This window comes from Carex rostrata, chromosome 19 (assembly GCF_964058835.1).
Source record: "Carex rostrata chromosome 19, lpCarRost1.2, whole genome shotgun sequence".
In the NCBI taxonomy this organism is placed as follows: domain Eukaryota; kingdom Viridiplantae; phylum Streptophyta; class Magnoliopsida; order Poales; family Cyperaceae; genus Carex; species Carex rostrata.
Genome location: NC_135936.1, coordinates 2,280,100 through 2,344,066, shown reverse-complemented (window position 1 = coordinate 2,344,066; position 63,967 = coordinate 2,280,100). Strand labels below are relative to the sequence as shown.

The window sequence follows — 63,967 nt, the reverse complement described above, 5'->3', positions numbered from 1 at the left end:
CCAATTAGATTATATCTTATTTTATTTTTCTCGTTTAGGTCATTTTTTTCTTAAATTATGATATTGTTGTTTATATTGTGCAGCGATTTAAATCTAGATAATTGATACAAGAGATAAATAGTCGAATTTTTTTATGATAAATAAAAAAAATAAAAAATGAGAACAAGTTTGGGAGATTTTTAAAAATGAGAAGTCATCCACCCAGATGGAACTCTCTGCTCGAAAAAAAGAAATTACCCTTGGATGTTATTTCAAACGAGTCCGTATCCCCTCAGGTACCTGAGGTGCAATTAATGAAAATGGACGGTCCAGATTAATTCCATCTAGGCTAAACTCAATCCGGTAGCAGTTGAGGCTTAGGGGGCCTGTTTTGAGATTCGTGTCAAGTGAAATGAATGGTCCAGATTCACCACTTGCACCTCAGATACCTGGGGTGATGCGGATTCATTTCAAACAGAGGTCTGAATAAAAATCGTGAAAAAAATTTACATGGATGCAATTCCACACAGAGATTCGTATAAAAATCAAAAGAAAAAGAAAAGTAGGACCATCCTGGGTATCTCCTCAACATTTGTTTTGCAGAGAACGTCTGTGATTAGTTTTTACAGAGAGCGACCCAACCAGAGACGAAGTTACACTCATCTAGGGGTAGGCAAGTCCTACCCCTGATTTCCAAAAATTGAGCTGAGTATACGGAGATTGATCCATTGTCTATTTTAGATAAGTGTTGTTGCCTACCCCTGTAAAATATTCACAACTCATATTTAGTAGTTGTTGTCGATCTGTTGTTTCACAGAGGAAGGAAAGAAAAAGAACTATAATAAAAGGTGATTCTGACAAGTAGGGTCATTGTTTAGATGATTGAATGAGTTGACATTTATGGACCTGAAAAGCAGAATATTAAAAAATATTGAATATAGTGACCGGAGTGAGAGAGGGGAATGAGTTATTGACTAGACAGGTCATCATTAAAAAAATTGAGATGGAAATTAGTAGCCTTTCGAGATTAATTTAGGTGAAAAAGAGTACTTGGGTCCCAATCAAACTACATTTTATCAAAGAAATTAGATAAATAAATAAACGAGAACATATTTTTTTTACAAAATAAACATATTATATTAGGAACCTGATAATTATTTATGCACTTTTATTCCCTCATTATTCCCGCACTATAACTACTATAACTGCCTGGAAGACCACAACAACTGCAGCACTTTTTTTTTTTTCTAAAGTATAACTATGCATGAAAGTATTTATGCGTAAGAACTAAGAACATAACTATTTATACTTATAAGATAAATAATTTTTACATAAATAATTATCTTTCCAACTAAATCTCAAACTACATAGGGGGTCATACACGTTTTTAGAAGTTGGTTTTTTTTTTTTCTTTGTTCAATCTCAAACGTAAAATCACAAAAGTCTTTTACGCAATTTTCTCTTTCAAATGAGATCTATGATGACGTACTTTCAGACTCGTCGTCACACAAATATTTATACCTATAATTATAAGTATTTTTTATATTTATATATGACACTGGTTAATATTTGAAAGTATTAATATTTAAGTATTACAAGTTTTCTGGACCCAACCCCTTCTCTCCTCCTGCGATTTGTTTTCTTCATAGCATAAGAGCAAAACTAATGAAGAATATTGTATCTTGTACAATTCCTCTTTAGTATCTACAACATAATATTTGCAATCCTCTGATATCCCACAATATAGAGAGAAGATACTTATCTTATTGGCCTCACTTTAGGACCTGTTCAGTGGGTCGATTCCCATAGTTTTTATTTTGGGTAAAACATTTTCGTTGGAACATTTTTGACGAGGACCAACCCGACTCGGACTCAGACCCGAGTTGAGACTTGCTTTGAGAAGCGCTCTGCTACTATTAAAGAGGAACCGACTTCAAGAATTGACCATTTAGCTTTCCTAGAAATATTAATAGAGTTTACATTTCCTAGACTAATATTTATATTTTGTTAGTAGTTATTTATGTTTTGTTTGTTTCTAAGTTACAAATTAATTCCTCCTTATGGCTATAAAAGAAGATTATTTTGTAAGAAAAAATAACTTTGATAAATATATTTTCTTCTTGAGAGAGTTTTATACTCGCCTTTTGCTATTTAGTATTTCTTTGTTTCTATTCCACTAAACCAAGTTTGAGATCTGTCACTAGCGGAGTCGAGATTCGGAACCGAGATTGCGTCAAGTGGTATTAGAGCAAGTTCTTCTTTTATTGTTCAATATTTCTTTTCTTTTTTTGTTATCAAAAGACCCGTAGGTCAGTTACAATTTCCTCTCAGATAATGTTGTTTCCAGGAAAATTAAATTCAAAACAAATTCTCTGCCCGCCCCATTACAGCACCCTCTCTGCTATCAACTTATAGAATTAAAACTGGGGAATGTAAAGCCTTAATAGTCCCAACCATTTATTCTCCCTTTTTTTTGCCGAATCATCAGCCAAATCGTTCTGGCATCTTTTCACATGTAGAATTTGGGACGTGCTGAAGTCAATTTCTTATTACTCGTTCGGGATATAAATTGTATTTCCTATTTCACAATTCCATATGAGTAATTGAGTATCTTGCCCTTGTCCTCTTCAATTTTTATGGAAAAATTACATTCAGTTGGAGCTTCATTTTTTTTCCCAGATGATGCGGCTCTTGGGAAGAATAAAAAGCAATTGAAAGATTGTTACTTTTGTAATTATAATTGTTGACCGTTCAAAGTTGTTTAAAATTTAGATAGTAACTTTTGTTCATTAATTAAAATATATAGTTAACTTATTTAAATAATTAGAAGAGAAATTGTACTAATCAATACTTGTTTAATTAATTCAATTAAAACTAACTTGCACAATCAAACACTCAATTAAACAAAATAATTTAATAATACAAAGACTAAAATTAATTAAACAAACACAATTTAATGATACAATAAATTATTAAACAAGTATAATTAAACTAGTCACACTTAATTTTAATATATTAAGTTAATTTTAAATTAAGTTTCTATTCTTACATCTAAAATAATCAGTAATTAGTAATACACTTAATATAATTTAATTTTATAATTACATCTTCTGTAAAAAAAAATGATATCTTAACAAATTTTCCATTGAACACATACTTCTAACGACGTTTATATCCCAGCGCGATAGCAATCGCCTGGATAATTTTAGATCGCGCGACACTAATTCTTTCGCGAGATTGAAATTGCGGGTGCCCATTTTTACAGCACCAATTCCTTGGTATACAGCACAATATAAATTTTGAGACGAAAATATCCCTGCACCAAGTCTTTGGTTTTTCGAAAGGGCTGTGCTGTGAAAATAAAGACAGGGGTATTTTCGTCCCAAAATTTATATTGTGCTGTATATCAAGAAATTGGTGCTGTAAAAATGATCACCCGAAATTGCCTATGTTTCTCAAAAAAAGAGATTGAAGTTGCCTACATAGGTTTTTCAGCGTGATAGAAATCGCCTGGAAAGTTTCGAACCCCTCTCTCACAGCGTGCAGCGTGCGCTCTCCCTCTCTCACTGTCCAACGCTTCAAAACCTAGATCCAAATTGAAGATTCGTCAAGGTTGATCTTTCTCCCGCGGTAGACCCCTTCTCTGCTACGATCACTTGTCGTCTCTTTTTCTTCCTCTCTCCTACCTATAGTCCTCTCGCACCTTCTAAATACTTGCCTAGAGGAGGCTTGGGCTGTGATTGGGAGGAGGCTGGTTCACTCCGTTGTGAAGTTCCTCGAAATTGAAGGGTTCGAGCTCGCGAAGTTGTAGATCAGACTTCTTCCCCGCAGTGAAGCCTCCTATTCATCCTCTCTACTCAATATGTACGCCCCGGTAAAGATGAGAACATTAATTTCTATGGTCAGGTCATGTTTGGTTGTGGACTAAAGTTAATGAGACCTAATTTGGTTATTTCAACTTAGGTCGATCTAAATTATTCGTATTTGATTGATATCTAAAGTTATACCTTGACTTAAATTATTTCTTGTTTGATAAGAATTTGATAACTTAAGGCATGATTTGATATTACAAATTATTTTGTCCTACAAAATTCGTAATAATAATAATAATAAAACTATTATTTGTATTTTTTTTTCTTTTCATTTTGATTGAAAGAAATTGTACAAGAAAACGAGTTATGTATAAATTAATTCTATATCTTAGAGAAGCACATTGTATTTAATGAATCTTATTTAATTAAAGTTATATGTGTACTAATTTATTTGTCAAAAATGTGTTAGGTTGATGAACAAAAATTTTATTATTTTGTAGTACAATTTAAAAAATATTTTATTTAATTATTTTCTAGATTGCATATTTTGTTGATTCAAAAAGTTATGTTATTTAAAAAAAAATATATTGATTCTATAATTGATAAAGTTATAAGTTTTCTTGTACGTAAATGAAAAAAAAATAATTGCTTATTTTATATTTCTTAAAAAGTGGTTAAAAATAATAAAAATAATGAAAAGTTAGGTCTCATACTCAATTAAAATTAAACCACCTAGAGAGGTGGTTTAGTTTAGGCCAATTTAGTCCGGTTTAAAGATTGACTCATTCTGTCTTAGTCTGGCTCAATTAAACTACGTTTGGTGGAATAAGTGAGACCTAAAACCCTTATTCCATTGTTTAGTCCACAACCAAACATGACCTATATGCGGTGTTAGTATATTTTGTTCCATTTTGCTTCTATATTCTGATTTTTGGCATAAAACACTAATAATTAAGGTTTTCAAATGGCTTTTAGAGAGAATTTGAGATAACTGTGGTTTGTTGAGATAATCTGAGATCCAAAATGGCTAATTAGAAATTATTAGAGTTTTTAAGATTTTCAAATTGGATTGCTACCAATCATGATCAACACCACCTGTTAACCTAATTAACAATGTTTGGATGAAACAAAGAATAGCTCGACATAGTTCGCTAACTCCAAATTTGAAATAGCCGCTAACCCAACATGTCATAGGAATAGCAGCTAACCCGAGCTATTCCTTGTATTGAAAATAGCATTTTTTTCATCCAAACGTGAAATAGTGAGAATAGCTCGCTAGACTATCATGACAATCTGACATATGGGTTTGCCAAAGAAGCAAGGTTTACAGGTGGTGCTGATCATTATGATTGGTACCATCCAATTTGAAAACCTTAAACAATCTAACTAGCCTATTCTAAAAAGTTGGGATTAACTTGCCATTCTTGCTATTCTAACTTCCCATCCAAAAAAGTTGGATGATGAATAGCTAGAATAGTATAGTTAGATTAGCAAACAAATTGTTTTGCTGTTCTATGTTTGAATGGAAAGTTGGATGAAAGAATAGCTTGAATAGCTCGGGTTAACTCACTATTCTCTATTCCTACAAAAAGAAAGGTTGACCCTATTCTCAAATTCTGAGTTTAGTCGCTATTCTAGCTAATCCCACTTCCCATCCAACCATACCTGCAGCAGTAACATTCTCATTCTCAATGAAGATTATTGATTAACGTTCTTAAAATTACCAACCAAAATGCGACAAAGTGCAAACTCAGCTACTATTCCACCTAATTCATCACAAACATGACAACCGGAAAAAGAGAAAACACAGAATACATTTTGATTGAACGCCAAGAACTTTGAAGTCTTAAAAGTTGAAAGAAGAGTTGTATAAAATTCGAATTTCCAACAGAGATTTCCTTGATAACAGTGCAATATTTCACATTACACTTTGTGCACTAACAGCTCATTGACAACATCCCCAAGGGATTTGTCCGCTCTTGATGTTGCGGGCCCAATTTGCGTTGATACGAACCCGCTCAACGCTCTGCTTTATGGTTCTAGCAATAAATGGCTTGGTACGGGTAGCAAAGAATTCTTCTACCTCATTTCCTTTCTCATCAGAGGTGAACTGCAACCATCCAAGAGTAATTTGTAAATATATTTGAAGAACCATTGAGCATAAATTATAAAAGAAAAAATGAAAAATGAATTATATGTTCTTTTGATCAATTGTCATTATAATTGCCAAGTGAAACCATAACTTCCCATAGACTTAAAAAGCATATCTTGTATGCAGCTTATGCTGCATAAACATGTAATGTTTTTTCTTTTTGTTTTGAAGTGCTTGATCAGTTCTGGAATTTCAGACATGAATAAAAATTCATCAAACCTCAAATTAAATTTGATTGTCTTGTAAAATTGTCTCTAGATAAATAGTTGACACAAAGCTAATCATTGTTATTCTCTTTAAAATAAGACTTGTACTTACCAGCGATACAATGTAAGTGATGAAGCGGTTATCAAAAACCCTGAACCCCAAGTTTTCTGAAAATATATTCCCAGTTATCCTGCAGTTAACAAGAGAAGGTTGTATAAGAATCAAAAGAGAGAGATCAAATAAGTAACAACAAATAATCTTGGATTAGTTATGATGTTTCCTATTTACATAATCTTTTAGATTATTCTATTTGACAATTGACGCAATGCCATATTACAGAAGGCTTGACAATAACACTTGCATTTTGTACACAAACACATTCCCGAATGACTTCGAAAAATGACTTCGAAAAAATAGATTAGCTTGAGTTGAAATGGGATACAAATCAAGTAGTTTGATAAAAAATTAAGACTGAAGAAATTTTGCTAGTTATTATTTAGTATTCATACCTTCAGCCAAGTCCATGCAACATCACGACCTTCAATGCTAATTTCACCAAGTCCATAGACAACATCTTGGTTCCTCACCTGTATAATGAAAATCATGAAACAGGATAAAAAAAATGGAGGAAAGTAATACGTTGTGGTTCAAGAAAACAAGAATGCACACAACTTACCTCAGGAGTGAGTAAAAAGTTGAGGACCTCAAGAACCACAGTTGGGTCTGGAGAACTTGCCAAAGCACCTAGGGCACCATATAGAATATTACAAATAAAATAACAAGCAGAAATGTTTCTCGACATGTGATAAAACCTTTTTGGCGTTTGAGGCAGCATTTCTAGTGTTTGCAAGTAGAATGGTTAAACAATGATAGCAGTGGGCCAAGTAACATCAGAGATTATTTTAATGAGAAACAATTTATCAGCCCAACCTGCCTACACATAACAGAATCCTGCATCTACCTGACCTCTTAATCTCCATGTCAGATCACTTTTACAGGGCAGCATATCTTGCACTCATTTATCACACCTTGCACAAATGTTGGACATTTATCCCCTTTGTTTCCTCTTTCGTTTTCCACTGCATCTTTCTATATTAAAATACTAGAGCCTTTTGTGTATACAAATATTAACAGAGCACACTTAACAAGGTCATTTCCTATCAACCCAACCTGAACCTGAAGCGACCGTGCTTTGAGACAAGAAACCTTGCAAGAACCCATCACTAACATGTCAGTCAAAACAGTTCCTTGTCGGTGCACCTGTCCGGATCAATACAAGACTCCATGGACCAACCCCCAAAATTAAATAAAAAAATGCAGCATTAAGCTAGAAGGTCTAACATACTTAAAATGCGAACTTTCTCCTGGCTGAGATCACTTTCACGATATACCCTCAAAAGAGATTCAAACCCTGATTTGTTTGAACTGTTTGCTGTCTGCATTACAGCAACATATGCAGCCTGTGATAGCAAATTTAGTTTGTCAGTATGCAATTTGATAAATGGAAGGGTACTACCCGAGCTTAATGTTTCCAGGTAATAATCCTCAATAAGAAGTAAATGGACAAAAAGGAACTTTAAAAAGGTGGCCAAAAGGAGATCCTACTCGGTATGGATTCACCATAGATGTAGAAAAATAACAAATTAAATATAAATTAACTTTATACCTTGCGAGTATCTGGAGGAAGAAGAGAAGTGTCTCTGTCCTCCACAAAGGCGTTGAATCGTTTTAGTGCCACAGTTATTGTGTCAGTGTGCCCTAGCTCAGAAAGAACTGTTAACAGTTCGCCTCTTAGCATTGCGTCTGAGTGGCTCTCGTCTTCTTTGGGTCCCAACCAAGTTTCCTATTTAAAATAGTACATACAAAAGTGAAAAACCACTAAAAGTCGAGCATTTAAAGTGTGACTCAGTGAGCAACCAAGTAAAATGACATGCAATGGCAATAAAAAGTGGCAGATAAAACAAATTTGTTGTTCAAGAAAACTTAAATGTAAAAGGAATTTAATCGAAAAACAAGTAACAAAAAAAGACGAAAGAAAATTACAATGCAAAGGGTTGAAGAAGGCTAGTAAAGAACTCTTTAATGTCAGCTAGCAACTCAGGAGCAGCATCAGCAACCATAGAAACAATTTTCAGACTTATCTGTCCAGCCACAGAGCATAATCAAACAACAAACATATAAATAGCAGGTAACGGTATTCTGTTCGTTGAAAATAAATTAAAGAAATTTGAGAAGGATACGCACTCCAATGATGTGTGACAGCACAGTGTATTCAGACTCCTCTCTATAAGCAGCCAAGAGAGAAATTAAACCAGACAGGTTTTGCTTGCATGCCATACACAAAGCGTAGGAATCATCCAAAACACCTATACATCGCCAAAAGGAAGTAGATAAGTATCATATTACTGCCCTTGTTGGTTTTTGATATTTGCACAATTGAACCAAAGGAAATATATGAGTTTGTTTGGAACTTCTTCTGCATTCAAGTGACAAAAGTAAAAGAGAAGGCAATATTGCATAAGGCATGTGCAGAACTTTGCACCACTGCATAAACTCAAACGAAACCCATCATTATGTTTACCCGACGAGTTTTCAGGGTACTAATCAAATTTATGTATTATAAACAAATTCAAATACCATATCTATCCGAGGCTGTCAATTGCTTGGATTCAATAGCTAGTTTAAGCCCTGATGCAAGTTCTTCGTCGTAATTGACCCGGTAAAATCCGGTTTGGTTTGCATTTAGCTTTATCCAGCTGCCGCTTAGATCTGTTAGATCAACCTTGGAATGTACATCTTCCATCAAAAACTTTTTCTGAACATCATATGAACCACAGCATAGAGTAACTGGAACTATCCATTGCCCATTTCCTGTTGCTCCGCTTGACAAAAATTGAGTCTGAAGAAAAGAAAAGAATAAGGAGAACAATAATGAAGCTACATAAGATGCTCAAGCTTCCTTTGAAAAATTATATTTTACAGACCATATAACAGATGAAGTGGATAAACCCAACAAGTGCTTGAAAATAATTCATAATTTCATTTAGTATTTTATTTCTAATACCTATTAAGCAAGCAAAATGGCTATTAAATATCTGGATTCGGAACCATGTGCACATTGGTATCTGGATTAAATATCTGTTTTGCCTCCATATATTTATTTATTTAATACACCCAAATGCATATCTATTGGACATTATATTATCCATAACTGTATCCAGAAAAACAAAAACCAAAGATACAAGGACAAATATAATATCAACAATTATCCAATCCAAGTTTGCTCCATTCAACCCCCCCCCCCCCCCCCCCAACTAGTGGCATGGTTTGAAATTGACGCTCCACAAATACTTGGATTCTCGAAATGTTTTGCTTTCCTTTTGCAGAAATTATTGTTTTAAGCCCCAAGTAAGTCATGAGGCCCATGAACCAAAATTCATAATGGTAATCATTTTAAATTTGGCATGTAATTTAAGGGTAGCAAAAAAGAAACTACATATGCATTAAATCTTCTTCTTGCAACGCCAAGGTAGTTGAAACAAAAATTAAGATTCATAATATAAGGTACCTGATCCAATTCCAACTTTCCGTCAGATTTTTTCACTGAAACAACTGGGTAGCCTTTTTGCTTTGTCCAAGAGCTCATAATTTTCTTAACTGGTTCGCCTGACTCTTCTTCTAGAACAGCCCATAAGTCTTCTGTTTTTGCATTTGAATAAGCAAACTTCTTCACATATGATGCCAATGCTTTCTATCAAATTAGAAACTAAAAATTAGCTTGGGACATGGTAAAACCTCTCTCCCTCTCTCTTTTGGTTGTTAAGTTGAAACACAATATAGCAGTAGCTGTTAGATAGCATACCTGGAAGGTTTCAGCACCAAGGTAACTCTGCAACATGCGAATGACAGAAGCGCCTTTCCTGTAGCTGATCTCATCAAATATTTCATCTATTTCACTAGCATGATTGATCTCGACCTGAAAAGAAGGAAAACAAAATGTTTAAGGCAAGACATAAATATAACAACTATGCTTTAAGACTCCAGCTTAATTTTTATATGTTTGTCAGAGTCACCAGGCAGATGAGCGGAAGTATGGATACACGTATAGAAGCAAGGATTTTATCCCAAGTAAGCTTATACCTACCAAGATAGGGCTATTAACTCATAGGAAAGTGTACGAGGTGCTACCAGGTAAGTCACAGATATATAAGGTTAAGTTTGTCAAGCTGGTAAGCTGGGTCAGTCACAACAAGGAGAGTAGAGTAAGCATCAGGATGGGCATGAGATTAATAGTTATTGGAGCATTGAAATTAAACCTGTTTATCTCTTTGAGTTCAAATGTGAAGTACGTGTTGCTAACATAGTATCTAACCAAAACATTTGGAAAGATCATTGCAAGGAACCAATAACAAGAACAAAAAAGCACACCGAAACCCAATAAAAACAATGATTCCTCGCTTTACAAGGATTGCCATACAATCAGCCACAATATCAGGCCAGAAGCGAACCCAAGCCAAAAGCACGAGTACTTTGACCCAATTACATTATATCTACAGGAAGAGTAAAATTGCATGTATTACCTCAATAGGATGTGATCCATCAAGTGCATCCAGCCTTAACCCACTAGTAGCCTCACTAAGAAATTGGGTCCATACATTCCATTCAGGAAAGATAGAATCAGCCGATAAATAGCTCACCTGCAATAGCAAATATATAAAATTTCAGTGCAATAAGTGCATGCTGTATAACTAATTTAATAAGAATGACCACAACAAAAATTCAAAATTAGCATGTCAAAAGCCCATAAATGATTACCCAAGTCGCGAAACCCTCATTAAGCCACAGGTGAGTCCACCATTCCATTGTAACAAGATTACCGAACCACTGGTGTGCCAACTCATGTGCTACAACTACTGCAACCTGCACACAGAGAGAACATGAGGAATGAACTGCAGTCCATCCATTAATTTTTAAAAGTTTCAAAGATTTCCACCCATTTTTCCAACTGCATAACACTTTCAACTTGCATTTTGTAAATGGGTCTAAGCTTTTGTGGTATCTTATTTTAGAGTTGATAACCAGCAATTAAAGCCTGATAAAATACCACAAAGAATTTAAAATTAAATAGTATCTCAAAACTTTATTATAAAGTGCATTGTGTAAAATCATAATCAAAGCAAATCTAATTAATCATGTCAGGATTTTAAGGTATTCTAAAAATCACCCTTTGTTTGTTTGAGGCAGCTGAATGGCGGTCATCAAATAAGAGAGCAGTTTCTCTGTAAGTGACCAACCCATAATTCTCCATTGCACCAGCAGCAAAATCAGGAATTGCAACCATGTCCAGCTTTGGTAGTGGATAAGGTACTGCGAAGTAGCTGAATTTTAACACGTAATAGATTAGATGCTTGTGATTGGCTGAGCGATGGATCAGGTGATTAATCATAAAATAGATGCTAGTTGATGCACTCCCTTTAAAGATCTTTCGGATCTTAATTGATATTATATTTCAGAACAGAAAACATAGACGATATATTGTGGCTATTATGAACATTTGTATAAGCAATATTATATGAAAAAATGGTAGACAGTAGCTACTAGTCAACAAAGGCTAATTAAATCATACTCCTTGTAAAGATCCAAAGTTTTGACAGCAACTTCGAGGGCAAATTTTCCTTGGTCACTCTTACCAACCTGACAGTACACACGAACTGCAATCCCTGCCAACAAAGATAAACATGAAAAGGTAAGGAAATTGCAATAATTGCAAGTTTTGAGTAAAAAACAATAATCATCCTTACTGTATTCGCATATTATCTTTAATAGGGTCCCAAGACTCACAAGACCCCATCCCCTCTTTAGATATGTTATTATTTAGAAGTGTATCAACTACAATATTTGAAGTTATACAATCAAAACTACATACTTTTGGGATCTGCTCTCCACTCAGGTCTGCCGAAAATTAACAATGTTCTGCCATGTTGATTTCCAAAAGCAACCAAGTATTGCAAGGTAACACAAACAAAATACACAATTTGAACTTCATGTAAGCTTCTAGATGTCAAATTATCAACCAGCAAGGGAAATGTCAAATGCGACAAAATTGCTTATTCCAAGGTACTATATAGCATGCTAAATCGGACACTATGTGACTGAAGAAAACTGAAAAAAATACAGCTAAGACAGCTATAGTGGACCACTAAAGCAGCTATCTGCTATAGTGGCTTAACAGTCAACTATGCTAAATGAGAACATTTTCATTTTTTTCTGAATTTTTTATGAATGGTCTGTATTTGTTCAAATCCTTTTAAATCTTAGAAAGCAATAGCAATCGCTGCATATTTTAATGCTCAAGTTAAAGGTCCTTTGGGTGAACAAATTATCTCCAAATTTCACAAACAACATACCATCAGTTGACTGGGCTTCTACGTAGTCAAACATGCCAACAACCACCGCCACCAAATAGGTCGACATAATAGGCGATTCTTGAAAATACAGTGTTTTCAAGGGACCATTTTTCTTTTCTTCAATTACTGGCATATTTGAGAGTGCTACCAGCTCAGACGGCACTTCCAATGTGATTTTGAATTTAGCCTATACAATATGTGGTAGTAATAAAAACTTAAAATTTAAAAATAATAGAAGATATATGCAAATTTTAATCAGCATTTTCTACCCCAGAATGTTGAAGACATCATAATACAAGGATTCAGAAAGAGAAATACAAAAGAACCTTAAAAGAAGGCTCATCCCAGCACGGAAAACAGCAGCGTGCATCAGCCGGCTCAAACTGGGTCACAGCCATGTTCTTCTTCTCACCATTATCCTCATAGACACTATAATTGAAAGAAAAAAAGGGAGAAAACAAACAAAATATTGAAAAATGAGTAAACAAGCATTTCTAAACAAAACATCTCCAAGAATGAGAAGCAAACTTTTTGTTTAGCTTCATAAATGAAAACATCTCAAGCAGCTTTAGGAAACCTGAGACGAAATTGTTCATCATACGAAATCACCGACCAACCTCGTCAATCATTTATGTGAAGAAAAAACAGGACCAGAATAATGGTCATTTTGATGTCTTAGTAGGAGTGTTATTTCTTAAGCTTTTGGTAAATAAGTGATGCTCCGTAGATTCTTTTGGGAGCATAGTTGGATACTTAACATGGGTACGCAAGAAAAAAAAAAAAGGAAAAATAAATAACCTTCTATAGAAGCCTTTCATCTTATCACTTAAGGTTCCTTGAAACCCAATCGAGAGAATTCCATCGCCAAGAGGAAGAACCTCATTGAACCGGATTATCAGTATCTCGTCCTCTTCTACTGTTACAATATCCACAGGAACAAGCTCCTGTAATAAGGAATAAATTTTAACTTAATAATTTGTTAAGTAGCAATGTTCATTTTGCTGTTTAAAGTTGAGAGGCATAAATCATTTGATAACAAACTAATCACGCGCACACAATTATAATTCTTATCACATTTTTGTTCAGGTTAAAAGGTCCAAATAAAAGAAAAAATATCTAACAATCCTCGAATTTCATATACTTAAATTAAAAGAAGGAAACAAATAAAAATTTCTTTTTAAATTTGAATAGGGTTTATGAGACTGAAAAGCCAACATTGGTCTTTAGTTTGACATATAGTTAATAATCCAAATCCTTTTCTTTTGAAGAAGGAAAAAAATCCAGCCTAATGTTACTGATGGAGGAACTATCTTTAGAACTGAAACCTAACAATTGTACTACATTAAAAAGAAAAAGAAAAAGAGCTACTCTCAGGAGCATTACTCGGTGATGATTGATTGACACATCTCCACTGTTTTTTTTTTTTCCCTAGTCAAAAATCAAAATAGTTGAAATCGATTAAAAAGGGGATAGAAATAACCTGCGAAGACATCTCCTTCTTGAAAGAGACTGAGCCATCCTCGACCGACAGATCAGACGCATTGAGCACCACGAACCGCGTGGGTGCGACCACGTCGACGGCGATCTGTACGGCTCCGGTGAACTTGCAAGAGGAAGAGAGGTCGGGCTTGAGGAAGAGATCATACAACTTCGGTACGACGAAATCAGGCAGCCTTGCCTTGCTCTTGAACTGCTCGACGCTTTGCTCCGACGCCATTTCTCTCTCCCCTCTCTTATATTTTTGTTTCTTCAGTCCCTGCCTAATTGCCTCGTCTGTATTTATAGATGTTCTTAGCAAGATTTTTCTTTGAAGTGTTTTATTTTTCCACGATTCAACAACATTTCAATTTTCTATTTTCTGTGAAACTTTGAATCCGTATCCTCTGCATTAACTCAAAAAGAATCTTTTGAGTTAATGCATCTTGACCGTCCGATAAGTTTTAAGATCCGTGCGAACTAGATCCACACTAATATTAAAGGGCTTCTGAATTATTATCTGCGGTCGGATTGGCTCCGTTTAAAATTAGACGGTCAAGATGCGTTAACTCAAAAGATGCTCTTTTGAGTTAATGCAGATGATGGGGACTCGTGGAATTTCGGGTTGAGTGCGTATCCTCTGAGATATCTCAACTTTTGCGTGGCCGACGTGTCTGGTGCCTACTCGGGGATGATGTAGGGGATCAGTATTTTGTTTGCATTGAGATTCGTGGAGAACGTCTTTAAACGGTTGGGATTTTTCATAAAATCACGCAAAGTTTAAGATATCTCAGAGGATACGAATTCCTCTGGGTTGGGCATATGATAAATATTATCTAAAGCAGATAGTACTATTAAAAAAAATACTATTTTTAATCGAGCTTATAGGCCTAATAGAGGATTTAGAGAATTGATTGAAATTGACTATCTACCTCATTACCTACTAATCTTATATTTTAATGAATATTTACTTTTATTATTTTAAATATTGAGTTTACTGAACACAATTAGTTATGACAAGTAACTGATTCGTTAACATTACACAAGGAATGGATTATATTGGCAATCGTAACAAGTCAAATTTGAAAAAGAGGGATCAAATTACAAATGTTATCTGGATAGTTTAAATTAATTATGCATTAAATTTGATATAATTTGAAAAAAAATTGATTGTCAATAAAACGAGTTGAAAAATTAATAGTTCAATTTTACTAGCACCTAACGATAACCAAGTATGGTCAAATTATATTAAATTTAATACAAAATTTTATCCATACTATGAAAACTCGGTCTCTACAATTAGGGGTGAAAATGGATCGGATACAAAGAGACTAGTGGCAAAATCATATACATATCCGTTTTTATTTTTTTAGATATGGATTGAATATTAGACTAGTATGAATCAATCGGATTTTAATTTAAAAATATATAAATATTATTAAACAATATTAATATTCATAATATTTATCTAATTATAATAATGAATAATACAAGTTTTTAATAATATATATTAAACTATATAGTATGCATCTATTGTTTGAATACGGATAATTGAAACGTAAAACAATACATGTATCTCTATCTACATAGATTTTTATTCATATCTAACTTTTCAAATACGTATCAAATACATATCAAATATTATACACTGTGTTCACCCCTACCAATCTACTATCTTGCTATTGTTTAATAAATATAGTTTTTTTTATATGCCAAAAAACAAAACTATAATCCTAATACCATTTACCAGAAAAAAAAAGGGGACGTACTTCGTCACTGCAATTCGTTTTTTATATATTTGTCTTTATATATATTTATTGAACTTAATAAATTGCTAAATTTTAGAGAGAGAAAATTATCACAGAAGAAGTAATCAGTTGAATGACTTTCTTACGGACGACTCTGTGTCATTTCATATATAATTTTTATTTTCATTTTTTTTAGTGTTGTTTGTCACCTCAGAATCTCAGGCACCACGAATGATAAGCATTATGATACGTTCTATGGCGCCCCGAGATTAGGGCATATTGGCGGTTTAGCGAGTCCTAAGCAGGGAGGCTTTGTCCTCGCGTGTTAGGTGGGTGGTTACTGTGTGTCTTCCTCAGAACGAATCTGGATTATGTGGGTACATTTACTCTATCCTTTTCGTACGTGTCTATTCTGCCTCTCGGTCCCGGTTCTTAGGGAGCCTTGGGGGTATTTATAGGGCCTCCCCAGTCGGTTTCCCGGTTTAGGCCTTTGGTGGGTTTGATTTACAGGCCGGGTGCCGGGATTTGGTAGAGGCCTTAATAGGCTTTGCTTAAGTGGGCTTTTCAGGATGGCTTTTATGAGGCTTCTATACATGGCCTTATCATTAGCCCCCGAAGCCGGAATGTATTAAAATGACTCTTTTGGTTTCTATTAGTTTGTTATCGCGCATTAGTCTTTTACTCTAAGATCTATCTTTTGGTGTTTCAGTTCTTAAGTTTGAGCCTTTTGCCTAGATTTGCTTCTGGTTAAGTATCTTGTTCGGGTCTGACTCCGGAGAATTAGCCCCGAGTTTGTGGCTTGTGTGTTACATTTATTGGCTTATGTCGTAGGTTCTTTACGTTGGATTTATGTTTGAATGTGAAAAAAAGGAGAGAATATGATAAATAGTATGCATACATCTAGGTTTAGGTTTTGATCATGGTTTTGGAATATGTTAAGTTAGGTTTTTCGTTTTATTTATTTTTATCGTGTTTCGGAGGAGGAAGGCTTTTATTCTTGTGTTTTGATGTCGGAAAGCAAACCCGGAATAAAGTAAGGTAAGAACTTAGGTAAGAACTCGTATAAGAAATGCAGAGGAAAGATATATAAATTCATAATATTTGTATTTACATCTTTAGTGCCTACAACAAAAGTAGTTTGATAAAACTATTAGCCTAGAACAAAAGTCACAGGCGGAAGATATTCGGCTTGCATTATGGTTCCCATGCTCGGCAAAAAGTCTTGGGCTAAGATGGGATTAATAGGAGAAGACGGTATGAGGATGCCCTACCACCTGAGTTGCGGAAGTAAGTCATGGTTAGGGCATTGCCAATGGGAATGCCCTGATCCATAAGGGTCTTGCTGGGTGATCTACTTTAAGCATGAAGTGTGTGCCTTTGTGCAACAAGTTTCGCAAGTGTTTAGGCGAGTACTAACGTCTATTTTTTCGCAGATGAGACAAACATCGAGCTGAACTCCGTAACAGTCTTAAGGCCTGGATCTCGGAGTCACCCCTGCGGCTTCGTCGAAGCTACTACGCTCCAAGTCCTCCCAGTCGATGTCATCTTCTTTGTTGATGTCATCTTTCCTGGCCCACTGAATAATCCAAAGGGCATTATCGATGAGCTCTCCAATCCGGACATTTTCATTTTTCAGCATTAAGTCGAGTGAGTTGGGAAAGACTCTTTTTAATGCTGCTCTATTCTCCGGGGATAGGTGTCATGGTATTTCGGGAGGGAAAAATGGGTGCTGATTTTGTGGAGACGAGGTGGATGCCCCAGGATCCATTCTTGTTTGTTTGTTTTTGTGAGCGAATCGTTTGGTCTGCTTGAAAGGCATGATGTGGTCCTTTCTGAGTTTAGAAAAAAGAAAAGAAAAATGATAAGTATGTGCCTTTGAGGGGTGTATTTGGGAGGTATTTATAGGGGCGAATTCATTGTGTCGTATTAAATTTTGTGAGCCCATCGTCAGTAAAACGCATTAGTCCGTTACATTAATTGTGGTGCAGGTCTTTTCGTATTCTGATGCCAACTTTTCCCGTTGATTTTAACAGCGTTTTGTGTTTTCGAGGTTTGACTCCTCGTTTTTATCAGAACTCAGAAGGTGTATATTGGGTTTTTAAGAGGGGGTGCCTTAAAGTCACGGGTTATCAATTCAGAAGATGTAGTTTAATATCATGTCATAGAAGCGGTCCGGGGCGTGTCCCGGGTGAGTATGTAATAAGTCAGAGTTATAAAAAGTTGAAATTTTTAACTTTCTTATCATGTATTCGCAATGTTCAAAAGATTGGGACTACGAAGAACTATAGTAGGAAAGCACATGTTGTTTCGTATATATAATTGTTTCCTAGGTAAACCTTGTTTCGAAGTATAGTGCTGTTTTAACGAGTTGTACTTCTTGGTTGCCTGGGAGTTAATGATTGACAGTGCTTCGGCTTCCACCCACTTCGTGAAATATTCCACGGTCACGATGATCCATTTGTATTGTAGCACTGTCGGTTGAAAAGGCCCCACAATATCGATCCCCCATAAATCAAACGGCCATGCTCCTGTGATCGAGATTCTATAGTAAGGGAGGATTCTCGATAGTTTGTTGTTGTACTGACAGTTCTTGCATTTTCTCACAAGACTAGCCGCGTCCGTCTTCATGGTGAGCCAGTAGAATCTTGCCCTAAGGATCCTTTTGGTGAGAGTCTTGGCCCCTTGGTGGCTGCCACAGAGCCCCGTGTGCGTCTCGTTCAATAGAGCTAAAGCCTTCTCTTCCCGGACACATTTTTGTCAGGGCCTGGAATACCCTTTCTTGTAGAGCTAGTTGGCATAAATTGCGTACATGGGTTCGATTCGTTCGATACGCCTTGCTTCCAGCTTATCTTCTAGTAATACACCCATGGTAAGGAAATCCCACATTGGGGTGTACCAAGTTTTTTTTCACCTTCAACGGGAAACATTTCTAGCGTTCGTCCCTTGATGCTTGGTTCCATAATTTCTAAAATGATAACCGGTTTTTGTCTGTCAAGGTTCCCGGCCGCACCGAGTTTGGATAAGGCATCGACTTGGCAGTTATTATTTCGAGTGATATGGATGATATCTACCTTTTCGAAGGATTGCTTCATTTCTTGTAACAGTTGGCAGTAACGGGTCAACTTTCCGTCTACTACCCTTAATTCATTGTTTACTTGTCGTACAGCCAGCTGGGAGTCGCTGCTTAAACATACTTCCCGGGCGCCTATCTCCCCGGTTATATTTAGTCCCGCTATCATGGCCTCATATTCCGCCATGTTGTTGGTGCTTTTGAACGTGAAGTGTAGTGCGTAGTTTAGGATTTCCTCGCTTGGTCCGGTTAGGGAAACTCCCGCCCCAGCACCATTTTGGGAGGACGCTCCGTCAACATGCACTATCCAATTGTTTGGAGGGGGTTCGCTGGGTGCTGAGTACTCTGTGATGAAATTTACGAAGATTTGTGATTTTAAGGCTGTGCGGGGGTGGTAGGTGATGTTGAATTCGCACAACTCTAGCGCCCAGACCAGTAGTCATCCCGAACAGCTAAAGTTTGTCACGACTATTTTAAGTGGGACCTCCGTTGTTACTTTGATGGCGTGGGCTTGGAAGTATGGCCTTAGCTTGCGTGGTGCCACAACCAGGGCAAATGCGGCCTTCTCTAAAGGGGGATACCTAGTTTCAGCGTTCCTTAATACGTGTGAGACGAAATAAACCAGTGACTGCTTGTCTTTTCCTTCACAAACTAGTACAACGCTAACTGCATGTCCCGTGGCAGCCAGGTATACTATTCGTTCATCTCCGAACAATGGTCTACTCAAACACGAGGGTTTTAGGAAGTATGCTTTGATTTGTTCAAAAGCCTTCGTGCATTCTTTCGTCCACTCGAATCTATTTAACTTTCACATAGCTTTGAAGAATGGGAGACATACTCTCCGAACTTTGTGATAAATCAGTTGAGTGTCACAAGGCGCCCCGTCAGCGCTTGTAATTCTTTTATGTTTCTCGGGGGTGCCATGTCAATTATGGGCTGGGATTTTGAAGGGTGTATTTCTATTCCTCTTTTTGATACCATGAACCCTAGGAATCCCCCCCCCCCCGTGAGTCCAAGAAACTCTTTTTTGGGTTGAGTTTCATGTTCGCACTATTCAACGTTTTGAATGTCTCCCGGAGATCCCGGATGTGGTATGTTTCTAACATACTCTTAACTAGCATATCATCGACATATATTTCCATGTTTCTATCGATTTGGTGGCCGAACACACCATTTATCATTCTCTGGTACGAGGCTCCCGCGTTTCGGAGGCCGAAGGGCATAACTCGGTAGCAGTATAGTCTGCGGTCTATGATGAAAGTGATTTTTCCTTCATCTTCTCGGTTCATTTTTATTTGGTGATATCCTGAGAACGCGTCCATAAAGCTGAGGTACGCATGTCCCGAGGTGGAGTCCACTAATTGATCTATTTTTGACAATGGAAATGGGTCCATTGGGCATGCTTTATTGAGGTCCGTAAAATCTATGCACATTTGCCACTCGCCATTTGACTTTTTTACCAAGACAGTGTTTGAGGTTCATACAGGACAGGTGACAGCATTACTCATGACTTGATCTCATCTCACCCACTTCATATAATAATAATAATAATATACTATCACTATGTGTCTATGTAGTATGTATATATTAAACAAATCTGGGGTGGGTATGCACACCGTGGGTCAATCACTGCTGGGGTCACGAGTCCTGGAGTGACCGCTGCGGCTGTGGCGGGTTTGGTGAGGCGCGGGTTAGTTTGGTTGTGGTTTATTCCGGTCATTAAAGCATATGGCATTCTCAGACTCGGGCGCAGGTTAGTTTGGTTGGGGTTCCTCTGTTTGCTTTGGTTGGGGGAATTAGCATCTAGTTGTGGTGGGGTGTGCTGGCGCTAGATTCAATTGGTCTGGGGTGGGTTGCTATGGTGCTCGTGTTTTGCTCGGTTTGTGGGAAGGAAGTTAGCCCCACGGTGGATGATACGTCATATGGCTCCCCGAGATTAGGGCATACTGGCGGTTTAGCGAGTCCTAAGCGAGGGCGCTTTGTCCTCGCATGTCAAGTGGGTGGTTACTGTGTGTCTTCCTCGGAACGAATCTGGATTCTGTGAGTACGTTTACTCTATCCTTTTCGTACGTATCTTTTTTACCTCTCGGTCCCGGTTCTCAGGGAGCCTTGGGGGTATTTATAGGGTCTCCCTTGTCGGTTTCCCGGTTTATGCTTTTTATAGTTTGATTATCGAGCCGGACTTCTTTTTAGTCGGTTCCCAGTTTAGGCCTTTGGTGGATTTGATTTGTAGGTCGAGTGCCGGGATTTGATAGAGGTCTTAATAGATTTTGTTTAAGTGGACTTTTCAAAAAGGATTTTATGAGGCTTCTATATATGGCCTTATCACATTGCTTCGTGCCAAGCTTTAGATAAACATTGCTTTCGTTCAGGGGCGGACGCAAGATTTTTGTCAGGGTGAGGCAATAATCGGATGCAAATAGCTTATCGGATTCAAACCCAATAGCGTATCGGGTACAATTCAACATAACAAAAAAAAATACCAATCAATATAATAAAAATCCTAAATTACTTGAAAAAAAATCAACAATTCAACATTTATAGGGAATTTAAAATCAACATTTTGGTTCAACTTGGCAGCCTCTGCCTTTGAATTAAAAAAAAAAACATTTTGGTTCAACTAATTTTCGCTATTTGGGATCAGCGCCTATTTGGGCTCCGCTAATTTGTTTCGTTCAGAGTTTATATGGGCTCCGTTCCGTCTATTATAATTCTAGAATGGGCTACAGGGGGGCAATTTGAATTTCAGGGAGGGGCAGAGGTCCGAAAAGCAGATTTTTAGTACTATTTTTGAAAATCCAGCGGGGGGCAGCTGACCCCCTGTGCTACAGTGGGTCGCCCCTGCTTTCGTTGACATGGTATAGATTTTGTCATGTACTTTTGTCTTGCTTGTAAATTAAAAGGAGCGAATATACAACTACGGCGTCAACTAAAACAATTAAACTCAAGGAAATATTGATTTGACCAGAAAATAATTATTTGAGTAACTATATATAAAAAATTGCGCGAATAAAATTATAGTAATGTTTTACATTAATTGACGCGTATGTTAATTGATATTATGTATTTGTGGAAATTTTTGAAGTATAAAATCCCCAAATTTGACAATTTTATTTCAAATAACATGATCAAATTATTACAAGAGTAATTTAAAAATATATATATAAATTTGTACGACAAAAATTGCCGCAATATAGCATGTTGTTGCAAATTGTATGCACAATAGATTATTTCGATTAGTTATGAAGTCATTTAAAATGATTAAATCATCAGGAGTAACATATACAAACTCAAAATTCTTAAATAATAACTATACACAAACAAAAGTTTTGATAAAATAATTTCCCAAAAAAATTAACACGTCACAAATATTTTCAATTAATTCTTAACATAAAAAATCACCCAAACTACTAATAGTTTTGGTCCAAATAAGTTGGGTTCATATCTTACCCCAGTATTCGGAGCCCCGTATAAAAGGCCCAGCTGAACAAAACAGATCACACAGTTGCAAAATCCAATAACTTGGGGGCCACAAACATTATAAGAGAAAAGCGCCGTTCAACCCAGAATACAAAAACTCTGAGAGGCCCCTTACCTTTTACATTCTGAGGTAGTCTTAAATGCAGCAGGCCTTGACCTCGCTGAAGAACTTTCTGGCAAGATAAACAAAGTTGTTCTTATTGATTTTTCTGGCCGAGGCCGCCAAGGCGTCTCTGTGATGGAGAAAGCTCACTGTATACGAATTCCTTTTTTTTTTTTTCCTTGAAAAAAAAAATCCTGTTTGGGAAAAATAAAGCACTCTTGGGGCACATGATATCAGACATTTTTAAATTGCCCAATGCCACATTCATGACCATGAGGTTGGCAATGGAATCAATTTTTATTAATCCAACAATAAAAAATAAATTGGCGAACTTTTTATTGGTTTAGTTTTTATAAAAATACGCAGTTTTGGATGAGAATTTTTTTTCTCTTATAATATATTTCCGTTACAACGCACATACACGATACTAAATTCTATTTTAAGCATATAGTTCAACAGCTCTTTAGGCTAATAATGTATATATATACTTTGTAATGTGTAGTATAAGTTCTAATAGATACATCAATAAAATCAATTGTTCATTTAAAGATCGTTGAGATTAATATACTTGCACATTTTGATGAAGGACTATATTTACTGTCACATTAGTCATCGTGTATTGATATTTTCATAAATAACGATATGCCTTTTAATTAAGCATGGATAGAGTCAAACTCTATTTTTCAATAAATACAGGAATCAAGTCCCTCAATTTAAAAAATCACTAGAATTTTTTTAATTTAATTTATGATCTTTCACACGGCCGAAATTTTATTTACCACTAATCAAAAGATCAATTTTTAGAGCTAAAGTCTATAAATTGATCTCTAACGTGAACTGAATTTTTCGAAATTTGAGTTTCATTAAGGAAGGTAATATCATATATATATTTTTTAAAATAAAACGCTTTTTGATGATATCATTTGAACTCAAATATTAAACTGTAAATTTGTTTGTATCACTTCAGTAAAATGTGATCGAATTTCGAGGGTTTTTTCCTTACCATTTGCTAGTAACCGAATATTATTTTCGGTTACTCTTGTTTTTTTTTTTTTTTTAATTTTAGTTTTACTCTCATAACTGAATAAAACATTCAGTTATCATTTTTTAATTCATTATGATTTTTTTATTTTTTTTATTGAAATATTAGAAATATTTTTAATTTTTTGAAAAATAGATGGAGTACTATAAAATTGAATTTACTCGAAAGACTACCACAAATAATCCGGATAAATATTTTTTAGGCAGAAATTTTTGCAGCTGTAAAAAAAATTAAAATATTTCTTAATGTGTTATTGGAAAAAATAATGTCTTGGATATGAGTTATTGATCCTGGTTCAAAAATCACTTCTGGGTAAATAAAAAAATATATTGTGACCCTCCTAGTAAATTCAAATTCTAAGGTACTCTAACTCTATCTATTTCTATAGGAGTGATTTTAGGAAAATACTAAAATCTTAAAATTATAAAATAACTTCTAACAAAATAGATGAAGTACCTTAGAATTTGAATTTACTAGAAGGATCACAATAAAAATTTTATATACCCAGAAGTGATTTTTGAATTGAGATGATCAATAAGTCAGATTCAAAACATTTTTACTTTTTTTCAATAACACATCAAGAAATATTTTAATTTTTTTACAACCGCAAAAAATTATACCTGAAAATATTAATATGAATTATTTGTCATAGTATTTCTAGGAAATTCAATTATATAGCACTCCATCTATTTTCCAAAAAATATATATTTTTTAATATTTTAATAGAAAAAATAAAAAATCATAATGAATTAAAAAAAAAGGATAACTGAATGTTTTATTCAGTTATGGGAGTAAAACTATTAATAAAGAAAACAAGAGTAATCGTAAATAATATTCGATTACTACTTTACTAGCAAATAGAGTGGAGGTAAGAGAAGCATAAGCTAAGGGATTCAAATTTACTGTAATTCGAGATCAGTGAACAATAACTTTAAAATTCGTGCAATTTGAATTTAGCTGTTGAACTGTTTCAAGATGCGTATACACAAATATCAGTTGTTTCAAAATGTGTTCTCAAAAAAAATTCTGACAGTATAATTCAAAATTGCAAAGATTTCAAAATACTATTAAGTGGATTCGGGATCGCAGCATATTTATTTTCAGAAGGTAAGATGAGATAACTAGCAAATGTCATATGGGATTTATTTTCAGAAGGTAAGATGAGGTAACTAGGTAATGCCAAATGGGATAATTGAATAAAGCTTTTGGTTACCCCATTTTTTTAAAAATTTTTTTTATTATATGTAAAATTTGTGGTGCGATCGTTTAATCCATTTTAGCGGCAGCACCTTTGTATGACACGCCAGCAGATGCGTAATCTGACATGACGTTTTCGTGTGGAAAAACCGTGACTGAAAATGTTAAAATAGCTGACATAACAGATGGCATCATTTTACAAATTGACAGATCTGAAGTTCATGCACTGTCACAAAATGTCTACAACTAACGCTTAATTACATGAGTCCACCTGCTGCAACAATTTTGATTTTGCACGTCAAAATAATAAAATATATATATATATATATATATATATATATATATATATTAAAATTAATTTGTTAACATTATAATTTTGACCGGTTGATTTTATACTAAATTAATTTGAATATTTAAAATTTTTACATATAGACTCATATGTCGTAAGGTAAATGAATTTCAACAGTTTAAATTCATCATTTGAAACTAATTTAACGGATTTTAGACTTAAGTTCACGAAGAAATTTGGTGAACTTAAGAACACCCTAATTCTACTCTAATTACATTATCTTTATTTATTTTTTTGTTTTAATGGGAATCATTCAACTTTTGATCCGATGGTCCGTTAAAAAAGTTGAAATAATGGTAAATGTAAGTCAACAATTCTCAAGTACCAGCAAGAAAGATGGAGAATCGACAAAATTAATAAATAAATCTTGCCATGATTGGTCTAGGGGAAAAATAAGTCCGAATCTGCTGTAGCGAGGAATTACAAATTCCGATATCAACCCTTCAAATTTTTTCATGCGTGGATCTCAAAAAAGTTCTCGAAAATAAAAGTAAGTTTTCATGCATGCATCTCGAAAAAACCTAATAGTTCAGGTCAGAATTATAGAGTCATGTAATTCCCCGAGAATTACAGCAGATTTATTTTCAAAAAATAATACTGTTCTCTCCAACCAACCACTGGAGCACATCAACTGCCCACCACAAAAAGCAATTAAGTTTGTCCTGCACTCTTTGCAGATCTCTCAAACTTCCCCAACTTCCCTTCTAACAAAACTTCAATTCTAAAAGATGGAGAAGAAGCAATTGCATTTCTTAGTAGTAACCTTCCCATTCCAGGGCCACATCAACCCAGCGCTACAGCTGGCGAAACGACTCGCACTCGAGAACAGCAGCCATGTCACGTTCTCAACCACAATCTCTGCTCACCGTCACATGTTCCCTTCTTTATCTGAAGCTAGCAGCTTAGAAACCAAAGATGAACTCATTACATACATTCCCTTCTCCGATGGACATGACGAGGCTAGCACGGGCGTGATTGCAGACTTCAATGGGTACATGTCTGATTTCAACCAGATCGGGTCTCGCAGCCTTTCGGAAATAATTGGTGTGTTGAATACTTATTTTGAAGCTCTTTCATTTGTTGTGTCATCTGTTCTTGTGGAAAATTAAATGATTGAATGAAAATTTCATTTTGAGCTACAAAGTGTGGGGCTCTTTTGCGTGAATTAAATCCCCGTTCAATATAACATAAACTTGATTTGATCCTCCTCCTCCACTAGAAACAGAGTTCACCGGATTCATGCCTCAACTGAGGGAGTAACTAGGTCATTAGCAATTAAAAGGAGCCTCTTATTTCCCCTCTTATCCTTATTGTACTGTTCAATTTTTTCATGAGCGAATCTCAACCAAGTTTTTCATGCACGAATCTCAACAAATAGTAACTGTTGGGATTGGAATACAGGTTCCTGTTAACAGCAGATTTATTTCCGAAGTGATTCCCAAACTGGGAATTTATATCATCTAACAAAGTTTTCGAGTTTGCATCTGGTGCTTTCGTTATATACTAGCATGAACCTTTTTATTTTATTTTTATTAAATACCAGCATGAATCTTAAGTGACCCGTGCATTACAGACTTGGGCCGAATTAGCCCAAATTCTGATTGGACGGTCCGTGATTGAAACTCAAAAATTCTATTATAACTCCCCAATCTAGTGATGGCTAAATTCCATTGGACAATATAAATGGATCCGAATCTGCTGTTATCCAGATGGAATAACAGTGTTATTCCTATTCCAACCTTTGGATTTATTTCATGCGCGAATTTCAATGAAGATCAATGGCTAGATTTGGAATAACAGTTCGAGTTATCCCATACAACAGATTTTAACTCTAATATAATTGTAACTCCTAGCCATTTTTTTTTTCTTGTCCAATTAATTGTTTCCCTACAATTTTTCCTTCTTTACAGGGAATCTCAATTCCAGTGGACACCCTGTCTCTTGCGTTATACACACTCTCCTTCTCCCTTGGGCAGCTGACGTGGCGCGTGACCATGGAATCTCCTCTGCACTCTACTGGATCCAGCCCGCCACTGTCTTCGCCATTTATTACCATTACTACAATGGCTATGGAGACATAATCAAAGCAAATCGTCACGACCCATCTTACTTGGTTGAGCTCCCGGGCCTGCGGCCTTGCAAACTCAAGGACCTACCGAGCTTTGTCACTCAATCATTTGATGAAGCCGATCCTTTTCATTCTATATACCTTTCGTTTGATCAGCTATTCCAATCTCTACTTAAAGAAAGAACTGATAAGTCGAAGCCAATTGTACTGGTAAACACCTTTGCTGCATTAGAAGCTAAAGAGCTGGCTATCTTTAACGACTTAGAAATGCTTCCTATAGGTCCATTATTACCTCTGATGATCAATCAAAATAATGAATCGGGAAACGGCGGGTCACTCTTCAGACATGATGAAAAGGGATACCTCCAATGGCTTGATTCCAAGCCAGAAAACTCAGTTGTGTATGTGTCGTTCGGTAGTTTAGCAGCTGTTAGAAAGGATCAGCTAGAAGAGCTATTAAATGGCTTAGAAGATAGCGGGAGGCCGTATATATGGGTGGTACGAAAGGATAACAGAGTTGAAGGCGTTGATTTTGAACGTGCAAAAAATGGCATGGTCGTAGAATGGTGCAATCAAGTTAAGGTACTCTCTCATTCTTCAGTTGGCTGTTTCGTGACTCATTGTGGTTGGAATTCTGTTTTAGAGAGTCTTTCATGTGGTGTCGTCATGGTTGGTGCGCCACGCTTGTCAGATCAAACAATAAACGCAAGGTTAATAGAGGAGGTGTGGGGAGTTGGGGTTAGAGCAGAACTTAGTGAAGATGGTGTGATGGAGAGGAAAGAACTGATGAGGTGCTTGGATGTAGTGATGAGTGATGGAGCAGCAGCTCAGATGCGTAAAATGGCAGTGTTTTGGAAGGAAAAAGCAAGGGAGGCAACCAGGAAAGGTGGGCCGTCTGATTGCAATTTGATTGCTTTGGTAAATAGTATTTAGAAAGTCTTTAATTATTTCAGTAATTAATGTTGAGTCTAGATTCTATAAGCCATCTCGGTGTACCTGATCATTCTGCTGAGTTTCTTATGAATGAAATTAATCTGAAACCACATTTCAGTGAACTACACACATCACTATAGAAGATAAAAATAAAATAAAACTGAATTAGATGGGAAAAATAATGATTCACGCGCAGTAAAATCTTGTGCATGATCTGATTTCCATAAGTGGCAGCATTGATAAAAGTATAAAACATACGTTTTGACAAAAAAGAAGAGAAGTTAGATCGGGCAAAAAATTTCACAAAATTCTTTCGTTTCAAAATAATTATATATCACTCACATCACATCTTTGTTTATTTAATTAATTAATCCTTGGTAATTTTCTCCAAAAGCACGTCAGACAACCCGCCTTTTTTGGCAGCCACCCTTTCCTTCTCTCTAGGGATGTCATCATCTAATGGCTGAACCAATGTAGTAATAGTTTTCTTTATTCACTATAATTGTCATGATAGCTACTACCCATCTGACCCTTCAAAAAAAAAAAAAAAATTGAAAGAACAAAGATACGAGAGGTTGGCAGCAATTAAGCAAATTGTGTTTAACGAAGAGTTTGCACCAGTAGTAATAGTTCCTCTTTTGGCATATGCAAAGATAACATATATATTATATAGTGCAAAATAAACCACGTTTAGTTAATTATACCATGATTAGGACTGTTTGGAAAAAAAAAAAAAGGTAACAGTCTTATTGTATTATAAATATAGTACATTTTTTTTTTGGTATTTCTATTATAGTTCAAGAATTTCTTTTGTCAAGTTGGTTGTGCTTATGTTCTCTCAACTTACTGGATTGTTTAAATTGTTCAACCAAATTGATGTCAAAAGGGAGGCTGGGGGCGTTGTAATTTGATTCACCTATATCTCCACCATTGGATATGAGCAACCTCGTGGCAGCAAGTAAATGCTGGAGGGGAATGCCAGGTGGATCATGTAGAGGTGCTGAGGTACATGATCAGGTGCTAGTGTCTATTATGCTGGAACAGGGGGACGGACACTGGCTAGGTCTATTACTATTAACAGAAATTGATTTTCAAAAGCTGGCACCAACATCATCTTTAATTCAAAATTCAAAGTGATCTGGCATGCAAAGTCTGATTGATAATAAACTGACACCCTATGTTTTGACTTTCCGAACATCCATTATCTTTTGGATTCTCAGAGTACTCTTTTACTCATTCAATGAATCTGACAGATGTCCTAATAGACTTGTAAGGGAAATAATTTACATATATAGGGGATTATTGAAAGACATATGTAAAAATCCAAAGGTTTTATTTAAGGAATTCTACTATTTTGCCCCGTTTTACTAAGGACTGGTATGCCCCAGCACCGTAATGAGCGGTGTAAATCACTAAATTCACCATTTCAGCAAGGTACCAGTTCTGGTACTTCAGATTTTGGGTGCACTATGATTCTGAAGCATGGTACCAGTTCTTGCTTGAAACTGTCATACTTATTCAGCAGCCAGCTTAAAAAGTGGGAATTCTGAACGTTAGTACCATTTTCACATCAAGATGTGTTCAATTATCAAATTACACACACACGCATGTTGCTTAGCGAAACATTCAATTATCAAAATTATGAAATAAGCAATAGCTGGTATAATAGCATATAATTGAGCAAAAGGTTTTCGTCACTCTAAAATATAAAATCACAAAGCAAATATTTCATGTTTTAATGAATCAATAGCCCACTTTGTTAATCAAAATTACCGTAAAACATTCTGTAATAGAAAGATATATGTCCTAAATTAAAAATTTATAAGATTATTTCCAGTTACCTTGGTTTACTCAAGCCGTACAACTTGCATATCGAGTCAGATCTCAATCAGATGGGTTGGATCTCCCTCAATACAATGACGGATTTGTATCCAGTGCAATACTTGACTGAGTTCAATTAGATCTGAGTCGTCAGTTTTCACTTTGCACGGATCTCAAAACGGACCCCTATGGCACCGAATTCCAATTGCTCTGTTGATTCAATGAGAGCTAATTTTACTCAGTCACGTATGACCAGGGGTCCAGGAGGGTAGTTTGACAATCACGGTAGCCAGCTGGGTTCGCAGCGATTATATGACCAGATTTATTCACAGATTTCATATACATGAATTGTAGTTTCCCTATAAAATTGATTCCCGGTAGAAGACACAATACCTACTAATCTATATTTTCTTATGTAATTGTAATCCATTCCCCAACTGTATGCCGAATTGCTGATTATTCATAGAAAATTATCTTTTAATTTATTACAAGTATATAGGCAGATTTATTCATACAAATAGCTGTTTTATCTTAATTACATACATCTCATCAAATGAATAGCAGATAAGATTTCCTTAATAATTAGGATCTGACAGAGAGAATTTTATCCAAGAAATACTTAAAGTTGCGATGAGACGACCCACCATCACTGAGCGCCTCCTGCGCCTTCTCCTTCCACATGTTACAACTCTTTCTGATCGCAAAAGCCCTCTCTCCATTACCCATGACCATCTCCAAACAACTTTTCAACACCTCTGCTTCCAGAACACCTTCTTTGTTCATCTCACCTCGAACCCCCGCCAGCCACTCCACCACCATCCTTGCATTGGTGTTCTGGTCCGACCATTGTGGCACAGCTACCATCGGTACACCACATGACAAACTTTCTAGTGTTGAGTTCCAGACACAATGTGTCAGAAAGCAGCCGATCGATGGATGAGACAGTACCTGTACCTGGTTGCACCATTCCACCACCATGCTATTCTCTCCATCTTCCAATTCTACCCCTGCTTCACGGTTGTTCTTTCGTAGTACAAGTAAGTACGGCCAGCCACTGTCTTTCAGCCCATGTTGTATCTCCTCTATTTGCTTCTTGCTCATAGTCGCAGTACTACCAAAAGACACATAAACAACTGAGTTGTCGGGTTTTGTATCGAGCCAGTCCATGTAGCCCTTCTCATCTGCTCTGAACAGATCACGATTTGCAGACTTGTTGATCTCATTCCTGTCAGGTACAAGCAACGGTATATCCGGCCCTATTGACAAAACCTCTGCCTCCTTTATGCACTTTAGAGCCTCGGGTTCTAGATCTTAGAAAGTATTTATAAGAAGCATCGGTTTTGTGCCATCAATTCCGGGTTTGATTCAACTGTCAGTAGAAATATCTCGAAAATTGCCTTCCAATTTTTATCCGTGGAGTTTGTAAAGAAGGTCGGAAGGTCCTTAAGCCTCATTTGGGGTAAATGCGGGAGGTTCACCACAAACGACGGGTCATCTGCATGGGCCGTGATCAAGTCGCGGTACTCATGGAGATAGTGGTAGTATACAGCTAATATACCAGCCGGTTGAACCCAATAAAAAGCTGTTGGTATGCCCCGCTCGAGCGCAAGATCTTTAACCCAGTGCATCTGCATGCTGTATATGATACAGGTAACAGGCCGGCCACGTGCAGCTAGATTGTCCAAGATGGAAGAAAAGGTTGCACGGCCAACTCGATTGAACTTCTCATTATAATCGATTATGTCATCTACGAACAACTTTAATCCGTGGTCGATCTTATCCATCAGAGTACGGTATGTAGGTTATTGGTCCGTCGGTAATTTCCTCATCGGGACTAGTAAGGGAGGGGAACATGAGTCGGTGGTTAGAGACGGCAGTGGAGGATGTGACTCGAGCACCAGTAGCTCTGGCTAGGCGCTTGGCGAAGCTCTGGCCAGGGCTGATGTGACCTTGCCCTAGTATTATGACAAAAAGGAAGTGCTGATCTTGCATTGTTGATGCCATTGCCATGTAGATATGGTAACTTGGGATCTGTCTTAAAAATATTTGGGTAGAAGATCAAGAAGATAAGGAGACGTTTGGATTTTTTAAATTTTCTTTCTCGTGGCGACGACTATATATGCACGGTAAGGAGTATATAGAGTGATAGTGGCGTGACTGTTGGTACGGGGAGAGGACGGGTATTACGTTGGAATGATGTACTTTAAAGATCAGCATATATTGACCAAAAAAAAAAAAATCATAGAACATGGAAGACTGGAAGACCGGAACCATATTCTCAAGGCCGGTCCTGAAGATTTTGGGGCCCAGGACGGAAAAAAAATTTGGGCCCTTATATAGACAATTTTTGTATTAATATACCAATAAATTATTAAATTTGTAAACTAATAGTTAAGTTCTAAATTAATCAATAGAAAGTTAACATACAAAATATGAAAAATAAAAGCGCTTTTTCAATAATATTGTGCCATCATACTAAAACGTTGCAAGTTGCAACATATATTTCTTCATAATTCAGATACAACTTTTTTATATATAGAAATTATTTAATGAGGGGGTTGCATATAATCTATCATAGAGGCTATGGCTACATAACTACTTATTTCTAGTAAATCAAGTCAAACAAACTTTATTGCTTCTGTTGTTCAAGATCATATGCAGGATATACTAAAATTTTACATAACATTGTTAATATGATATAAAAAATTAAATAATAATTATTGCAAATTATTTGGCCAAGTGAGAGCAAATCAATATCATAAACGATAAATGCCAAGTATACAAATCAACATCACAACGATGGATAACCAAAGTATACAAACCAAAGTTTTTTTTTTTTTGAGGAGAACGATAACCAAAGTTTCTTATGTATATATTGTACTGATTTCAATTCTTTGAATCTATTTCGTTGTGGGAATAAAATATCTTCACAAGCTTATTTATGAAGATTTTTTTAGCAAAAAAAACTTGGTGATTTTCATCAAGCAAGAATAAAAGAGTTCATTATTCTTATCACGGATTATTCCGTGCATGTGTATGTGTAGTCTTTTGTGTGCGGAGGCTCCAAGTTGATTTCCATTTTTCTAATTTGTCTCAAATGGACACATGACTACATCTTTTGTTTGCATGTGCAGTATTTTGCCCTTATATTTGTTTGTATGTGTTGAGAGAGAGCAAGGTCATTCACGCGCCTGACGCAGTGCATGACAATTATGGCTTCTAGGCTACTAGCTATCAGATAATTAATATGCCATGTTACACTATTTTGGGCCCTTATATACAACTAATATTTTTTGGGGCCTCGTTGAATTTTGAGATGTTATACTATTTTGGACCTTTATATACATTTTTTGGGCCCCTTGGATTTTGGGGCCTGGGGCCATCGCCCTGGCTGCCCTGGGCCAGGGCCGGGCCTGCATATTCTATTTATGTTTTGCGTACCAACGGCTTTGGTCCGGCAGGGGCAAAGCAATATTTTCTGCGTAAAAAAAGTGCATGTTTAAAATTTAGATGAAAAAATAGATTTTTTTTTTTTATTGTATATGAAACAGTTAGATAGTTTGATCTCAAAATATTAGTTAAAAAAAAATCACCACGCATGTGACAGTCGAATGGTTTACAAATTACCGCGATCTTCTCTTGAACCCGTATAATTAGAAGAGTAGAATATCAATGGATACAAGTTGGATACTTGGATGGAGAGATATTTTCATACAGTTTTAATTATATTCTAACTATATCCCTTAGTATTAATATTATTTATATTCTATTATTTTCTTACTAGTTAAGAGAACATATAACGAAAGTGAATGATAAATAATTATCAAATAAATTAATAACTTAAATAATTTAATAAAATAATAAATAAATAAATATATTAAACACACCAGGTTTGAGATAGGTTTATGTACTTTGCAAACAGGGCCGACCCTAATACTGGGTAGCCAAGGCGATCGCCCCGGACCCCAAGATTCAAAGGGGTCTCAAATAAAAAAAATTATTTTGCATATATTAAAAAAAGATTAATATGCATATATTAAAAATAAATAAAATATTAGGACCCAAATAAATAAATATAATAAATTAATTGATTTTTTGTTTTTGAAGATGGTAAAAAGCAAAAATCGGACCAAGCACTTCATTAGGAATATTGTATTTTTAGTTTTTACAAATAATCTATAATATCAGCTCAGAAACATCGTTATTCCAATGTACTAGTACTCTCTGGTGATAAACATGTATTGAGCACAAAATATGCTGAACCGACTGAACTTTAAGGACCCCTAATTCTCTTAGCACAATGATCGAATCATAATTGTTGAAGTACTGATAGTAGATCACTAGATTGAGAAGGCCGTGGCTGGCTGACCCAATAAAGGATGGAAGGGACACCGTATGCCAATGCCACATCAACTACACATGGAAGGAATGGTGTTCGGATTATGCAAGTAACATGCTGGCCACGTTCTGCTAGGCGATCAGTTATAGCTGATAGTAACTTGGGACTAATCGTTAACTCTTTTCTCATCCTGTCTGCGTTTTCATGAATGGAAGGATCGCAACCTGCATCAAACCCATCAGAGTAAGTGATAAAGGACACTCGGCGGGCATTGATTTCTTGATCAAGAATCGAGAGGGAAAGAAACATTCAGCAGTGTTGCTGAGATGGCAGTGGACATGGCATGATGGGATTATGGAAAGCAGGCGGTACGCCAAGTAGCATATATGCTGGATTTATGAGGCTTTGTGCTGGTATGACGACGATTAGGAAGTGGCGATAGTGGGAAGTCAATCTATTATAAGAATTTGAGTGATTTGTAAGAGATCTTTTATTCATACAAATCCTAGAACTTTAAGTGCTCACTTTTATTGTATTAGAGTCTTTAGTGCTCTTGTGCCATTTCTGTGCTCGAGTCGTGTGACTTCTCAAGCTTTGTAAAGACTCACCGGTTCCACTTTGTACTTTTTTCTCATTAGGTAAAGAAAGACGTGCTATCAAGAAAGTCGCGAAGTCCCGGAGACGTAGGCGTTAGTGCCGAACTCCGTAACATCTCTCGTGTCAAGTGTCTCTAAACTGTACTATTTACTTTAATTATTTTATATTTTAGTTTAGATTCAAATTATTCTAATTTCCGTCGAGAATAACTTATAGACACACTAGATAATTTTATTTAAATTAAAAAGTTTAAAAAGACCTATTCAAACACCCCCCCTCTAGGTATCTTTGGGATAACGGCGATTAGGAAGTGGCGATACCAATCTGGTTTGCTAGTGACGACGATTAGGAAGAGGCTTCAGTTTTAGAATGTTTGGTCATGGAATATTAGTATATTAGTCTCTCTCAAGATGCACACTGCAGATCCAAGGATTTTCAATGAAGAGTAAGAGACGGATGAAGGTACCACCCTGGATAATTAAAACTGGCAGAGGTTTGGTTGGGCATTAAATACTTAAGAACAATAATTGTCAACGGCCACTTGGATGAATCTCTGACTGTATACATAGTACATTACATGTTCTTGGCTTTAATTTTGACTACTATGGCAAGATGCTAGAGATTTTCAGGGGGCATGCGATATGATATAGAGTTATATGTTGCTGCTCATTATAACTAGTATTGACTTTGTATGCAGATTTCTTGGTCTTGAGCGTAAATAATCACAGATTTGCATGTGTCCTAAATTAAAAAAAATTCTAAGATTCCTTCCAGATTCCTTTCTTTAATTAAGCCAACCAACTTGCACATCGAGTTTAGGGGTGTCAATGGATACCATACAAATAGGATAGAAGCATTTTCATACTCATACCTACTAAGAAATTTATTTTACATATATTATATTATTATCTATTAAGAATTGACTTTACCTTATTGTACTCTTACCCGTTAAAATTATCGGATAACGAAATAGTATCGGCTGGATAACGAACGATAATAGTAATATAATAATTAATTATCATCTCAAAAAAATATAATAATTAATTTTATTATGTTTTACATATAACATATCAAAACTCATCATTTAACAAATATACAATCACATTACTAATAAAAAAAAATATGCAATCAATTCCAACTAAATTATTTTTTTTTATAAAGCAAGAAAATTTAAAAATACAAATATGTCTTCAGACAAATTCAATTATTTAACTAAAAAATCATGTTAATAAAAGCATTATGTTTAACATTTTTCTTATAGCAAAAAATATACACTAAATAACAAAAGTATATCACTAATTATTGCTCAAATATTAATGAAATATCACAAAAATAAATTTCACAATAATTAATTATTGCTCAAACATTATCATATAATTTTATTTTGTATAACTACCTATAGAGTAACGGGTACGAAATAGTTTTTATCCGCCTCCATATCTGTTCAGGTAATGAAAAAAATCCTTATCCATATCCATACTCGATAAGTTAAAAAAAAACCCTTACTTATATCCACTTAACAAATATGATAAAACAGTTAAAAGGGTATCATTGACAGCCCTAAATTCGAAACGGATCTCAATCAGATGGGATGGGATCTCCCTCAATACAATGACAAAAGGGCAGTTTTACATGCAAGCACGGTAACCAGAAGGGTTCGGCAGCAACTATATGATCAAGATTTATTTTAAAATTTTCATATATGTCAGGTGCGGAAAGCAATTTGGGATTTAATTATCAAGTATAATTTTCACTGGTCAAAATACAAGACGAGAGCGAAGAGGCGAAGGGTAGCAACTAGCAAGGGTAATGGTTCGGGCAGCGATAAATTTAAAAACAGAACACTGCAGACTGCAGTCGGACCCCGCTATTCAAAATGATGACCGCGACCGTTGAACAAGACAATCACTGCAGAATAGAACCAGGAAGTTGAAAATGGAGACGAAGATAAATGAATTATAAATGGAGAGGATGCAAAGGAGTTCGTTAATAATTCAGTTAGGCCAAATAAGCAAAAAAGGGATCATGTGGTGCTGACTTGTGGCATCGTCGTTTAATTGAGTGATCCGTTTGATCATTTTATGCAAAAATTCACTAATTGAATGGCCTAAAAAAAGGCCATGAGATCTACTGACTCGTATGATGAAAAGAAATAGGAAAATTTTAACTGTCTCTTCGTTTGTACTGTATCCGTTGCTTTTTTTCTATCAAATGTCAAAAATATCACATGGAGTTAGTTTCCAAATAAAGTGGATTTCTGTAAAAGACACAATACCTACTAATAATCAATATGTACTAACTGTATATGCTGATATTAATCGAATTCCTCTTTTTGTTTATTACAAGTATATAGGCAGATTATTCATAATAATCAATATGTATTAACTGTATATGCTGATATTCATCGAATTCCTCTTTTTGTTTATTACAAGTATATAGGCAGATTATTCATATAAATGAGTAATAACTGCTTTATCTTAAAACTATGCATCCTTTCATATGAATAGCAGAAAAGATTTCCTTAATTATTAGCATCTGACAAGGAGACAATTTTATCCAAGAAATACTTAAAGTTGCGATGAGACGACCCGCCATCACTGACGGCCATTCGCGCCTTCTCCCTCCACATGTTACAACTCTTTCTGATCTCAAGAGCCCTTTCTCCATTCCCCATGACCTTATCCAAACAACTTTTCAGTTCCTCTGCTTCTAGAACACCTTCTTTGTTTATCTCGCCTCGAACGCCGGCTGACCACTCCACCACCATCCTTGCATTGGTAACTTGGTCCGACAACTGTGGCACAGCTACCATAGGTACACCACATGCCAAACTTTCTAGTGTTGAGTTCCAGCCACAGTGTGTCACAAAGCAGCCGATCGATGGATGAGACAGTACCTGTACTTGGTTGCACCATTCCACCACCATGCTATTCTCTCCATCTTCCAATTTTACCCCTGTTATGCGGTTGTTCTTTCTGAGTACTAAAAAGTACAGCCGGCCACTGTCTTTGAGCCCATGTTGCATCTCCTCTATTTGCTCCTTGCTCATAGTCGCAATGCTACCAAAAGACACATAAACAACTGAGTTCTCTGGTTTTGTATCGAGCCAGTCCATGTAGCCCTTCTCATCTGCTCTGAACAGATCACGACTTGCAGACTTGTTGATCTCATTCCTGTCAGGTACAAGCAATGGTATATCTGGCCCTATTGGCAAAACCTCTGCCTCCTCTATGCACTTGAGAGCCTCGGATTCTAGATCATCGAAAGTATTTATAAGAATCATCGGTTTTGAGCCATCTTTTCCGGGTTTCAATGAGGATTCAACCGTCAGTAAAAGTGTCTCCAAAATTGCCTTCATAGTTTTATCTGTGGAGTTCGTAAAGAAGGTCGGAAGGTCCTTAATCCTCATTTGGGGTAAATGTGGGAGGTTAACCACAAACAACGGGTCATCTGCATGGGCGGTGATCAAGTCGCGGTACCCACTGCGATAATGGTAGTATAAGACTAACATACCAGCCGGTTGGACCCAGTAAAAGGCCGTTGGTATGCCCCGCTCAAGCGCAAGATCTTTAGCCCAGTGCATCTGCATACTGTAAATGATACGGGTAACAGGACGACCACGTGCAGCTAGATTGTCCAAGATGGAAGAAAAAGTTACATGGCCAACTCGATTGAGCTTCTCGTGATAGTCGATCGGGTCATTTATGAACCACTTTACTCCGTCGTCGTATCCATCGGAGTACGGTATGTAGGTTATTGGTCCGTCGGTAATTTCCTCATCAGGACTAGTAAGGGAGGGGAACATGAGTCGGTGGTTAGAGACGGCAGTGGAGAATGTGATTCGAGCACCAGTAGCTCTGGCTAGGCGCTTGGCAAAGCTCCGGCCAGGGTTGATGTGACCTTGCCCGTGCATTATGACAAATAGGAAGTGCTGATTTTTTAGCTCCATTGTTGATGCCATTGCCATGTAGATACGGTACGTCGGTAACTTGGATAGGTCTTAGATATATGTGGGTAGAAGATCAAGATAATAAGGAAACGTGTGTGCTTTTCTTTCTTTCTTTCTGTCTTGTGGTGTGGGGAACTGGGGATTATAAATGCATGGTGAGAGTATATATAGAGTGAGAGCTGTCATTAACATTTTGGGTACGGCTAGCAGGCTGCTGCTATTGAAGAACATTAGTCAGTGCGTAATCACTCATGTCACGCTGCTATTGAAGAACATTAGTCAGTGCGTAATCACTCATGTCACGCGTAACTCGCGTGTTACGTGACGTGACCATTCACATGATGCGACTGCATTCGAGCGAATATTTAGGTTTTTCTTTTAGCATGGAATATTTAGGTAATACCGGAACTCATGTAGTAAAGGTTTTTATTTTCTCTAATTTAATCTAATGAATATTTATAATTTGAATTTTTAAAGTAATGTTAAATGTCCAACAATTTTTTCAAAAAAAAAATTACAATATTATTTACTTATTTTATAATTTTTCATATTTTTTACATATTTTTCCGTATTTTCAACAATTTAAATTAAAATATAAAAAAAAGTTTGACGTGACTAATTTAAATAATACCGGTACTCATGTAGTAATGATTTTTATTTTCTCTAATTTAATCTAATGAATATTTATAAACGGCGTGACTACACGTGACGTAACTATTCACGTGACGTGATTATCTATCCCCATATTGATCACGTCACGTGAAAAAAAAAAGTTGATCACATCACATCATGTCACGATGTGTCACGTATTTCCTTCTTTATCTACTACACATAACTATTTGAAATTTTTTGTTACGTTTTTTATTCAATTCATAAAAAATGCATAAAAATTTACGGATTATAATTTATTTGGTCATTGCTGATGTTTTTATTTTCATGTTGGTCATTGCATAAAAATATACATGCACTCAGAGGCGGAAGGTAATAGACTCAAAAGGAGGTTAAGCTACCTCCATGCATTAAAAATTTGTAATTTTGTTCTTTAATTTTTACATATAATAATACTTTTAACTCTTTTATAAAATAAAATTACACTATCTTTTATTTTCTAGCTCCCCTTATCTCAATATTCTAGTTCCACCAGCACGCACCAGTTTGATTGATCGGTCAAATATTTTCTTAACACCAACACAATCAATATAAATAACCAAACAATGTCAATAATAAATCATCTAACATGAATAAAAAAACAATATAACCCATATAAATAATAAAAGCTAACAAACTGAATGACAAAGCAATCAATGTAAAATATAAAATACATATTGAATAGTAAGAACAACGGATTTTTTTTTTTTTAATAAGCGCCGATTTCATTTAACATCAGAGTAAATTACAAGCTTATTCTAACGTAGGTATTCTTATTACATAAAGATAGTATCATATATACTGAACTATTTGTAAAATTTCTCTATTAAAAATTAAAGAGAAGAGGAAAAATAAAACCAGTGTTACAAAATATTCAGTTCGTGTCATATTAGCAAGTTAATGGGCCTGTTCATTCCCTTCTTGTGATATGCAAACGTAACAGTAGAGTGAGTGTGACTACATCATGTCAACACCGCCTAGAAGAATACGCACCTGAGAGGCACTGAATCAGACCAGACCAGAACAATCACCCATTCAGCCAATGAGGCACTGAATCAAATCGGACAGGGAACAGAATCAACCGGGCCAGGACCGTCACCACTCAACTGAGGAGGCACTAAATCAAACCAGACTGGAAGCTGAGTTGATCGGACCAGGACAGTCACCTCATAGGAGGCCACAATAGTGGAAAGAGGCAGAAGGAGAGGAGGGAAGGAGGAAGAAGAAAACACATCACCATTATTATCATCGGCCACAACCACAGCAACATATACTTATTCATATATAGTAATATTAGATACTACGGCAGACGGAGCGAATTTACAGCACCCTTAGTCGAAATTGAAGCAGAGTTTAGAACTAAAAAGAAGAGTTTCGAACCGAGACAGACTCAGTTCGAGTTCAATTCAAACCAATTTTGAACTAAATTGAATTTTATTCGTTTCAGAATCAAGCTAGTTTGATTCATTTCGAACTATTTTTTTTTCAAATCGAACTCAATTGAATCACGAGTTACGAGTTTTTTATGCACATCTAGACTCGGACTATCTAGTTTTCCAACAACCCCAATATTTCTCAAAATAGTAAAACAAAAATGCAGATTATTAGGACGTGTTTGTCCTCGTATGATCGATTACATAAGATATATTTTTTCGGACGTGGAATCCTTCAATTTAATTATGATAATTTATTTTATTGGCGAGAATAAAAGTGTTTAACAACATTGGGACGATCAAAATTAAATAAATTAAATAAAATTCAAAAAATGGTTCGAATAAATTAAAATTTTCGAAAATAAATTCAGGTTGTCAAAATAATAGAACTTACAAAGGTAAATCAATCATTACTACTTTAACAATAAAATATATTTTCTTGTATTTATAATGAGTATTGTCACATAAGAATTTGTTTATATTGTTCAATTATGAAATATATACTTAGAGTATGGCTAAATTGCTACCAGTAGCACTTCGATCTAAATGTTTACGGGGTCATATCTTCGTATTTGATGTTCAAACAACAAATTCAATCCGTTAGATGTTCAATCTATATTAAAATGTGCTTGGAGACCAAATTTTACATTTTTTGAAATTTTTTTACTATTTATTAAGATGGTTTGAAATCGCTGTTTTTTAATGGTACAGAATTTTAATAAAAACAGCGATTTTTAAACCATCTTAATAAATAGTAAACAAATTCCAAAAAAATATAAAATTTGGTCTCCAAGCACATTTTAATATAGATTGAACATCTAACAGTTTGAATTTGTTGTTTGAACATCAAATACTAAGATATGACCCCGTAAGCACTTAGATCGAAGTGCTACCGGTAGCAATTTAGTCATACTCTATATCAGAACTCCTATAATAGCACGTTGAATTAAAGGGGACTGAATGGTGTATCTGTCCAGAAGCAATCTGAGCCTTCCATTCAGCAAATCCAACGGTTGTAAACTATGGTATTAAATATAAGATATTGTATATGCATTTTATGCATCCGTTTGTATATAAGTCTGAAATTAATTATAAAGCAACTCGCCACATACTAAACTACATCAAAAGTTTCTCTCTATTTTTCACCTTTTTCCTTTCCCGATGCACTGAAAACGCGTCTTTCCTTTTGCTTTCCTCTCTTCGGTTCCAATGATCCCCTCCCTCTTTTCTCTCTTCGTTATCTCCTCCAAGAAAAACACTAATCCTAGCTCGATCGGCGTGCGCCTGACAACGGCGATGCTGCTACTGCTCCCGTACGACGCGCTGGAGCTGGTGATCACTGGCGAGATCATGAGGCTCCACCACCAGAAGCACCATCAAACGTATGTGACCAACTATAACACGGCGTTTGAGCTTCTTGATAGGCCATGGAGAAGGGAGATGCATCAGTTGTCGTAGGTCTCAAATCGGCCATGAAATTCAATGGCGGAGGTTTAATATAACTCACTCTTTTTTTTGCCTTGTTAAATATTTTTAATTAGATCATTCTGTTCTGAGCTTTAATGAGGAACAAATTTAATTCATGTGTTTTTACTGTTAGTTAGTTTTAATGAGAAATATAATAGTTGCAATAATAAATTTAATTCTGTACCAATCACTTGCAAATTTGTCTTTACTTCATATTTTGTGTCTGCCTATATCAACTTAGATGGTAACGACATCTCAAACCTATAACGCAGTTCATTATTTTGATTGAAATTGATCATTTTTGTATTGGATTTTGATGTCTGAATTAGAGAGATGAGCAGAAATTTAGAATGTTATTACTGGTTCAATTTCCATTTTTATGTTGAACTAGGTTGTACGATAATTAGAGCCAGCTATAGTGTGTAGAAAATGAGATTCGACCTCTGATTATTTCATCTTTGGCTCTTACAAGCTCATATTATATTATTTTTATTATTCAAAATAAGCAAGTTGTTTGTTAAAATGAACTTAGTGTCTTATACTAAGATAATAGTTGAATGCAAACATTAGTTATTTTTTGAAGCAAATTGTATATTTTGGAATTTAGGTCATCAAGTAATTTTTGCACCGAGGTGCTCTCTTCATTGACATCCTAATTGCCCGTCTCTTCTCAAGTCTTCTAAGCTCTCTTTCCCTGGTTTCAATTTTAGCACAATCAGGTAAGTGGCACTGCTCCATTCTTACTTTGATTAATTGGAGGGGCTGATTTGGTAATTCGGTGATGGCTTGGCAGTATGCTTATGAAATTAGAACTAAATGAGTACACAAGCCTTGTGAACCCTTTGTATTTTGTAATCTCTTTTGTCTAGGCACATCTCACAATAATGATACATTTATGAACTTGTTCTAAAAAGCAGCTGCAATAGGTTGTGGGTTGATATCAGCAAATATGTCAGAAATTAACTCGAGACCCCACTTCAACTATCTTTTTTTTTTCATAGTTGTATATAGCTATTGCATAGCTGTGAATTCACTACCTTGTTTTTCTTTTATTTTTTACTGAATATGTAGTATGGACCATGTAGTCAGATGAACTTGTGCAATTAGAGGCAAGAAGGGTAAGAACCGAGCAAACAATATATTTGACCAATTTGTATGGAAAATGATGTTTGCAATTGTGAATGTTTTCAAGGTCTAATTTGTAAAATTTGCTGTTATCAACATTTGAGCCTTAAATTTCTAAAAAATGAGGCAAACTTGCATGTCGTACCAGGAACAGTACCATAACAAATGACAACTCATTCACATATGATTTTCAACAATTCTTTCTTTTTGTAAAATTTTTAAAAAAGGAAGATTATGAATTTGCTTTTAGGTGTGATGAATGTAAAATTTGGTACAGTACCAGTCATTGCCTGAACTTGCTTTTCATACGATGAATGTGATTTTACTTGCTTTGTAATAAGATTTGAGTCTAAGGTGGGTTGTGTGTTTTAGTTGGTACATATACTACCCTGACAAGAGAAGAAAGAGAAACAATTAGTGGGGTTGGATGGCAGGTTTAAGGGATGGTGATTTTTTTTCTTAGTATAAGATGTTTTAGATAATATGAAGTGCTACTGTTTTTTATCAATGTTCTGTTTCAATTTATTTTTTTGGAGGTTTAAATGACAACATTTGTCATTGGTGTTTTGTTATTTTGTTTTATTAGTCTAAGCTATGTAACCATCCGTCTATTATGAAAGAATTTATGCTGGCAGTTTTGTCATAATATTATATCATTTAATTATGTTTAATTTTGTTACTTACATTATCTTATCATTTTCAATTCTTTGACCCCACAGTAATGCCAAACTGTAATGTTGTCCCGGTGTTATACTATGAAACAAGTAAATTTATGAAATTTTGAATTATTCCGGTGTACTCTAATGCCTAGATTGTTCACAATATTTCAATCTCCGTTGCAACGCACGGGCACTTGACTAGTACTTAATAGTTAATACTAATATCTTTTGTCTTATTTATTTAATAACGTAAAAGAGAGAAACTCCATGGGAAAAAAAAATCATTGGTCCTAACTTTTTTTTTCTTTTTTTCTAATATTTTAACTTGTAATGATTTTTTTGTTGTCATTATACCAATGAAAAAGTTGTCGTCCGAAGATTACAAAAAATATCATGATATTTCATGAAATCTGGTGGAATGTTACGTTCTCTCAATAAGAGAATCTAAATCCCCTAAAATAATATAAAAACATAATCCTTCTTTTAGAGAGAAATACGAGAGAATGAGAGATAGAATAGAGACAGAAGAGAGAAGCAAAATTTGTTTTTTCTCTAAAGAAAAGTAGGGATCCAAGGATTTTCAAAGAGATGGGGAGTTACCACCCGAATCTATATCCCCTTATAATAAATTAGTAATAAACGGTCTGGACACGAAATTTTTATTTTTAGTAATGAACGGTCAGTAAGGATAATTGCATGGCCCAGCGGAATTTTTTAAGGAGAATGTTATTTTCAGCTAAGCTTTTATATTATTGAGTTGTGAGAAAAAAAAATTTCATCAAATATCTATTTTTTGCTCTTTACTTTTTCTTCATTATCTATCTCAATTAATATAAAGTCAACAAAGAAAATAATTGATAAAGGAAATAACTTCCCATAAAAAAAGAGAAAATTGTGAGATTGCCACTCCAAAATCTTGAAATTGTGAGATTGCCACTACAAACTTCAAAATTATAAAAATACCACTATAAAACCTCTTAAATTGTGAAAATGCCATTTATACTGTATTAGCCTTGTTAAAAAAAAATGAAAATTAAATAATGACTAATATACCCTTCTCAGAAAATATACAGAAGCCGTCTCTCTCAAACCTTCATCGCGAACCCTAATCGTCACTTCTAACTGTCAGCGCCATTTCCGCCTCAATCTCCAAAATCTCGGAAGGCACTTCCGCCTCAAAAACGTGATCTCAGTTCAACAATTGGGGCACGCTTTCCTCGCTTCAAAACTGGTAAAGACCAATAATTGGGGCCTCATTTGAGTAACTGATCTCAGTTGAACAGAAAATATACAGAAGCTCTGCGTGGAACATTAGTCCTGCAACTCAAACACCTCATTTATTCTGACTTGAAATTTATCTGGTTTGGGCAGGCGAAGGGACTCAAAGTAACCTGCTTGCTGTGCTACTGCTCAGAAGGGGATAATATTTCAGATGCAGGAAAGTTAGCCTATGCAGCTTGCAAGCATCTTGGTCTAAATCCTGAGAATTTTCATGGTACACTTTACTATTTTGAATTTCTCATTTGCTTATAACTTGTAAGATCACAGAAAAACCTAAAGAAGTACATTTTAAAAAGAAGTTCAATTGATGTATATATCAGGAAACGAAGGAGGTGGATGGATGATCCCGCTCTGAGACAAATTTCAGTAGAATCATAATCAAGCCATAACTTGCAATTTTCACATGTCATTAAAAAACCTAGCTGTCATTAAAAAATACTAATCATAATCAAGCCAATAATTGGTTATTTGCCACCGCATGCCTCCATTAATTGGCTGTCTGGATAAGTTTTTGTGCTCTCCACTTGTTGGAATTCAGTAGTAATTTTTAAAATAGAACTTGCCATTCTAGATTAGTCAATTCATCTCACTTTTACCTTGGGCGGGTATTGGCCATGTTTGATGTAGATAGTCTGGTTATAAACAGATGGGCTAATTCATCTTACTTGATGGAGAGAAGCTAAACACCTGTCAATCTTGCCTAACCATTTCTTATCCTATCCTTTTTAGCTTTGGTTATAAATAGATGTGCTAATTCATCTTACTTACTGTAAAGGCTTCACATAAAAGACTCGTACCAGTGGTACCTGGTTCATACCAGTAGGTAAAAGAAAGGTAAAAGAATATGAATAGTGGTACCTGGTTCATACCAGCAGCTTGCAATTACTGTTTCTGTTGTAATTGTTATTGCTTGCCTATGGTTTAAGGATTTTGGTCAAATTAGGAATTGTTAATTTGGAGCAAATGAATAAAGCCTTTTAAGTTAAGTGGCTCTTTAGATTTCATAATTTTTGAAACAATTTGACATGTGGTTTTATTTTATTTTGCAGAAGACATTTTCGTGCAGGTTCTGGATGTGGGAAGAGGACTACGAGGCATATCTTCATGACATTGGAGTTGTGGGCATGCGGAGTGATTCCGAGCATGACCTATTCGATGCTATTTGAATTTTCCCTTAATCAAATTGTCAATGCCTTGTTCAACTTATTTTTATGGCTTGATTATGTATGTCAATGCCTTTTAATGGTTGATTATGCAAGTAGTGTAGAAGTGTATTTAGGAATGGCTTCATTGTTCAACTTATTTTTATGTTTTAACTTATTTTTTTATCAAATAATTCTCTTTGATAAGTTTTGTAGAACGAAATATAAGATCTCTTATTAGAACATAATTTAACACACAATGCTAAGAGGTGCATACTAATGTACCAGTATAAGAGATTGAAATCCTCGGCGTATATAAAAAAGATTTGCCATACAGTGATGTGCCAGTTCTAGAAAATATGCCTTTTAATGGGAGTTCTGGTAGAGTATCATGCTTGCTATTATACAAAATCACCTATTTAGGTATGGATATGTAAAGAAGAGTATTTCTGGTAAATCAGTTAGTGCAGACTGATGCAGGGACTGAAATGCAAAATAAATTACACCTGTATGTAGAGGACTTCATTCCACACAGTTTAGAGCCAAATTTTGATTTATTTGAATTTTTCTTCTATTTTTAATGGATTTCTAAAGTTCAGCTTTTTCAAGTTTATGATATCTTTTCTTTTCTGCTACTGGAAATAGGAACCATGGCACCAAGCCTCCTTACCAGTACCTTGTAGAAAGATCCTGAGGCCACCACAAAAATTTGTGGCAGCAGAACTTGGACTGAACAGCCCCTGTCACTAAAATAATTCTTTAAAACATAAATTAAATCCATAAAAATGTGAAAATTGATATAGAGGTGCCTGAGACCATATGCTACCAAGACATGAATTTAAAAGCACACATTGTGTGAAGAAAACACAAATAAATGATAAAGTTTTTGGCTCAGCTCATGAACTGTACATAACATGGACAATGCATGTACTTCTCTTAATTAAGAGTACCTTCTAGAATTAAGAGTACCAATGTCATGACAGCATATTAAACAATAAACATGCATATTAAGCAATAAACATACATGACCATATTCACACAATCTCCAACTAGCATCTACTAAAATCCACAAAAGTTCACAAAAATATGCAATTAAGCAATAAGGTCCACAAAAGTTCTAAAAACTAGAAACACCTCCTAATACTACTTTCACATCAATCCCGCAATTTGGGCATTGCATGATTGGCAACCGACTGTCACTCGGCTGGGCAGCGGTGGACGAAATCAATTGCGTAGAGTTCCCATAGGAGGACTGATTTGAGCGATGCATGTTGATCAAAGAATTAAACTTTATTTTCAATCTGTAAACAATCATGAGATCAAAGAAGTTAACGATATGATTCCATTTTAAATAGTTGTATATATTGATTTTCAACCACATAAATGTTTACCAAATGAGCTACAAATTTTATGGTCTTCAAATGAGAATGATAACTACTGACAGAGAATCAAAATGCCATTGGGGAATTTGTATAGCGAGTTACTGTACCAAAACAAAACAAATTCTGACAGACATTGCGAATGAACCTGATAGCACTGACATGCTGGCACTAACCAAAATCAAGAAATAGTGATGAAAAAAGCAAGGACTGTTTGGTTAAAACATAGAAAATGAAACAGTGATAATCCTTGTTTTACATCCATTGCCTCAAATCAGTAAAAGAAGGATCTTCAAAATAGTATACAATAACTAATTAGAAGAAATTGAGGATTACCACAAAAAATTGCCCGTGTAGTTTAACCTTCTTGCAACATCTCTATTCTGTATACGTTTGAAAATGCTAAATGACTGCTCAATCTTACCTAACTGTCCATAAATGTCAGTAAAGGTATTCCTCAAAACAAGATCCAATAGCCTGTTTCTGATTGCATAGCCATCCATAGGGGTGCTAGGACGCACGGAGAAGCGCCTGGACTGAAGAGGAGGAATCGCCTGAAGGGGTGCTAGGACGCGCGGAGGGGTGCTAGGACACACAATAATGGCGAACAAGAGAAAGTGCTCAACTTCACCTTCTCTGTAGAATATAGGATTCTAGCTCCTCTCAATCTCCGTCCATGGCGTCTCTGAAGAGGAGGAATCGCAAGCACAGAGAAACGATTTGAAGAGAGGTGAATTTGAACTGGAGGGGAAAATAACAAATTAATTGTATGAAGGGGTAAAATTGGAAATACAGAAATACGTATTTAAAACAGAATTTTTCACATTATTTTTAATAAAAAAAGTATAAAAATTGTATCAGAATGACAATCTCACAATTTAAGAGGTTTTGTAATGACAATTTCACAATTTTTGAAATTTAGAGTGGCAATCTCACAATTTCAAGATTTTAGAGTAGCAATCTCACAATTTTTCCTAAAAAAAATGTTAGAATCTCACATTTATTTCCTTTCCCTGTCTCCATATCTTCTTTCTCCTCCATGTTATCTTTCTCCCTTTATCATTCAACTAGCACGCATAATAAAAATGAAAATGAATCAAATGTGTTGGTATGCCATGTTAATTAAAATGTATTGAGCACCCAAAAAAGTTATTTTATCATCCATAAAAAAAACCAATAAATCCAGTTTTATCATCCGAAAATAAAACCCAATAAATCCAGTAATTGTATTTTTATCAGAATCAGTTTGAAACTGTTCTCCTATGTGGTACCAACTTTATATTTTAGAATGAGTTTAGATTGCTACGAGAAGCTACGCACTAAAAACAAGTTATTTAATTTTTAGTTTAGATTGAACATGAGGCCCACTGTTTTGTTCAAATTTTAGAACAAAAAAAAAAAAAGTTGGCACTACCGATTTGGGGTCGTCGTTTGAAACTGAGGTACAAGTCAATAGGACCAAGCTGCGGTACCTAATTGGAGTCGCTGTTTGAAACTACGGTACGAGCAATAGGACCGCAGTTTCAATCTACGATCCTAACAAAAATGATACTATAGTTCTTCAAAAAAAAAAAAAATGATACTATTCAGAAAAAAAAAAAGAATTAATTGATTTTTTGTTTTTGAAGATGGTAAAAAGCAAAAATCGGATCAAGCACTTCATTAGGAATATTGTATTTTTAGTTTTTACAAATAATCTATAATATCAGCTCAGAAACATCGTTATTCCAATGTACTAGTACGCCCTGGTGATAAACATGTATTGAGCACTCAATTCACCAACCACTGGTTTCCAAAAATCAACATAAATGTGAGTAAGAAAAAATATAAAAGAATTGGAGGCTACTTGCAAATTTACCATGTACCTGTTAGAAATGTACTATAAGCCAGAATATTTATGGGCCATATTAATAATTAATATGGATCAACTCTTTATTGGGCTAGGCCCGAATTTCTGATATTCTGATCTGATCTGAAATGGATAAGTCTTCTGAAAGGGTTCAACGAAATGATGCCATGAATAGGCTCAAACGAACTGGTGCATATATTTTATAAATATGCAGTGATTTGTTCAAAAAAGTGTTGGCCATTATCATTCAGATTTTCGGAAAAACAGAAAGAGAGACAGAAAGAAAGAGGGGATGTTAATTCGGTACTAGCATATCGAATTACAGAAGTTTATCAACCTGTTCGTGTGGATACTGATAGAGGTGTGACTGCTGGGCTGTTACGTGAATCTGACACGGAACGAAAGGAGAAGAAGGGAAGGAGAAGAAGGCTACTGCTAGACTAGACTTGAAGTTTCCGCTGCGCGTCTAGTGGTAAAATCTGTTTTAATCCTAGAATTAGTTTTATACTTGGATTCTGGTTTTTCGGGTAGTGAACAAATCTTGAACTGTTTCGAATTGTTACATTATAACCTACCCGAAATCCCAACAGTACCATCCGGTATTGAAGATGCTACTCAGCAATGAATTATGCAGACGACGTCTCAAAATGAATATTGTAATATTTCATTCTTTTTTGTTTTGTTTACATCTCATACCCCAATTACTGTTTCTTATTTACTTTTGTTTATTTCTTTTTTAGTTTTTATTTCATGTAACTAAAAGAATCCTAACAGATTTTGTGTGTGTGGGAAGTTCTTCCTTTATTAATTGTTTTCTTTGTTAACTTTGTATTAATTGAAATAGATAATAAAGAGAGGAGATGAGCTACGGTGAGTTGCAAAGTAAAACGCGTTTCTACTTCAAGCCGCATTTTCATTTTGAAAGTCCAAACGACCAATCCAAACCGTTATATGTGATCTCCATATTGAAATGTGCTTGGAGACCAAATTTTACATTTTTTGGAATTTGTTTAATATTTATTAAGTAATTTTGAAAACTGCTGTTTTGCTGTGAACAGTAAAAATTTATGGGCCATCGGATCAGCGATTTTCAAAATTACTTAATAAATAGTAAAAAAAATTCCAAAAAATGTAAAATTTAGTCTCCAAACACATTTCAATATGGAGATCATGTTGAGCGGTTCAGATCGGTCGTTTGGATTTCCAAATCGCAAAATATGAGTGTGAAGTAAAATAGTCGCTTTACTTCGCAACTCACCGTAGCCCATCTCATAAAGAGAGAGTAAAAGGTAAAATTGATCTTTGATGAGAAAATTTTTTCTCACCGCTCAATATTGTAAAAGTTTCGGTGAAAATAGCCGTTCCCATTTTTAATTGCATCTTCAATTAGCCTTTTTTTTTCTTTTTTTTTGCAATCTCCTTCAATTATCCTTACTGAGGTTCAGGGATACGGATTCAACCACCCAAGAGTTAAAAAGACTGCAGTGGCGGAGGTTTGGTTGGGCATTAAATAATTAAGGACAATCATTGTCAAGGAGCGGAGATCTCTGACTGACTCATTGTAATTTCACCTTTGCGGACTAACCAAATAAATTCCAAAATTAAAGGGGGATTTAAAAAAATAAAAAAATTATCCAGAACTCTTTATATCGTGCATCACTCCATGGGAACAAGTTTGTTTGTACCTTTTTTATAAATCATATGCCTCCGTCCAAGATAACACATAATTCCTTTATTGTTACAAATAACAGATTACATTATTCAGACGACCCAACAACTTGCATTAATACACTTGGCATCAAATTTTGTTTCTTATTAATAATTAAAATTTCGGAAATATATATAATGCTCAAAATAATAATTGACTTGAAATCTTATTCCGACTTCTGTACCTGAGCAATTGCTTCGACAAAAGCTTGTAAATTCATCTCAGACGAACCGCCACTTTCCATTGCCTTCCTGACCTTCTCCTTCCACATCCCGGCATTCCGCCTCATTTCAGTCCCTCTAGCATCGTTAATCATCACCATTTCTAAGCACCTCTTTATTTCTGGCCCCACCACTACTCCTTCCTCACTGATTTCACCCCGGACACCTACCCCGATTTCCTCTGCCAATTTTGCATTTGTGGGTTGATCAGACCACTGAGGTATCCCAACCATCGGCACCCCGCACATGAAGCTCTCTAAGGTTGAGTTCCAGCCATGATGTGTCACAAAGCAACCAGTCGATGGGTGAGACAGCACCTTCACTTGATCACACCATTCTACAATTATTCCACTTGAGCTATTCTCATCAAGAACAAGGCCTTCGACTCTACTATCCTTTCTCACTACCCATATGTATGGCAACCCGCTGTCTTTTAACCCTAATTGTACCTCTTCTAACTGTCTTCTACTAACCGCAGTCAATCCCCCAAACGACACATACACGACTGACCTCTCTGGCTTAGAGTCGAGCCACTTAATATATTTATTTTCATCTTCCATCTTGTATATTTGACTGTTTTTCTCTTCTTCATCTTTGGCCAATGGCTGAATTAATGGTCCTATAGTGTACAATTCAAAGTATTTTTCCATGCTTGGGAGTACACTTGCTTCCAAAGCCTCAAAACTGTTGATCAAAATCTTTGGCTTGGAACCGGTGATATTGTTTAGCCGATCCAACGACTCAAATATACCTCTAAACTCAGCGATAACCCCCTTGTGTGGATCGTCATCTGAAGTTATCGTGGTAAAAGAAGGGAGATCGCAGATCTTTAAGGGAAATGACCCCGGTAAACTTATTGTAAAATCCCGATCATCCTTGTGAGACAAGATGATCAAATCATGGCCGTTGAAGTAGTGATAGTAGATTGAGAGGCCCATGGCTGGCTGGATCCAATAAAGGATGGAAGGGACACCATATGTCAATGCCACATCAACTACCCATGGAAGGAATAGTGCTCGGATTATGCAAGTAACACGTCGGCCCCGTTCTGCTAGGCTATCAATTATAGCTGATAGCGACTTGGGACCGATCGTTAACTCTTTTTTCTTCCTTTCAGCGCGGTCCTGAATGGATGGATCGAAACCCGCATCAAATCCATCAGAGTAAGGAATAAATGACACTTGGCAGACTGTGATTTCTTGGTCGGGAATCGAGAGGGAAGGAAACATTCGACGGTGTGCTGAGATGGCAGTGGACACGGTGACATGGCATGATGGGATTATGGAAAGCAGGCGGTACGCCAAGTAGCGTGCTGGATTTATGTGGCTTTGTGCTGGTCGGACTACGATTAGGAAGTGGTGGTACTGATCCGGTTTGCTTGTTTTAGTCTTAGGTTGATTGGCCATTGTTTATTTGTCTCTCCCTATCAAGATGCACACAGCAGATCCAAGGATTTTCAAAGAGAGTAAGAGACAGATGGAGAGCTACCGCCTAGGAGTTGTATATCAAAAGTGGCGGCGGCGCCAGAGGTTTGCTCGGAAATAAAGTTAAGAATAATAATATATTGTCTACACCCAATTGGATGAGGATTCGGTAGGAAAATATCTGCAGTGCAGAAAATGTTTTTGGCTTTGTCTTTGACTACTTGGGCAAGATGCTAAAGACTTTATCGGTGCATGCGGTGATTGTCATAACTTGCCGCTCAATATTACAAGTATTTATTGACTGTGTCTGCATGCAGACTAGACTTGTTGGTCATGTGCATAAATAATCAGGGATTGGCGTTTCTTTGATAAACATCATGGATCACGCCATGGCTCGATTGATTTAAGAATAGTACTGCACTCAAGCACAAACAACGAAGTTTCCTACGGATACTTCGCCAATTCTATAGAACAGAAATAGTTCTCGAAAGATGATGCATGCGTATTCTGTTTCGAACCGTTACTTTCAAAGAGTATGTATTAGCAGTTAACCACTAGGTAAGACAGGAAATTTCAGTTTTATTATGCTAATTAATGGTGATGCTTGGGGTAAGTGTACCAGAGCACACAGGTGAATACATTTTATTCGATATAACCCTTTTGTTTTTAATATACATTTTGTTTTCTGCAAGATTTCCCATGTGATGGTAAGAACAGTTTAATTGGTAAAGGTAAGAGCAAATGGAACCATGTTCGATGAGAATGCCAATAAAATTTTGTGATAGTCTAATTCATTATTTATGCATAATACAAAATTTTCAAACAATTAAAAGATGAATAAAACTGTGCTGAAAGATCATTGCATTTTTTTTTTCATTGTTCTTCAATGGTGTACTTCATTGTTTAATAATGAGCACTCAAATTGCACTCGCATAGTTTTCCAATTAATTTCCTGTCTGTAACTAAAAAGGGGTTGCAATACTATGTTTACTATCGACCCCCACAAAAGCAAGGCAAAATTAACAACAGGGGAGAACCTACCTGCCCAAAATCCATTTTTTATGCTTTCTTTCTCTTCCACTTGAGAAGAATTTGCAAAGACAAGCCTGAAAAAACCATAAACACACTTCCCCATTGCTTGGCCGATAATGGGTTCCCACTCACGACCGAAGAAACCACAATGCTCATGAACTTGCGCGTTGTAGTAATGGTAGTATTTGTCAGAGATCCAAATCGGCTTATTGTCAAGAAAATAAAATTCTGACCAATCGCCCCACATAGGCAGTACACAAGAATATCCCATGCAGCCTCTGGGTGGGTCCCACAAAAATTTAATGCCTCAAAGCCATTAGCATAAGGCCAATTAGAGAATAGGAGGGGTCCAATGAACATTATAACAGCATTGTATATGGTACCCCAGAAATTCATGCCAAGCATTATGTCCCAGGGACTCGTTTTTGGGTACCTGTAACAAAGTTATATTTAAAAAAAATGTGTAATCATTTAAAATTGACTGCTTTTAATTAATTTATAATTTATTTCTTAGCTAGAGAAAGATAAATATGTCCATCTGCAGCAAAGATACTGGTACTAAGTCATTCCTGATCTTTCCTTGTTCCATTGTTTTGGCAGTCTTTTAGGCATAATTGACGTTTTAGTATAAACTGAGCTCTCAAGCAAGCCATATTGGCATCAAGTCGAAGCAAAATGCAAAATGGGCAAAAACAAATGTCACCAAATAAATTGGAACAAGCCATACTAACTGAATTTCAGCTAGTAGTCTAGTACCCATCTGGTAATTGGCCCTGAATAGTACCAAAACCAAGTTTTTCAATGATCTGTGTGAGACTGGCTCAATTCTACAAGGAGCCACAGCCAAATTAATGCCATGTCACCAGTCAGAACATGTGTAGGTAAGAATGGCCTTAGTTTCAGCAATTGGATTTGTCAAAATTCAAACAGATAATAGACATGAGTACCTTGATTTGATCAAGTCCTGAGTGGAATTGGTGTAACCATCAAAGGCTAAGTTGAGAAAGCAAAGGGTATAACCAAGAGGTGCATTTGGATTTGCAAGCTTATTCATTGTCTTTGAGCTTGTCTGCACATTAATCCAACATAGAGAAAGATCATTCATATGCACATTATTCCGACATAGGATAAAGGCCATTCATATGCACATAAGGAACAGAATAAAGCTCAACAAAGTTAAGGCTTCTCTCCCGAATTACTGGCAACATTTGAGATCTTTGCAGATAACACCCAATTATCGTGCAACCAGTACCAAACTGTTTTAAATATTTACAACGAAAAAATGTTCTTTAAATTAAGATCATCATGAAGGTGTCTTCCATAAAATGTTAATTTTAGTGGAATTTCAGAAAAATGAATTGTATTTTATACCTTGCTCTCTTTGGATCTATATAAGCATTACAACTTACATCCGAGTCCCTACAATTCTCTATAATCCTTTTCTTACCAAAAGGACCCTATCAAAACTATAAATGTGTAAACATACAAATCTCAACAATTTTGTTATACTTTCAAAGTGGTAACTTTAACCCATGTAGAAACTAAGCTTAAATAAAACAAGGACTCGTAAACTAGGTTGAGTTTGTTCTCTAGAAAGCAATTTATGTCATCAATATTGACATACAATGTGGCAACATATAATTATACTAACTTCCAGTTTCATTTTTAATTCCTAGTTACAATAGAGTAAAAAAAAAAAATCTTGGTGTTAGTTGCAACAATAAGTATAGGTCTCTTAGTATGCAAATACAGCAACGTGTTGGGTGTAATTTGCAAAAGAAAAAAAGGCTAACATATAATATACCAAAGAAAACCAAGAGGTGCATCTGCATTTGATACAAAATTAGATAATTTGTTTGGGGCAGCTGTCCTATGGTCAAAACAAACTTGTCTGTTATTCTTCACAGAGAGTTTTGTAAATAACTGTTTAGTCAGGTCTACTTCTATTATGAACTGGTTGGTATGCCCCAATCAATGGGGAACCTGTACCAGGTTGATTACTTATAAGCCAATTTAAAATCACTTTTTGTGCCTCTGATATCTCTTTATTAACTATTTTGGTGCTCATGTGGTGAGTTAAAATTAAGGCAAACGAACCCCCGTCAGAAAATTGAGACAGGTTGCATTTCTAGTAGCAAATTTGGCTAGTATTGGTTTAACTACTGCATATTAGGTCTTGTTTTGCCACTGGGAAAATCTGTCCCCATATGTTGTCCTGATATGAGGTGAGATTTAAAACATCATAATTACAAGAGGAGATGATCTAACCTTAAGAAGAGCAAAGGTGGAAACACCTCCAGCAACAAGAAAAGAGCAAATATATTCTGGTATTGTGTACTTCACACCATACAGTATTGCGCCCATAAACATAACTGCAAATGAAGCATTAAAACTAGTGTGGTTAGAAAGTGCAAGTATCCTTGAACAGACAACAACAACAACAACAACAACAACCAAGCTTTTAGTCCCAAACAAGTTGGGGTAGGCTAGTCACAAAATCAAGGTAGATAGTAATAAAATAATAATAAAAATAACAATAATACTAATAGTAATAGTAATAATGGTACCAATAATAATAGTAATAATACTAACTATATTATGCCTACACTATAACAGATCGTAGGGGGCCTTCGACTTTTAAGCCGGCTTTTTTCACTCTTCAACTTTTGAGTCATGCCTACACTACAATATAGTCTGTCAACTTTTGAAATAAAGTCAAGTAGATGGAAATTGTTATAAGTTGCATTATAGAAGAAAACTTAAAAGAGAGGATTGAGCAAGCCAGTTGGATTTTAATCAATTTGGTAAGGACAGAATGAGGAACAAATTAAGGACCAAAATCAAGTATCATAGATATCCTTTTTAAATTAAAAACAATAAAAAATGGCACTTGATAATTTGTTAAGTATGTTAAATTATCAACTAACATATGAAGCAATGGTGTGCACTTGTAAAGTACAAAGATTAAGACAACTAATTTGTAACCAACTAGATTGCCAATGCACGAAGTACACAACAACAACTAGAGGTGCATTTTCCAGAAATTCACCTCTTATATTCCAAAGTAATGATACAATCTGAGATAGAGAACCTTAAACCCCTACCAAAATAATGAACAGTACTCACAGAAAAGCTATCTAAAGCAGAAAGCATTTAATTTCATAACTTTATTCAACAATGTTTGTCAAATTGACAGGAAGGTATAACTGCAGCAGGTAAGTTTAATACTTACCGGGTATCATCTTTGAAGACTTCGCAAGTACCTGCTTAAAAGTAACAAAAAAGAAGGTCATATATATTGGAGTCAACTATGGTCAACACAATTCTTTAGATGCTTGGTGAGAGTGTAATTGTGTGAGCAAAGTCTTTTACTTTATTAGTATTAAACACTGCAAGTACCATACAAATTAGCAAAGTCTTTTACTTTACTTTATAATGCCTCCAATCAACTAGTTACTGATTCCCTTAATTAGCAAGCATAATTTATCCACATCTGAACAACAAATATGAATATAAAAGTTTCACAAACCTGAGCAGGATAGCTGATGTACTTCAAGGCCTCAATTCCCATAGTAGGCCCAATTGTATTTGTAATACTAACACCACAATACTTCCGCAAGGGAGCAGTTCCTACTGAGCTCTTTGACCATAGCTTTATCACTAGTCAAGAATTAAATCAAACAGAAATTACATAAGTTTAAATGAATTACTACACTGTCAGTAATCCCTTCTAGAGACAAAAAAGTTTTTCCAGTTGAAATAAGTGTCTTACTGATATATGACCAGATGAGGCATACCACATTTTGCGCGAAGTTCAAGAAAGCCAGGTGCTCGAACCGCTTGGCTTCTGGGCCAAATCGCTTGGTTGACCTTATTATAACATTATAATTAATTTTTAATTAAGTAACACCTTAAATTGTTAAAAGATTATGTCAAAGTTTATTTTCCTCAAAAACCTGATTTAAAGTAAAACCTACAACATAAACTCTCCATGCAGACATGTGACACTGAGGAGCTATTGCAACAAGACAGGTTCCACTAAGGGTTGTTTATACTTATAACAATAAATACAAAATAAGAAGAAAATTTACAAGGTCTCTTGTAGAACGCCTTGGGTGATGTAAGCGGACCAGATCCCAGCGACACAGAAGGCCAGAACCATGACCCGCTTGAATCCGCCTGAAGCCTCACTTTGGGCCACCATTTTCGCACGCTTGGTCGGAGATGCCCCTGAACGGGCTGCTTCCGGCCGGATTCTCCGAGGGGCAATGGAGGGATTTGGTCGGAAGGACGGGGTTGGAGAGAACGAAAGGAAGATCGCGCGGGGAAGGAAGGAAAAGAAATTGTTTTATTTTATTGCTCCGTACTCGCGTGACCTGTGAAAAAATGGGAAGACCGAAGAGGAGAAGCAACGTCAGACTGTCCACGTGGTAACACAGGATTGGTGCTGTATTGGAGCGCAACTATCTAATTGGTGAGGGAACGTGGAAACTCGGGCAATCGACCCTTCCAGGGCTGAAAACGGAGGCACAGAGTATCCTCTCCAATATGTGTAAAAGATTTCCTTCACTTTACGGTTTGAAATTTACTCTCAGCCGCTTTGAGATTCGGGCTAGCACAGGGCAGCACTATTTAGACTTTGAGATTCGTGCAAAGTTAAAAGAAGTCCGGATCAGTTAATTCTAAAATATTTCCTTTTATGTACTGGGAGGATGTGGATTCGAAAACGGATAGTGGTAAAATTATATTTATATATTTTTTTTAGTAAGAATTAGATATTAGAAGAATACAGATATGAATTATATCGAATATTATATTTAAAAAATATAAAAGTATTATTAGAATATATAAAAGTTCATAATATTTATTTAATTATAATAGTGAATAACATAATTTATTTGTGATATATATTAAGATATATGATATATATTTATTATTCATATACAGATAATTAAAACATAAAATTATATCTATATCCATACAGATATTCAAATATTATATATCCACATCTAATTTTTCGAATACAGATTGAATATAAATTAGATATTATCCACATCGTTTTCATCCCTATCCTTCGACCTTCATTTTTTTTTTTAAATTTATATTGTAGGTTGGTATCTTTACAATGCTCATTTCAGTAATTTTAATAACATTTTTAAAAATTAATAAAAAAAAAGTTATAAATGTTAGTTTTATGGATGAATGAGGCTACATTATGCATACATATTATGCATAACGTATGCGGATCAATATTTTTTGTATTCAAAGTTCAAGTGGTGATTCTATATGAAAATGTACTTCTATATAGTAATTTTTTACTTATCTAAAAAATAGTTTAAAAAATTTAGAAAAATAAAATTTTTTGATGTAAAATAAATTTTAATATGGAGATCACGTTAAACGGTTCAGATTAATTGTTTGAACTTTAAAGATAGAAATAATAATTCATAATATGTACTAATATACACTATGTATAATGAGGAGGGATCGGATGACACCCTTTTTTGGTGACATACTGACATCAAATAACATAGTGCATTTTCAAAGTTTTCAAAGTCCAAATAGTCGATCCAAACCGTTCAACTTGATGGATATGTTAAAATGTGTTTGCAGATCAAATTTTATATTTTTCTGAATTTTTTTACTATTTATTAAGTATTTAACAAAATCGCTGTATTCAGACTGTTGAATTTTTGTACTCATCTTAATAAATAGTAAAAAATTCATAAAAATATAAAATTTGATCTGCAAGCACATTTTAACATATCCATCAAGTTGAACGGTTTGGATCGACTGTTTGAACTTTGAAAATGCACGGTGTCATCCAATGTCACCAAAAAAGAATGTCATCCGATCCCTCCTCATGTATAATACCTTAACCTCACTCTTTGTGCATTTATGTTAAATTTTATGTAATATGTGTATTATTTAATATTCAATTAAACATACGATATTATTTTATGTAATTGCAATCAATTTGAAATCATTTAATGAATGAGATTAAATGATACAATATTTATTAAATTATATTATTTTTTAGGTACAGAGACAAGAGCAAAGCTAGAGTGTGTTGTGCTCAACTAAGAATTCGATGAATATATCTCTAAAATTTATTGGATTGACTTCAAACAAGACGAATCCAAATCGATGAAACCGATCTACTTCAGAATTGATGCATGTACATGCAAAATTTTAAAACTTTTGAATTCATTTAGTACAAATCAAACCGTCAAAAATTATTGAAAAATAAATTCTTTAAAATAACTTGTAAGACTTAATTTTTTTATGTACAAAGTTATATTTTTGATCACTTGACTTTATACTATATAAATTCAAAATTTTGCATGGACACACATTACCTGCAAATATTTATTGTGCGAGTACTGTAGCGCGAAAATAATAGTACCCGCATCACTGTACCTGCACTGTACCTGCAGGGGGACCACTGAAAATTAAATGCAGAAAGATAACTTCCTACAGGGATTGCAAAATCTCCACAATTTTAATTTTTTTTCCATATTATTAATATCTACGTAATATTTTCTTTTAAATGAGATCCATAATGACGTACTTTCAGACTCATCGTTGCGTAAGTATTTATATCTTGCCGTACAAGTATTTATACCTATATTTGCAAGTAGTTTTTACATATGACATTAAAAGTATTAATATCTAAGTATTGAAAGTATTTATATATATATGCATTGAAGTATTTATATGTATGAGGTCAACTATTTTTGTTAGAGGAATGCTGACAGGGGGATGATTGGAGAACTCAAAAAATGATAATCATAGCAAGTCACGCATCAAAGTATTAATATTTTTTTAAGTGTTAATATCTTATCTTCTAAGTATTTATAACTATAAAGGTATGCATATCTAAGTTATTTTTACATATGACATTACCAGTATTTAATAACTACAAAGGTATACATATCTAGGTGTTTTTTACATATGACACTGAAAGTATTAATATTTAAGTACTTAAAGTATTTATACCTATGCATTGAAGTATTTATTCCTATGAAATCAGTTATTTTTGTTAGAGAAAGGTTGAAGCGTGAACTAGTGCAGGGATTATAAAAGGGAAACTATATAATTAGTAGGGATCATAGAGAAATGATGCTGCTGTGATTTTAAAATAATAATTAGTTGAGACTATATAATTAGTGGGGACCGTAATATATTATTTCTTTAACTGCGGGCGTTGTAGCACGATTACTGTAACGCATGTACTGTGTGGGTACAAAAATAATTATTCTTTAATTTTATTGCTGACATACTTAATAGAAACTCTAAACTATTTCAGAGTTATGAGAGTTAAATAGACTAGTGTCATTCACTGGGTCCCTAGTGCCCTATTTACCTGCCATTCAGTCCAGGTGTGTCGGATGCGGTTGAGGAGAACTCACACCATAGCTGATCCGACCAATGACTATATTGAATCTTGCTCTTTTCAGATCATTCTCGATTCATTATGTGCATCGAGCCATACTTATCGTTCTTATTCGCCTTGAGAACATTTCTCATCATTTTATTTAGTATTTGACGAGTTGTGTTTCTTTTTCTTTCTTTTTTTTAAGGGGGTGATTGAATGTTGTGTTAATCTGGTTACTAAATTGTTGAGTTAGCCTTTCTTAGTTTGTTATGATGGATAAATGGTGTGGCACCAGTTGTTATGTTATATTTTAAAATATGATACATAATCTGTTTATATTGGATAAGGTGATATATATGGTACCGTTATGGTACTGCTTATTTTGTTTTTTAAGTTCTCCTATAGTTATTTCCCCGTTGATTTTATGTACATTAGTTTCATTTTAATTTAACTGAGTGGCATTACCTTTTCTTTTTTTAAAATTGATTCGAAATAACATGCCGATTTTTTTTTAACGAAGCCGGTCAAATTGCTATATTCTTTAAGCAAATAACTTTTTCAGTTAATATGTCATTTCTTATATTGGACTTCATTAAATAACACTCGTATTTATACCAGTATTCTTTTTTTTTCAGCAGTTCATAATATTTTTTCTAAAATTAGTTACTGACAACACGTTATTTATTTAGTAACATTTGTAAAATTTCACAAACTTTTATCTTAATAAATATTAATATTTTTAATTTATTTTTATATTACAAAATGATAAACTATTTATAAATTATGCTTATATTGTATTCAGATTATAATTGTTAAACTATCTCGTCTTATTTTTTTAGTAACAAAATTTTCAATATACGTCGAACACCCGCCGTTTATTCTAGAAACTTTAGGACTCGATCCGAATTTTTTATTAATATCCAAATTTAATATTCAATTTCCAAAAATATCCGGATCAGCGGCATTTTTCGAAATCTACCCTTTCCGGAAATTTTTTTTCCGGAAACAGCCTATTTCCGGAAATTTTTTTTCCGAAAACAGACTTCGCCTACAAATGACCCCGCCACCCTTTACAGCATTCCCATCCCCATCACCATCCGAATTTCTCACCGTTTTTCAAAGATAATTTTTTTTTCTAATTTAATTTATTTTATTTATTTTATTTGAAATGGTTTTAAATAATGTCCAAATAATTTAGAAAATACCAAAATGGTGCCAAATAATTTAGAAAATACCAAAATAGTGTAGAATAATTTAGAAAATACCGAAATGGTGTAGAATAATTTAGAAAAATACCGAAATGGTGTAGAATAATTTAGAAAAATACCGAAATAGTGTAGAATAATTTAGAAAATTCCAAAATAGTGTAGAATAATTTAGAAAATACCGAAATAGTCTAGAATTGTTTAGAAATTACCGAAATGGTGTAGAATAATTTAGAAAAATACCAAAATAGTGTAGAATAATTTAGAATAATACCAAAATAGTGTAGATTAATTTAGAAAAATACCAAAATAGTGTAGAATAATTTAGAAAATACCAAAAGAGCGTAGAATAATTTAGAAAATACCGAAATAGTCTAGAATTGTTTAGAAATTACCGAAATGGTGTTCAATAATTTAAAAAATACCAAAATAGTCTAGAATAATTTAGAAAATACCAAATGATGTAGAATAATTTAGAAAATATCAAAATAGTCTAGAATTGTTTAGAAATTACCGAAATGGTGTAGAATAATTTAGAAAATACCAAAATAGTCTAGAATAATTTAGAAAATACCAAATGGTGTAGAAAATTACCTTAGTAATATAGAACATTGTTCGATTAATTTAAAATTTTTTTAGGAATCTCTTTCCCTTTCGGGTCCCTTTCGGAGCTCTGATTGTCTGATCGATCGGATCTGCGATTCAGGTTTTTATATTTTTATTTTTTTTAATTTTAATTTAAAAGATAATTAATTAGTTAATTTTAATGGTTTAGAATATTGTCTAATTAATTTAGAAAATACCAAAATGATGTACAATAATTTAGAAAATGCCAAAATGGTGTAGAATAATTTAGAAAATTCCAAATGGTGTAGAATAATTTTAAAAAAAATACCAAAATAGTCTAGAATAATTTAGAAAATACCAAAATGATGTAGAATAATTTGAGAAAATTTAAGGTGATTTACAATATTGTTTGAATTTTGTAGTATGGCAGACCCAGTACTTAAGCATAGATTTAGCCCCCTGTTGTGGATAGTTCACGGTAATCACAGGATATCTGAAGCGTCGAAGGAGGTAAACATTTACTTATTTCATTTAGAATAATTTAAAAAGTAATCAAATAAATATTGTAATTAATTTTTTTTCTTATTTTAGAGTAAAGAGATTTTAACCGTGAGACATTATCGGCACAAATGCGAGTATAATGAGAGGTACGCACCATTTTTAATTCGAATGGGCTTATATCAGCTCGCGACATTGCCCGATATCACCCTCGATACGGCC

General features: G+C 35.0%; 4 protein-coding genes, 2 long non-coding RNA genes and 3 pseudogenes across 7 annotated transcripts; 3 read left to right on the top strand and 6 right to left on the bottom strand.

Annotated features, from left to right (window-relative positions):
• Window positions 1-5,607: 5,607 nt before the first annotated feature.
• LOC144571503 (aminopeptidase M1-A-like) lies at window positions 5,608-14,461 on the bottom strand. Its single transcript, XM_078320826.1, is given in 23 exon segments — window positions 5,608-5,768; window positions 5,770-5,901; window positions 6,262-6,290; window positions 6,293-6,320; window positions 6,323-6,340; window positions 6,660-6,737; window positions 6,827-6,894; window positions 7,496-7,610; window positions 7,817-7,968; window positions 7,971-7,993; window positions 8,194-8,291; window positions 8,395-8,516; window positions 8,788-9,049; window positions 9,719-9,901; window positions 10,013-10,126; window positions 10,731-10,847; window positions 10,966-11,070; window positions 11,375-11,528; window positions 11,777-11,870; window positions 12,558-12,744; window positions 12,884-12,986; window positions 13,356-13,501; window positions 14,038-14,461. Coding segments are annotated over 23 exon segments (2,619 nt in total). The 5' UTR covers window positions 14,275-14,461; the 3' UTR covers window positions 5,608-5,714.
• Window positions 14,462-25,644: 11,183 nt separating this feature from the next.
• LOC144571627 (UDP-glycosyltransferase 75C1-like) lies at window positions 25,645-28,046 on the top strand. The gene is made up of 2 exons (XM_078320979.1): window positions 25,645-26,066; window positions 26,933-28,046. Exons 1-2 carry the CDS (start codon window positions 25,751-25,753, stop codon window positions 28,021-28,023), a joined length of 1,407 nt encoding a protein of 468 aa, XP_078177105.1. The 5' UTR covers window positions 25,645-25,750; the 3' UTR covers window positions 28,024-28,046.
• A 2,236-nt stretch (window positions 28,047-30,282) lies between these two features.
• On the bottom strand, window positions 30,283-31,921 carry LOC144571629 (phloretin 4'-O-glucosyltransferase-like). Its single transcript, XM_078320980.1, has one exon. The coding sequence runs from the start codon at window positions 31,009-31,011 to the stop codon at window positions 30,427-30,429; it is 585 nt and encodes a 194-aa protein (XP_078177106.1). The 5' UTR covers window positions 31,012-31,921; the 3' UTR covers window positions 30,283-30,426.
• Window positions 31,167-31,854, bottom strand: LOC144571628 (cyanidin 3-O-rutinoside 5-O-glucosyltransferase-like; annotated as a pseudogene).
• A 5,248-nt stretch (window positions 31,922-37,169) lies between the features above and the next one.
• LOC144571702 (UDP-glycosyltransferase 75C1 pseudogene) lies at window positions 37,170-38,844 on the bottom strand (annotated as a pseudogene).
• Window positions 38,845-42,040: 3,196 nt separating this feature from the next.
• Window positions 42,041-43,498, top strand: LOC144571722 (uncharacterized). The gene is made up of 2 exons (XR_013517562.1): window positions 42,041-42,301; window positions 42,885-43,498. It is a non-coding gene; the product is annotated as an uncharacterized LOC144571722 (long non-coding RNA).
• Window positions 43,499-45,151: 1,653 nt separating this feature from the next.
• LOC144571811 (uncharacterized) lies at window positions 45,152-46,747 on the top strand. The gene is made up of 3 exons (XR_013517582.1): window positions 45,152-45,292; window positions 45,433-45,556; window positions 45,663-46,747. It is a non-coding gene; the product is annotated as an uncharacterized LOC144571811 (long non-coding RNA).
• A 4,675-nt stretch (window positions 46,748-51,422) lies between these two features.
• LOC144571446 (cyanidin 3-O-rutinoside 5-O-glucosyltransferase pseudogene) lies at window positions 51,423-53,292 on the bottom strand (annotated as a pseudogene). The gene has a single exon (XR_013517513.1). The product of XR_013517513.1 is annotated as a cyanidin 3-O-rutinoside 5-O-glucosyltransferase pseudogene (transcript).
• A 607-nt stretch (window positions 53,293-53,899) lies between these two features.
• LOC144571447 (UDP-galactose/UDP-glucose transporter 3-like) lies at window positions 53,900-58,460 on the bottom strand. The gene is made up of 7 exons (XM_078320727.1): window positions 58,189-58,460; window positions 57,870-57,967; window positions 57,627-57,757; window positions 57,330-57,360; window positions 56,366-56,469; window positions 55,045-55,166; window positions 53,900-54,530 (listed from the first exon to the last, which is right to left on the bottom strand). Exons 1-7 carry the CDS (start codon window positions 58,299-58,301, stop codon window positions 54,125-54,127), a joined length of 1,005 nt encoding a protein of 334 aa, XP_078176853.1. The 5' UTR covers window positions 58,302-58,460; the 3' UTR covers window positions 53,900-54,124.
• Window positions 58,461-63,967: the final 5,507 nt, after the last annotated feature.

Excerpts from the sequence above, each read along its gene's own strand:
- LOC144571627 (XM_078320979.1), top strand. The coding sequence starts at position 25,751 with ATGGAGAAGAAGCAATTGCATTTCTTAGTAGTAACCTTCCCATTCCAG. Across the intron at positions 26,067-26,932 it reads CAGCCTTTCGGAAATAATTG|GGAATCTCAATTCCAGTGGA; the intron begins GTGTGTTGAATA and ends CCTTCTTTACAG.
- LOC144571629 (XM_078320980.1), bottom strand. The coding sequence starts at position 31,011 with ATGGACTGGCTCGATACAAAACCCGACAACTCAGTTGTTTATGTGTCT.
- LOC144571447 (XM_078320727.1), bottom strand. The coding sequence starts at position 58,301 with ATGGTGGCCCAAAGTGAGGCTTCAGGCGGATTCAAGCGGGTCATGGTT. Across the intron at positions 57,361-57,626 it reads ACATCAGCTATCCTGCTCAG|GTACTTGCGAAGTCTTCAAA; the intron begins GTTTGTGAAACT and ends ACTTTTAAGCAG. Across the intron at positions 54,531-55,044 it reads CAGGACTTGATCAAATCAAG|GTACCCAAAAACGAGTCCCT; the intron begins GTACTCATGTCT and ends ACTTTGTTACAG.